We start from the raw sequence: 72,089 nt of genomic DNA, 5'->3' as shown, positions 1-72,089 counted from the left end.
CACTTTTCCTAGGATTCAATGTTCCACAAAAATGTAGCCTGGGGTTTGTTTTATGTTATCGCACCAACTAAAATGACTTCTATAAAATATTCTACTTGACACATAAAATGTCCAAACAAAATGTTTGTATTTTGAAAAAAACCATCGGACCAAAAAAGGTTGTGACTTTCAGCACTTTGGTACGGAGCCCCTAAAGGGACATGGGGAATTGTTTTTTTAGACATGTATCTCGTGGCCACGAGAAAGTTTCTCGTGCGCACGAGAAACTTTTTATAAAAAAAAAAAAAAAAATAGTAATACTTTATTTTTTATTTTTTATTTTTTAATAAAAAGTTTCTCGTGGCCACGAGATACATGTCTAAAAAAAAAAATTCCCATGTCCCTTTAGGGGCTCCGTACTTTGGCAAAAAAGATGTGACAGAACGAGAATGTTCTATAAAGTAAAATGTTGAATGAACATTTATACATTTCATTCATCTTTAATGTATATTGTATTTTTTTGCATGTAAAAATATCGTTATTGTTTATGAAATGGGTGTTGTCATCATATTTTTAGCAGTCTGCAATGACTAATTGGAATTACAAATGTTTTTACGGAAAAAGTGATTTGGTTCTGTACAATTTGGTCTTCGCCAAACTTTTCAAAAGGGATTGCAAAGAAAAATGAGGCAATTTACGTCAAGTGCCATCACATTTTATTAGAATAACCCTAACTAAAACACAAACTGTAATTCATTGATTACATTTCTGTTTGTCTCCTGATACAACTTTTCACTTCCCATAGGATACTTTAAGTATTGGCTGATACCAATATGGATTCGATACGATGTCAGCAGTAGTCATACCTATTTTTATTATTCTGTAATGTAGAATGTTATAAAAGGTTTGATCAAGTGAAAAAATTCAAACAGAGAACAATGGTAGACAATGTTCCCTCTAAGGCAATTGCGCACAGCTTTCATGTCTGTTGCGCACAGTAAATTTTGGACTTTGCATGAAATTAAATTCAACTTAAACTGTAACAAATTAAACACATATATGTACCACTTTGCAATCCAACTTAAAGAGTTTAATAAAACCAGCGGTAGCAACTGATGACAGGACAAGGATGACGAGCAAGTGCAGAGTTCCATGGCGTGGTTGACCAGCGCTGCTGCCAGTGATAAGATGCGGTTTACAACACGTGTTTACTTACCAATCGATGCCATATGCAAACTAACGTACGTACATGCTTCACGTGATGCACATGTTGACTTGTTTTGTAGGTTTTGTTGCATACTTGCCCACCCTCCCGATTTTTCCGGGAGACTCCCGAACTTCAGTGCCCTTCCCAAAAATCTCCGGGGGCAACCATTCTCCCGAATTTCTCCCGATTTTCACCCGGACAATAATATTGAGGGCCTGCCGTGATGGCACTGCCTTTAGCGTCCTCCACAACCTGTCGTCACGTCCGCTTTTACTCCATACAAACAGCGTGCCGGCCCAGTTACATGTTGTATGCGGCTTCTGCAGATACGTGAGTGACTGCAAGACATACTTGATCAACAGCCATACAGGTTACACTGAGGGTGGCCGTATAAACAACTTTAACACTGTTACAAATATGCGGCACACTGTGAACCCACACCAAACAAGAATGACAAACACATTTCGGGAGAACATCCGCACCGTGACACAACATAAACACAACAGAACAAATACCCAGAATCCCTTGTAGCCCTAACTCTTCCGGGCTACAATATACACCCCCGCTACCACCAAACCCCCCTCATCTCCCGAATTCGGAGGTCTCAAGGTTGGCAGGTATGCTTTGTTGAATCTGACTTATTAAGAGATAATTGCAGCAGTGCCAACTTTTTCATCAACTGATGGCAGAAATCATTCATACCTACCAATGGTAGGTATGAAAAATACTAACTTATTTGTTATTAACCGTCTGAAATGGACTTATGCTGTGTCGAAGTTGAAGTGGAGTGGTAATTGTTTTTACCGACGCCTAGTGCTCACAATACTTCATTAAGTTAAGCTAATAATGCAGTAAGTTGAATGATGGATAAGGTTAGTGTGAAATGTATTTATTGAAATATTCACGGAATGCAGGACTTGTTGTGAATTTAGTTTTTAACATACGCTGTAATAATAAATAATAATAATAATAATAATAATCAAGACAACTTCAAAGATGCGTTGTCTGTTATTCTTTATATATTAGTCAACAAAATGTACTCTAATTTCAGTCGACTAAAAGTAGAAGAAAACTGAATTAATATACATGACTAAAATATCACTAAAACTAAAATACAGTTTTTTCAAAACTGTATGACTAAATCTAAATAAAGAACTGCTGTCAAAATTAACATTGGCCAGTGGTATGATAAAATAGAAACCTACTTGCTTAACAACTGTCAGAATGTTCCCAAAATAAGACAATTTAATTATGTGACATGACACCAGCACATCCTGGCTGTTTGAGACAACTGGTAAGCAGAAAGCTCCTACAACAGTTGACTAAAATAGCTATCTTTTTTTATGCCTCAGATGATCCTAATAACCACAAGTGTCAGCTAAACACATTAAAACTCTATCAACAACACTGAACAGCAGTGGAAATGTGTAGTTATCTGTTAGATCCGGAGCTTGAATGTTACTAGCGCTAACTTATTAGCATGTAGCATTCTCTTCTTCTACTTGATTTACATTTTCCACATAGCTAAACAAGCTGAAATGACCACAATAGCCCGCTAGTGTACAAGAGGCACGCTGCGTATGGCCATCAGTCACATTAGAGATAAGATCTTAAAATTTAGAACTTCACAGGAAGCTGTGAAAACAGAAGAGACTAAATTAGTTGACAAATCGTACTAATTTATTGTATGGAAACTTACTGACTATAAAAATTGACATGAAGTCAGACACAACAGCAAAAAAAATCTTCAATGATTACTTTCAAAATAGTAAAAAGAACATTTATATCATGTGCTGTCATTTGTGTCAATAGAAATGTTCACATTTTAGCCTACAAGAATTCCACTTCTAACGAGAGAAAACATGTTGCAACAAATGGTATATGATTCTTATGTTTTACACACATGCACACATCAACTACAACTCTAGTCCAACAAGCATTAAAAATAGCTACTAAAAACAAATCATAAGTTACTTACAAATTATTCAATACTTGAGTAGTTTTTTCACGGAATACTTACTTACTCTTACTCAAGTAATTATTTTGATGACTACGTTTTACTTTTCCTTGAGTCATATTATTCTAAAGTAACGGTACTCTAAATCAAAAAAAATGTTTGGGTTTTCTACCCACCTCTGCTTATTACACATGTCTATCTTGTACGCTATTGTGTGCTTAGCTGTTGTGTAGCAGCTAGCTCGTAGCAGCCTATAGCCTACCATGATTAACTTTCGTAATTGCAGGATTTTCCCAAGGTTATGCTGTTTCCCTATTGATAATAAAATAAAACCTGCTATGTGGAAAAAAAAAAGTTATAAATTATATGTATGAATATAAACTAATTCTGTTAATTGTTGTTAAGTTGTCAATGAGCGGGTCCATTATACATTAGTAAATAATTATTTATTCCCATCATAACTTTGACAGTGCAAGGAAACAAAGTGTGTTTAATCCAATTACTGTCTCTTCTTTGTTTGTGCTGCACTAAAAAAATAAGACATAGACTAGATCAGTGGTTCTTAACCTTGTTGGAGGTACCGAACCACACCAGTTTCATATGCGCATTCACCGAACCTTTCTTTAGTGAAAAATAAATAATGTTTTTTTTTTTTCAAATTCAAGACAAAGTTATATGTTTTTGGTAACACTTTGGTATGGGGAACATATTCTAAGTAACAAATACTTAATTTAGAGTTATTTGGTTAGGGTTAGGGTTAGGGCCAGGGTTAGAGGTCAGGCTTATAATAAGGCTATTGTGACGACCGGGGCGCATTGTGATGCGGGGTTCGTTCTCTCAGGAATGCAGACGGGCGTCAGACACAGCGTGCAGGTAAGAAAGTATTTATTTAATAAATAACTTATACTGAAACAAAGAAAAGGGTGCTCATAGCACATAAGGCAAAAAACTAAAAGAGCTAGCATGGGAGCTAGAAGGTAAAAAAAGGAGTTTAGCGTGGAAGCTAACAGGTACAGAGCCAGAAGTCGTCAACTGTTGCATAAAAACAAACTACGAAGCCAGAACGAATGACAGGGAGGACAGACTTAAATAATAATGTCAGTGATGACAAACAGGTGCGTGTCGGGAACAAACGCGGCAGGTGAAAATAATAAGCAGCCATGGCAACAAACTCAGGTGTACAAAACAGGTACTCAAGGAGTCCAAAACTAACCAAAAACACAAGTATCTTGAAAACGTAAATAAAAAATATGATCCGGGCAGCGGATCACAACAGTACCCCCCCCTTAAGGGACAGATTCCAGATGTCCCCTTGAAAAACTAAAACCCCCCCAACTATAACAAAGTTCAAGAGTCCAGGGAGGGTGGAGGGAGGATTTGGCGGAGGGTCGCCAGGTCACATGTCCCCGAATCCACCGGGGATGAGTCAGGTGGCGGCGGCGAATGGAACGCCGCTGCCGGAGGCGAGGCGGGCGACCACGGAAAGGCCACATTTGTGGCTGCCGAGAAGGTGGGCGTGAGTGGCGCCAGAAGTTCAGCAGCCGGAGAGTTCTGCGACTACGTCTCGGGTGTCGCTGCTGTTTGCGCCACTGGCGTCCATACTCTAACCTCCGAGAGCGCCGCTTGCGCCGCCAGAACACCAGAGGTCGCTGAGACGACGAGGAGAGAGCAGACCTCGCCGTGGAAGCAGGAGGAAGCGTCGTCGTCGCCGTGGAAGCAGGAGGAAGCGTCGTCGTCGCCGTGGAAACAGGAAGCGTCGTCGTCGCCGTGGAAACAGGAAGCGTCGTCGTTGCCGTGGAAACAGGAAGCGTCGTCGTGGAAACAGGAAGCGTCGTCGTCGCCGTGGAAACAGGAGGCGTCGTCGTCGCCGTGGAAACAGGAGGCGTCGTCGTCGCCGTGGAAAGAGGAGGCGTCGTCGTCGCCGTGGAAGCAGGAGGCGGCGTCGTCGCCGTGGAAGCAGGCGGCGTCGTCGTTGCCGTGGAAACAGGAGGCGTCGTCGTCGCCGTGGAAACAGGAGGCGTCGTCGTCGCCGTGGAAACAGGAGGCGTCGTCGTAGCCGTGGAAACAGGAGGCGTCGTCGTCGCCGTGGAAACAGGAGGCGCCGTCGTCGCCGTGGAAGCAGGAGGCGCCGTCGGCATGGGCGGAGCCAGAGGCGGAGCAGGCGGCTCGTCTGTCGGCGTGGGCTGAGCCAGAGGCGGAGCAGGCGGCTCGTCTGTCGGCGTGGGCGGAGCCAAAGGCGGAGCAGGCGGCTCGTCTGTCGGCGTGGGCGGAGCCAGAGGCGGAGCAGGCGGCTCGTCTGTCGGCGTGGGCAGAGCCAGAGGCGGAGCAGGCGGCTCGTCTGTCGGCGTGGGCGGAGCCAGAGGCGGAGCAGGCGGCTCGTCTGTCGGCGTGGGCAGAGCCAAGGACGAATCAGGCAACGGAGTATCTGCGAGTGGTGGATGTCTCAGCTGGGCTGCTGGGTTGGCCGTAGGGGGAATCATCACCTGCAGCGCGGTGAGAATACTGCCCAGCTGTCTCTCCAAAACATCAAGGCGGGCGTCTTGGCGTTCCGCCATTGCATTGACGCAAGCCCCAAGAACGCCAAACTGTTCCTCCTGTTGTCCAAGTTGTTTGGCCTGTTGGTGCAATGCCCTTTTTACTTGGTCGGTCTCTGCGGGGTCTCGTGTGCATTGCAGCGATGGAGCAGGAGGTGGAGAGGATGGTGTTTGCAGGACCACCAGGGTTGATGGTGGCGTCAGAGTGGCAGGCGTCCGGGCTGTCGTTGTCGTTGAAACAGGTGCTGGTGCGGAAACCAGACTTTGAGTCGGTGCTGGTGTGGAAACCAGACTTGGATTCGGTGCTGGTGCGAGAACCAGCCTTGGAGCAGGTGCTGGGCGTGACTTTGGCGAAGGTGGCCTGGCCGGGGGTTGCAGCTTAGCATGCCGAAGGTCTGGTGGCGGAGGCCGGCATGGAGGTTTGGGCTTGGCTGGGTGCAGCTGTGCCCGTCCACTAGCAAAGCACCCAGTACTAGCCCCCCCCTCAAGAAGCGGATCCCAGACGCGTCTTGAGCAGTCTGGAACAGTCTTTAGGGGTGGGAGGGAGGAGGTGAGGAGGTGGGTAGGCTCCTCCCCTTTTGATTGTCCTAATTGTCTATTCTGTTCTTCAATAGTGGACTGTAGGGACGACCAAGAGGGAGAAAACAGAGGAGTGGGCGGAGCTTGAGCCATAGGGGGTGGGGCTTGAAAACCAGAATGTAGACTTATAATTAACAAAAATGTCCTGATAGTATTTAATTGTTGAATTAAAGTCATTTGGAGGCGGCTGACAGAAAGAGGTGACTGAATTTAAAAAAATGTCTTCGTCTATGACGTCATCACCAGTGGACGGGATGACGTCATCCGCGCGGGTCTCCTGCTGACTGACAGCCCAATCAGTGAACTGTTTGGCAAAGTGAGTGATGGGATTACCAAACATCGGCGGAGGGGAATCCTGAGCTGCTTGGCTGTGTTCCGGAGGGAAGAATTGCGGGGGTGGCGCGTCTCTGTCGCGAGCTGAAGCAGTCTTGTGCGACTTCCGCCTTCGCTGACGCGTGCGAGCGGGCTGAGAGCGGACCTCCCCGGGCCAGATGGAGTCGATCGGGACCAGAACACCTCCAGGTCCCCATATCATCTCCTCATCTGGATTGCAGCGGAGCGTCTCTGCCTCCATCGCTTGGAGGACCATCCACGCACCTTCTTCATCCACCTCCGTCAGGCCCGATGCGAAATAATTTTTTGCTGGCTTCGTACTGTGACGACCGGGGCGCATTGTGATGCGGGGTTCGTTCTCTCAGGAATGCAGACGGGCGTCAGACACAGCGTGCAGGTAAGAAAGTATTTATTTAATAAATAACTTATACTGAAACAAAGAAAAGGGTGCTCATAGCACATAAGGCAAAAAACTAAAAGAGCTAGCATGGGAGCTAGAAGGTAAAAAAAGGAGTTTAGCGTGGAAGCTAACAGGTACAGAGCCAGAAGTCGTCAACTGTTGCATAAAAACAAACTACGAAGCCAGAACGAATGACAGGGAGGACAGACTTAAATAATAATGTCAGTGATGACAAACAGGTGCGTGTCGGGAACAAACGCGGCAGGTGAAAATAATAAGCAGCCATGGCAACAAACTCAGGTGTACAAAACAGGTACTCAAGGAGTCCAAAACTAACCAAAAACACAAGTATCTTGAAAACGTAAATAAAAAATATGATCCGGGCAGCGGATCACAACAGCTATGCCGAATAAGGCATTAATAAGTACTTAATAATGACTAGTTAAGAGCCAATATGTTACTAATTTGCATGTTAATAAGCAACTAATTAATGGTGAATATGTTCCCCATACTAAAGTGTTACCATGTTTTTTTACTGGTGCACAAAATGAACCGTGCATGAACATCACCTTGTTCAAAGAACAAAACCAACACAGTGCATAAATCCAATCCACTTTATTTATAAACTCACAACAAATTACACACCTGTAAATCAGTGTGACTTCTGCTGTTGCCATATCCGTAATACGCCGATATGGAGAAGTTTTTAATTACACAATGAGTCGGGTGTATTTTGACCTCCGCCGAACCCCTGAGCCCGACTCACCGAACCCTTAGAGTTCGATCGAACCCAGGTTAAGAACCACTGGACTAGATAGAATAGAAAGAATAGATATCAACGCAGACAGACAACAATGAAGCAGACAGACAAAAACCACACACAGCTGTGTTGGCAGAATCCAATTGACCCAACACTTTTCCAGTGGCACACCATTTTGTGTTGTTATGGCTTTATGGGTAGCTAACCCTGTGTGTGTGTGTGTGTGTGCGTGCGTGTGTGTGTGTGTGTGTGTGTGTGTGTGTGTGTGTGTGTGTGTGTGTGTGTGTGTGTGTGTGTGTGTGTGTGTGTGTGTGTGTGTGTGCGCGCCTGTGTGTGCATTTGTGTGTGCGTGTGTGTGTGTGTGAGATTGAGGGTGATGGATGTTGACAGCTGCGGAGAATGACTTTCCTGTTGGTAAAACAGCATATTGACCTGCATCCTCACCGAGGGCTCAAGTTGTGGATGTTGAAGCCCAGCAGATACATTTTAGATACATCATCACACTGACCTGCACACACAGTTCACAGTACCACAGTACAAAGTAGCACAAGTACACATGCTCACAGCATGTATGAATATTAGTGAGTCAGTGATACATTCCTGTGACAACATGCCAACATGTGTCGCTGCTTTATTTGTTTACATAACATGTCTTTATTTATACTACTATTCTTACAACAATGCATGCTAAGGTTGAAACAAGCCTGAAAAACAGAATATTCTACAAATATATTTTGTAATACTGTGGTACCTCAACTCAGTAGAACATAACATGTTGTTGAAGTTGTTCATGCTAAATCATCGCCTAAAGCAGGGGTGCCCAAACGTTTTGCCTCCGAGGGCCAAAGTGAAAATGTGCCAATGGGTGGCGGGCCAAACACAGCGACTATAAGCTCAAAGCAGCAGCATTAGTGAGGAGTTTAGCCCCATAGTGTCAGGCCTAGGTCAAAAATAGGACTCAGATGCAGAGTGGGGAACAATCCGGCAGGCTTTTATTTTTGAAAGGTTTACTTTTCACCTCTTGAGTCAGGGCAATAAAACAACGGCTATAAATTCTGATAACTGTTTTCGCAAGAAGTGAAAAAAACAGAAAATCACTCCGAAAGGAGGAAACAAAAATATAAATCTGTAACTACACTAGCGAGGAATTTAACTATGAAATCAGAAGCAGAAGCAGAATCAAAATAGTTTTTATTGCCGTTGTTTGAGAACGGGTTCACAAACTAGGAATTTTTCTTGGTGCAATCGTGCAACATAAAACACATACATCACAGAATAGGTATAAAAAAAAAAGAGCTGTAACTGAGCTATCAGATCTTGCTATTGTTCATGTGTCTGATGGCCGAGGGGAAAAACTGTTCAGATGGCGGGAGGTGTGAGTCTGGCATACTGGCCAACCCTCCCAGGTCTTCCGGGAGACTCCCAAAATTCAGCGCCTCACCCAAAAACCTCCCGGGACAAATTTTCTCCCGAAAATCTCCCAAAATACAGGCGGAGCTGGAGGCCTAAGTGACGTGTGGACAGCCTGTTTTCACGTCCGCTTTTCCACAATATAAACAGCGTGCCTGCCCAATCACGTTATAACTGTAGAATGATCGAGGGTTAATTCTTGGTTTCTTATGTGGGTTTATTGTTAGGCAGTTTCATTAACGTCCTCCCAGCGCAGTAACAACACACAACAACAGCAGTCACGTTTTCGTCTACCGTAAAGCAGTTCGTCTGCCGTAAACAGCAATGTTGTGACACTCTTAAACAGGACAATACTGCCATCTACTGTACATGCATATGTGACAATAACATCTACGGCTTTTAGAGAGTGCAGTGCACAACTGCGCACACAACAAGGAGACGAAGCAGAAGAACGAGGAAGATACAACCATGGCGACGCCGACGACGAGTAAGATGAAGAAATACGCTTGTAAGTTCCAAGCCGCAGCTGCGATTGGACCTGGATAGCCTCCGGGAAGAAGTAGTGGACTACCAAGTGCTTGGCAGTGAAGATCTTCAAAGATTGACCGGTTTTGGGCCATGCGAGGGAGAGATGGAAGATTCCAGACTCTAGTGCATTTGATGAAAGCACTTTTGTGCGTGCCACACAGCAATGCATCATCAGAGAGGGTGTTCAGCATGGTTAGAAAAATAGTGACAGAGAATAGAACAAGGATGGACTATTCAACCCTTAACTCAACAATGAGTAGATGAGTGTTATGTGTGTGTATATGTGTAAATAAATGAACACTGAAATTCAAGTATTTCTCTTATTTTTATATATATATATATATATATATATATATATATATATATATATATATATATATATATATATATATATATATATATATATATATATATATAATAAAATGTGTGTGTATATATATATATATATATATATATATATATATATATATATAATAAAATGTGTGTGTATATATATATATATATATATATATATATATATATATATATATATATATATATATATATATATATATATATATATATATATATATATATATAATTCACTGAAAGTCAAGTATTTATTTTATATATATGCTTTAGGTGAGAACCTTGCATAAGCCTTTTGGGGTTTATTTTCTCACCTGCACTTATTGCTTGGTTCTTATTATGTATTTCTCATTACTAATTTCTTGTCTCCAGGTTTTTTTTGTTTTTTTTTACAAAGTTACCTTTTGTAATGTTTATAATGTGCGAATAAATCAAAAATTAAAATAAAAAATTAAATTAAATAAATAAAATGTAAATAAAGCTCCCTTGACTTGTGTTAATCCTACAACACTTACAAAACATACACATACACGATACAAACAACATATGATATTTGTATATCAAATAACGAGGTGCATGTGTACTCTGCCTCACTGGCACAAAAAAAGAGCCTGTATTTCCATTTGGGTGAAAAACCCACCCATAAAAAAATCGTATTGTTTGTGTTAATGAGCCAGTCAACAGATTAGGGTTGTTTGTAAATGTCACAGCCTTCCAATCTTTTGACAAAATGTGATACTTTAAAATTTAACAATGCAGAAAAAAATTATTGAAATTTCAAGTCAACAAACTAAAAATAATTATATAAATAAATACATATTTAAGTAATTACTTTAATGTGACATTAAATGGAGCCTATCCCAGCTACATTCGAAATAATTCATTGTTTCTTAATTTAATTATATTTGATGATGAATTATACATTAATTAACACGACACATGTCCAATTTAATTACACATGTATGGATTTAATTTGATGGATAACTTGCTTTTAAGTCACAATGTAAGAAGATTTTGAGTACCTATTTGTTTTTAGTTTTACAAAAATGGTTGGAATGTATAGTAATATAATATTTACATTATTAGATAGTATTAAAGTTTAAAAGATATGCATTTGTATGCAGTACATGCATTTTTTTCTGTCAAGTACTTTATTGATGCATATTATTTGCAGGTGTACAAGGGCCACATAATATGATGTGATTTCTAAGTTTTACCAAATCTTAAAAATCAATGGCAATACATGAAATGCTGAACAATCAAAAACAGAAGAGGGAGAGCTGAGGAGAAAATGTAGGAACGAAATAAATAAAAACACAAATAAACTGACTGTGTAAATAAACGCAAATATTACATTGTTGGGCCATAGAAACAACACTTACATGGAACGGAGCATCGAGGCTGTCCAAAAGGTGTCGGAGAAAAAAACAGTAAAAAGTAACAACCTGATGACTAAATTATTGAATACACAAAAACTGGAAACAAGACATGGCTGCATACAATTGCATATATTTTAAACTTTAATGCTATCTATTAATGTCAATATTATATTACAATACATTCCAACCATTTTTGTAAAAATAAAAACAAATAGGTACTCAAAATCTTCTTGCATTGTGACTTTAAAGCACGTTATCCATCAAATTGTGCAATGTAAAAATGACAATAGATTACGGTTAAAAAAAACGTGACAGCTCAGTCGCCAAACTCTTACCTTAAAAAACTGCGGTACATTTGTCCACGTACAGTAAATGCTGTAAAAAACACTGTATATTTTACGATTAAATTCAGGCAACTGAGCTGCCAGCAAAGTCCCCAGATTTATCTTTACAGTGTACATAAAAATATATATTTATTACTTTAATCAAATGCATGGGCAATGGTGTAATAATATCATGAAGCTAATTCATAGGTTTATAATTATATATTATTCACTGTTACAAACAGCCCTCTGAAGGCAGCTATAACTGCAATGTTCCCCTCAATGAAAATGAGTTCGACCCCCCTGTTTTAAATAGACTGTTGTACAACATTTCATTGTGTCCCAAACCTAGCTGGGCCGTCACACAACCCAGTGTTAGTTGGCCCGTGTCATGAATCACTAAAACAATGCATCCCCAAAGCATTGTTGGAAACGATTATTTGTTGGTCAACTGCTTTAGAGCAGAAATCAAGTATGGCCCGTGGGTGAAACAGTTTATCCAGTGACAGCGCAGTGAGACCATTGTGATTCATGTGACTGCTCCGTTTGGCCACCCTGATTTAATCAAGTCTGGTCAGCCAATACGCCCTGCTGGTCTCCATTTTTCTTTCTCGCAGAACACAGACAAGGTGTGTATGTGTGTGCGTGTGTGTGTGTGTGTGTGTGTGTGTGTGTGTGTGTGTGTGTGTGTGTGTGTGTGTGTGTGTGTGTGTGTGTGTGTGTGTGTGTGTGTGTGTGTGTGTGTGTGTGTGTGTGTGTGTGTGTGTGTGTGTGTGTGTGCATGTGTGTGATAACAAAAAAGAGAAATAGGACAGACATGGCAAATGAAGTGTACAGGTGAGAGGTTTTTCACCAGAAATGTGTATTGCACAGGTCAATTTTAAAACAAACAGAGCAAATCTTGCTTGCTCTGCCTGTTTGGTCCCCGGACAGTCTAACGCGCAATGTAGTCTGCAATGTAACACGCAGTATAACACACAATGTAACATGCAATATAACACACAGTGTAAAACGCAATATAACATGCAATGCAACATGAAATATAACATGCAATATAACATGCAATGCAACATGAACTATAACAAGCAAGATAAAATACAATGCAACATTTAATGTAACTTACAATGTAACATGCAGTGGAACATGCAATATAAAACACAATGTACCATACAATGTAACATGCAATATAACACACAATGTAACATACAATGTAACATGCAATATAACACACAGTGTAACACACAATATAACATGCAATGTTACATGCAATGCAACATGCAATATTAAATGCCATGTAAAATTCAAAATAGAACAATGTAACTCACAATATAACATGCAATGTAACACACAATATAACATGCAATGAAACATGCATATTTAAATTAAAGTACTATCTATCTATCTATATATCTATGCAATGTAACACTCAATATAGCATGCAAAGGAACATGCATGTAGAAAGCTGGAACGCAAATGGCGTCCGACTAAACTCGAGGTTTTCCTCAAGCATGGAGTCATAGTTTAATAACTTATAAACATGCGCTTACCTTAGCTAAAACTAATTACTACTCCAAACTCATCCGCCTCAATAAAAACGATGCTAAATGTTTGTTCAGTACAGTAGCATCGCTAACCCAACAAGGGACTCCCCCCAGTAGCTCCACCCACTCGGCTGATGACTATATTAAATTATTTACTTAGAAAATTTAATTTATTAGAAAGGAGATTAAAGATAACGCGTCCCAGCTCCAACTGGGTTCTTATAGCGCAGATATGAACGGATATTGCCCTCCAAAATAATCTCTCGCTTTCTGAAGAAATAACATTAGAGGAACACCTAAAACTTGTGAATGGGACAAATAAAATGTTTTACTTGACCCACTTCCTGGGAAACTTATCAAGAAGCTGTTTGTAATATTAGAACCATCAGTGCTAAATTTTATTAACTTATCACTTTCTTCTGGTACTGTTCCCCTAGCAATCAAAAAAGCGGTTATTCATCCTCTGCTCAAAAGACCTAACCTCGATCCTGACCTCATGGTAAACTACCGGCCGGTGTCCCACCTTCCCTTTATCTCGAAAATCCTCAAAAAAAGTGTTGCACAGCAGCTAAATGAACACCTAGCGTCTAACAATCTCTGTGAACTCTTTCAGTCCGGTTTCAGGGCAAATTACTCTACGGATGACTAATGATCTATTGCTAAGTATGGATGCAGATGCGTCATCCAAGTTGCTGCTACTTGAGGTAACATGCAATATTACATGGTGTAACATGCAACATAACAGACACAAAACATGCAATGTAACATGTTACTTAACATACAGTGTACTGTACACCATGCCATGTACTGCATGCAATATAACATGCAATATAACAGGCAACAAAATTAATTGTAACCGGTAACGTAACTTGTAAGTGAATGTTACTGTAACTGCTTGTCTCAGCAATGTCATGAATGAATGAATCCATTCATTTATTCCGGCAGACAGACATATATAGCAACACTTCATCACTCTTTGTAATTTGACAGACATGCAACGGCACCCACCGAAAAGGGATATGGGAAAAAAGCAAGAATGCTTATCCATGTCCCACCCCTAATTTACAATTAATTTATATGTTGGTTATAGAGTCCAGGTTTCAACAGCAGATGGATACATGACCATTTCAGAACAAGTATAACATATAATAATGGATTATAATGACAAGTCGGTATACATACAACAATAAGGATATATTTTGTTTGATTCATTGATTTTTTATTTTATTGTTTTTTTTTTTCTTAGTCCCCATGATGTCCAATTTGTTTTCTCTACCTATAGTGAAGAAAAATAACATAATCTATCTATATGTTGACAAAAAAAAAGAATTACTTTTGTGTTGTTTGGGAACAGTTGGTAATAGTTATGTGCAGTAAAACTTTTCATGAACTCAACTCACCTTAATGTGTGTTCCTACATTTGTTTTGGACGTCTGAAATGAAGAGAGCAGTTAGGATTTTAGTTTACAGAGTAAACAACTAAAAACTAAGGATTTGTTCTTTGTTTTCTTTAAACGCATATATTTGTCTAAATATGGCTAAGGGCACGTATTATTGTGGGTTTCCTAGATGTCATCTTCATTACTGAAGAGAAAATCTAATCTGCGGGAGAGATGCCTCTGCCATTTTCAAGTATGGTTTTTATTTTGGAGTCGTCAGCTTAACCAAGTTTTCCAACAAATGAAGTGACTGATGCGGAAAGTTAAAAATGTTTTATTAATTATTATTTTATTTTGTTCGGTTTGTGCTTCATGAAGTTTTGCACTTGTTTTTTTTTGTGTATGTTTTTTGTTTGTTTTCATTATATTTGGATGTATTTGTTTGGTTTGTATGCTTGTGAATCTGGGCTATCCATTAAGTAAGACTACTTATTATGTTGAAGGGGGTAGGAAATATAAGATTTCCCTGTTCCTTCTCAAGCATAGGTGTGTAAATATGTGTTTAGTTGCTAAAGTTTAATTGTCTATTGATCAAAAATGCACATCAATGAAGGAGATAAATACAAAATGAAATGAATGAATGAAAAAAAAAGTTGGAAAAAGTAAGTGTAAGTAAGTTATTGTGATCAATGTCCCTTTCTGGCTGTCATGAAGCACCAATAAGTACTTGTTTGTGATGTTATTATTTCTCTGCCATCCAATGTCAGGCTTGCTGCAGACGTATTTACTACCCATAAGTTTAGCAACTGTCAGTGACAGTTTTATATTAGTTATTTGATGTCAGATGTAATCCTAAATCATGATTCCCTGTGTTAACAGGGTATGTATTGTCCATTTTGTCAAGTGAACCTTCAAACTGTTATGTCCTAATGTGGCTCATTCGGAAGAAATTTTCGGTTTTTAAGGAGTCTTTATGATAAAGGTAAGTTTTGTTCTAGGTTGTGTTCTATTGACAGCTCATCATCCATATTTGTTGGGAAATTGTGTTAGATGTAAATATAAACAAAGGCCATGTAACACAGTGGTGAACATGCCCTTTCCCAACTACTTTGTCACGTGTTGCTGGCATCAAATTCTAAAGTTAATGATTATTTGCAAAAAAAAAATGTTTATCAGTTTGAACATCAAATATGTTGTATTTGTAGCATATTCAACTGAATATGGGTTGAAAATGATTTGCAAATCATTGTATTCCGTTTATATTTACATCTAACACAATTTTCCAACTCATATGGAAACGGGGTTTGTAAAATATATAAAACAACTGTTTGGGCTTTATTTGTTAGGTCAGGTTTGTAGAAACAATTTGGATCAATCAATCAATCAATCAATGTTTATTTATATAGCCCTAAATCACAAGTGTCTCAAAGGGCTGCACAAGCCACAACGACATCCTCGGTACAGAGCCCACATAAGGGCAATGAAAAACTCACCCCAGTGGGACGTCGATGTGAATGACTATGAGAAACCTTGGAGAGGACCGCATATGTGGGTAACCCCCCCCCCCCCCCCTCTAGGGGAGACCGAATGCAATGGATGTCGAGTGGGTCTGACATAATATTGTGAGAGTCCAGTCCATAGTGGATCCAACATAATAGTAAGAGTCCAGTCCCTAGTGGGGTCAGCAGGAAACCATCCCGAGCGGAGACGGGTCAGCAGCGCAGAGATGTTCCCAACCGATACACAGGCGAGCGGTCCACCCTGGGTCCTGACTCTGGACAGCCAGCACTTCATCCATGGCCACCGGATCTGTGTGTCTCCCCCTCCACAAGGGATAGGGGGAGCAGAGGAGAAAGGAAAAGAAACGGCAGATCAACTGGTCGAAAAAGTGGTGGAGTGTTATACATTTTGTATACGGTAGTCTAAATAATAGAGTGGCTTAGCTTTTGTAATAAAACTGTAACATCTAAATATATAATGTTCTACTATATCTATAACTACCTGTCGCTTCACAGGTCAAAAAGATTATTACTTATGATTAATTAATATGTTTAAATGTTATCTATTTGTCTTCCATTTTTCTTTGCAACATAATGAAATACAGGAGGTTACTGAATTTAAATATTGAGGAATAATCTTAGACCCACAACTTAAATTTGAAAAGCACATAAAGAGAGTCTCAAAAGTAGCAAAAAGTAACCTCAATTGTTTCAAACTAATAAGAAATGTAATACCCATCCAGGCAGCTGACATGATATTTTTTTCACATCTTTTCTATTTTGTAACAACCTGGGCACAGGCATCACCTTCTCCAATCAGACCATAGCATCCTTTTACAAGCAGGCCCTGAAAGTATTACACAAAAAGCCCATCCGCTGGCATCACTGTCAAATATTGAAAATAAACACATTCTATAAAATATTGAGAGTTTTTTTTATTTCTGTTTCTTGTAGATTGAATTAAAAGACATAACAGTTTTGGGGTAACTGATGGTTCCAACTGTAAAATGTCACAGTGAAGAACTACATTTGGACAATCGGCCATTTCCAATTTGTTTTATTTGTCATCAAATCAAGTAAGGCTCTGACTCACCTGCTTACCCTGACTGCACGTCTGTGTTGCATTGAGAATAAACGAGTAATTAGATGTTTTTTTGGTTTTTTTGCTGTACTGTGATTAGAGCAGGTAGTCGTTATGAAACCCTTTTCAAACTGAACTGTGGCCTTCATGCTGCCATTCTCTATTTATTCTTCACAACGACCAGCAGGATCGCTTATTGATTTTGTATTCCACAAATCATCTCCGATCAATAAAGAAATCTCCCATAAAATTCACGTTGAGCAGCTAGTGTGCTTGTATGAAACCTATCGAATGTTCTCTTGATTGATCGGTGTACTTTACATTTGATCAAGGCTAATAAGTTGTGGTTCAATCACCATTCTGCCTTTTGTGTGCCAAATATGCTGAGCTCAGCACTCACCGCTCGTCATGATGTCATTTGTTGGCTCTTGGATTTTCACCAAGTCATATCTTGTATTGAAATAAGTTTGGAGGACCATGTCAAAGTACCCTTGAGCAAGACACTGAAGCCTGGGACGCTGCTGATGCTGAGTCATTAGTTCATGAATGCGTTGACGATGTCTAAGCGCTTTCTGAACCTTTTTTTTTGCCATGAAAATATTCAAGTCATCCAGGACATATCATCATCAAATTGTTTCCATGACAATATTCTATTCAAAATGACAATGTTGTACATTTTTCAATATTCTGCTTATGTCAAGTCTTTGTTGATGTTGGTACCTCAGAAGCTTCGGACAAAAAAATGGCAAAAAACATAAATGGTAATCCATCCATCCATTTCCTACCGTTTGTCCCTTTTGGGGTTGCGGGGGGTGCTGGAGCCTATCTCAGCTGCATTCCGGCGGAAGGCGGGGTACACCCTGGACAAGTCGCCACCTCATCGCAGATAAATGGTATTGTAAGCATTAATTGTGACATACATATAGGAGTGTTCTGATACAACATTTCACTTCTGGTACAAAACCGATGTTGGAGCTTTGAGTATTGGTCGAAACCAATCAACCAAATCGATATCAGCAGTAATCATACATACTTTAAGCTCATTACGCAGTAAGTTGAACGATGCGTACACGTTTGTTACTGGATACTTGTTCTGTTTGATTGATTGAGGTTAGTTTATTCCGAGAATGAACGCACTTACAATATAATACATCACACATAATTTCATTCATTACATGATGTCCGAAAAGGAGTAGGAAGAAGCAAAGCTTATTCAATCTGTCTTCTTTTTGTAACACAATTACGTCAGTGAATGATTAATACAGCAGTTTTTGTAAAATATAATTAAGTCAGTCATGATTAACATACTGAGATAAAGAATATCCCGTTTTCAATAAGGTTGAAGGTATTTCTCACAATTCTTCTTCTTTGTACTTTGTAAGCACTTTTAAATTTGAACAGTCTCTTAACCTGGATTATATTAGTGCATTGTTTAATTTATTTGCTTAATCCATTCCATAATTGTAATTCCACATACTGATATGCTAAAGGTTTTAAGTGTTGTACGTGCATACAAATGTTTGACGTTAGTTTTTCCTCTAAGGTTATATTTTTCCTCTTTAGTTGAGAAGAATTGTTGTACATTCTTGGGTAGCAGGTTATAGTTTGCTTTGTGCATAATTTTAGCTATTTGCAAATTTACCAAATCGTTGAATTTCAATATTTTTGATTCCATAAATAAAGGGTACTTTCTAATATCCTTCTGCCTTGTTACTGTTCAAACTGTGTGTAATGTTACAGTGGCCAAAAATATTAAACATACTTGTTAAATAAAACATCTGCCTTGGTTTAAAGGAACATTTAGGCCATTTATGCTACTGTATTTTAATGTTGGTCATTTTGGTGGTACTTGGAGAACTAAGTGTTTGCTGAGGTGGTATTTAGTGGTAGATTTTTTTGTCCTCTCCAGCCATTCAGGCAAATCATATTGTTGATGTAGATGCCCATATTTTCTGTACAGATTTACTTTACAAAAGAGAAGTGTGGAATACTTCTCTTGTTACCTTTTTTGTGTTTGACTTGATTCAATGGATTTATATTATTGTTTGGCGCAGCTGGAAAAGAGCACGAGGGGATAGAAATATTTTTTTTAAAAAGGAAGACAGAGGGGGAAATTGCGCGGGCAAGAGGGGGATAAGACAGAGAGACAACAACAACAACAACAGAACAACATCAGCAAATACAATATGTCCAAATTTGATACCAAAACGAATAGCAGAGAAGCAGTGAAGTAAATATTAATAACACAAAAATAACAAAATTTGAGAACCATTGTTAAGATAAGATAACTCAAAAGGTTATGGGTACATTTTGATGAAACGTTCATGTAATGTAAGAAATGGGATAAGGAACTAGTGATTCAATTTTGTCTGGGCTCAGGACTTTTGTACAATTAGAAGAGAGTTCTTGGTGGAGATTGTTTCTAGTTAATTGAATGTGATTTTTCTACATTTTCAAGCAAGTCAAATCATTCCAGCAGTAGAACTTTTTATGCTCCAACTTTTCTTGTCATTTTACTAGGACTGTCAAGTGGTTGTTTTAATCAGAATAATCACACTCTTGAACTGTGATTAATCATGATTAATCAAAGGTTATTATTTGATTGCATTAATAACATTTGCTTAAGAAAATACCCCGATATTTGGATACGAATGCAATTTTGTAGTCAGAATGTCATACAGGAAAGTGTTTTTTAAATGTTTTACTGAACTGCAAGTCATTGATTTGCTCAAAACTTGATGACAGTAAGTATAGTAAATATTAAGTGCACATTTTGAGAATGCAAACCAAGTATCATTAGTAATCAATAATGTTGTAAACGCACTCATTAACAGAGGTGGATAGTCCCACGCTATACATTCCCCAAAGAACCTTGCACAGTAAGAAACGAACTGAACTCCAATTTAAACCGAATTAGAGATTACATTGATTTGCAATTATATGCATTTTTACATTTTTACAATTTTTACAATTTTTACAATTTTTACATTTATATGTGAATGATTATTGAGGCTGTGCAACGCTTACGCTATTGAGCCTGCAATAAATATCATTACAAAAATACCAAGATTGTATCCCTTATCGTACCATTACATCCTTGACGTAAAAAAATAGAAATCCTGTGTGTACTACAACTAGCTCTGAAAGGTCGCTCTAAGTCAATCCACTTACACATACTTTTCATTCCATTCCCAGCCCTCAAATTCAACCTAGTCAGTAACAAGAGCCAAGATTCATTAGAGGCAAGCTATTTAAAACAGCGGGGTTTGGGGTTTGACTCGGCCTTACGAGATAGCCTTTTAGCCGAGTCGACCACAAAAAGAAGCGGGACAGACGCTGAAACAAAGGGTAGTTAGAACTAGGCGAATTGCCTCGCCATCCAGCTGAGTTTCGTCAGTGGAGCAGCCTGGTAAGACCGACTGAACCAAGAGGACGGGACCCTGTGAACGGAGAGCTGGATCTGACTCGCAAGTTCTGGGAAGAACTTGTGGGTTACCACCGGAATCTAACATAGCTGAATTAACTCTATTTCATTTACTGTGGGAATGCCAATAAAGAATGATGGTCTATTGTGACAATGCTGATCTCTTGTTTTGGTACACATACGACCCCAGTTTGTTGTTATTATCTACTCAGGTCCAATGTTCTCCAATAAGCAAAATAAATTCCTATTCAGCTGGTAGCTGGAACTTGATGCTCTTGTTTGTGTGGTACAGTTTTGTTTTTTCTTGCTGTAATTGTGTCTCTCCAAGGTATTGGACGACAGATATGAATGGCATCTTCTTGAAGGATTTCAGAGATGTTAAGTGGTTTACATGTGGTGGCTGTCCACCTTATCTGTGGTACTTTTGTTGACAACATTGACGCAGTGAACTCAGCTTGTTGTCCATGTAGCATTAATGCTAGCGGCGCCATTCTTGAGTACCTGCTTTGCTTTAAGATGGTATTATGCGCCGATGATAAGAACAAATGTCGCTACAATACCAACAAGTTACCTCAGTTTTATCTAAAGTTCTGTTTTGAGACAAAACTGTCCGCATCTTATTGGGATCACAAACCGTGAAACAATGTGCGTGTCTTACGGGTTAAGCAGTGACGTGCGGTGAGGTTCATGACTGGTGAGGCACTGACTTCATCACAGTCAGATCTACAAACATATGAACCCTAAAGAGTATCTTATTCACCATTTGATTGGCAGCAGTTAACGGGTTATGTTTAAAAGCTCATACCAGTATTCTTCCCTGCTTGGCACTCAGCATCAAGGGTTGAAATTCGGGGTTAAATCACCAAAAATTATTCCCGGGCGCGGCGCCGCTGCTGCCCACTGCTCCCTCACACTCACATCCCAGGGGGTGAACAAGGGGATGGGTCAAATGCAGAGGACAAATTTCACCACACCTAGTGTGTGTGTGACAATCATTGGTACTTTAACTAAACTTTAACTTTACACATACAAACTGTAGCACACAAAAAAGCACATTTAATTAAAAAAAACGTTATTATGGTCTTACCTTTACTTATAAGTGTGGGAACAGTGGTGTTCGTGTTGGAGGAGTTGTGAATGAATGAAATATGAAATCCGTGCTGCAGTCTGAAGGTGTACCTAATGTTGTGTCCCTGCAGTCGTTCACGGCTCCTCCGGCGCGAACATTGTTGTTTTTGCACTTTTTGGCTTCTTGTTAAGTGACTTTTTTTGGGTGGATTCGGTCTTGCACGTGGAGGGTTTGGGTGGGGGCTTTGGTTGGTGTGGCGCTCCCGTCGGGGGGTGCATTCTGCACGGGGGTGCATTAACAGGCACCAGGAGGCGGGATTACTGCGAGCCTCAGCCAGTCCGTCTTTGCAGCAGTTTTATGATTGCTCAGCACAAGAAATACGTTACACACATACAGTTGTTGACAAAATACACTATACATTATACACCTCAGCTAACTAAACTATGGAAATGTATAATATAATTCATATAGCAATACGGTCTCACTGCACAGCAGGCCAGCAGTTAGCCGAGTCCGCAATCCATGGTGAGGCACAACTGAGTGACGTGCCTCAACTGGCTGCTGATCACCGCACCGTCTCTTCTCAGTATTTGAACGGCAAATGCGAAAATTCAGCGATTTTGAATAAAAATAATCTAAAACTGATTAAGTTAAATGGAAAATAACTGTATAGTATAATCACTGAATACATATAACAATTTAATTAATTTTTTTTCTTTTTACATTTTTTTTCTTTCCATGATGGCAGGTGAGGCCCCGCCTCACCTGCCTCCAGTGACCGCACGTCACTGGGGTTAAGTCTTAACACGGATATAATTAAACTTCTTTCATATATGTAAACGCGATATATAAAAAAAAAATTTAATCAATCACATGCATTAGCGCGTTAACGTTGACAGCCCCACATTTTTCATTTTCTGCACAACATTTTTAGTTGAGCTTCAGATCTTCAGCACATTTCTGTCCTTTCATGTCAAGTGGACCAAAAATCCTCGGTGACCTTTATACAAAACACATACATACACACACACACACACGTACACACATTAACTTGTGAAGGACACAAAGATAGTGTTCATTTGGAGAGCAGATAAGAAGATGTTATCAGAACAGAAATGACAAAGACATCAGAAAAGAAGGGGGAGGGCCATGAAAGACACACTGGACATTGGGATAATATGAATAATGCTCATATAAGTATGTTAGGGGGGTTATTTGGGGATTGTGTTCATTAGTTAAGAATGATGTATTGATAGATTGGTGGCACAACAAAAGTTCTGGAAGGAATGATGCACCTCTGTGAAGGACAGTGATATCAGCTGAGATGCAGCGATACTGTTTGTGACCTGCAGAGAGATGAAGGATTAGTGCACAGATAAGTGGACAAAGAGACAGAGAGAGACATCAGCTCAGAGGATTACGGGAGCGAAGGTGGCGCTCTGTAGCACCATGATGATGATACACTGCAAAAGTGTGTGTCCACTGACTGTACAGTCTTGATCATTGTTGACTTTATTTAATAGGACTTCAATGTTCTCCCGGCCAACGAACCCCAAATTGATGGACAGATGGACCCCCTAATTAAACATATTGTGTAAAATGTTATTTGAAATGAAACTGCTCCCAAAGGTACTGTATTATTGTGCAGTGCAGGTGACAGCTGAAAACCGATCCTCAAGATAAGAATGAGTTGCTAGAAGTCGAGTTGTATGGTTAAAGTCATATTTTATTGCTAACACATTCATAAATTAACTCCTAGGTCAGTAGTATTGTACACCAGTGGTCTCAGATACGCGGCTCGCGGGCCAATTGCGGCCCGAGTGACGTTACTTTGCGGCCCGCACCTTAATATGAAAATTTAATATTAGTGCGGCCCGCAAGTTTTATATGAATGGTGCTTGACAGCATCACACTTACCAACCCTCCCGATTTTTCCGGGAGACTCCCGAATTCATTCTCTCGAATGTCTGCCGATTTTCACCCAAGCAACAATATTAAGGGTGTGCCGTGATGGCACTGCCTTTAGCGCCCTCTACAACCTATACAAACAGCGTGCCAGCCCAGTCACATGTTGTATTTGGCTTCTGTACACACACGTAAGTGACTGCAAGACATACTTGGTCAACAGCCATACAGGTCACACTGAGGGTGGCCGAATAAACAAGTTTAACACTGTTACAAATATGCGCCACACTGTAAACCCACACCAAACAAGAATGACAAACACATTTCGGGAGAACATCCGCACCGTAACACAACATAAACACAACAGAACAAATACCCAGAATCCCATGCAACCCTAACTCTTCCGGTCTACAATATACACCCCCGCTACCACCAACCCCCCCCTCCGTGCGTCGGTTGAGGTGGGCGGGGTCGGAGGGGGGGGGGGGGTTTGGTGGTAGCGGGGGTGTGTATTGTAGACCGGAAGAGTTAGGGCTGCAAGGTGTTCTGGGTATTTGTTCTGTTGTGTTTATGTTGTGTTATGGTGTGGATGTTCTCCCAAAATGTGTTTGTCATTCTTGTTTGTGGCGCATATTTGTAACAGTGATAAAGTTGTTTATACGGCCACCCTCAGTGGGACCTGTATGGCTGTTGACCAAATATGTCTTGCAGTCACTTACGTGTGACTTCAGAAGCCGCATACAACATGTGTCTGGGCCGGCACGCTGTTTTTATGGTGATAAAGCGGACGCGACGACAGGTTGTAGAGGACGTTAAAGGCAGTGCTATCACGGTACGCCCTTAATATTTTTGTCTGGGTGAAAATCGGGACAAATTCGGGAGAATGGTTGCCCCGGGAGATTGTCGGGAGGGGCACTGAAATTCGGGAGTCTCCCGGAAAAATCGGGAGGGTTGGCAAGTATGTTGCTAAATTAAAATATTAAATACAAGAATTAAATGAAACCAATGTTAAAAGAGAACAATCCTTATTTGAGCTTTTTTTTCTGAGACAAATATTTACATCCAACTTTATCTCTCTCCGTCACGTCACATTAGCCTTGTTTACTGTACTTCTTTTAACCCTTCTTGTTGCCTGATATGCACTTCTACCTTCTGAAAGTATTGTCGAGTCAAGAAGAATAAGCCCATCTTCTTATACTAGATCTTGTAACAGCACGGAATCAATAACCACTCTAACTTTCATGAACATTAATTCTCTTTATCTTTAATGACCATCATGGTGGTCAAGAAAGAGGGAAAAATTTGTGTGACTAACATTGGTGGCCGTATATCTTCTCTGAGCCTTTAATGTTTCATTTCACTTTCATGTCACAGTGCTGCATGGGAGACATAATAATGTTGCGAAGTTAACTAAAAAGTGGCGTTACTGAATTGTCTTCGGTGTAAAAAGTGTGTGGTCAGTCTGACTCCATCTCAGACACATACACTTCCACTATGACTGACTTTGTTTCTGAATCTTTTGTTAATTACAGTGTGTTGGATTCATGGTCATGTGTAATTAAAGTAGGGCTGTTGAAAGATTATTTATACATAAATAAAATGTTATTGCCAGAATGTCATCCATGCAGGAACGTTGTTAGATGTTTTACTTGAATGCATGTCATTTATCAACACAAAACTTGGTAACAGTTTTATCTAAATATTTTTCAGGCTGCATTTTGGAGTGAAATTTGCCAGTGAGCACAAGAGCCTGCATCTGTTTTCTTTTTTGTACTAATGTATGCATTGATCTGATCACTGACCATATAGCGGTTAAGGTAAAATAGCTTGTATGGTGAAGTGAAGTGGAGTGAAGTGAAGTGGAGTGAAGTGAATTATATTTGTATTGGGCTTACATAGTGAAACCCATTGTCTAAGTCAGTGTTTTTCAACCTTTTTTGAGCCGAGGCACATTTTTTTCATTGAAAAAAATCCAAAGGCACACCACCAGCAGAAATCTTTAAAATATAAAACTCGATATTGACAATACAAAGTCGTCGGATATGACTTTAAACCATAACCAAGCATGCAACACTATAGCTCTTGTCTCAAAGTAGGTGTACTGTCACCACCTGTCACATCACCCCCTGACTTATTTGGACTTTTTTGCTGTTTTCCTGTGTGTAGTGTTTTAGTTCTTGTCTTGCGCCCCTATTTTGGTGGCTTTTCCTGTTTTGTTGGTATTTTCCCGTAGCAGTTTCATGTCTTCCTTTAAAGCGCTTTGTTTTAGCAAACAAGAATATTTCAGTTGTTTTAATCCTTCTTTGTGGGCACATTGTTGATCGTCATGTCATGTACGGATGCACTTTGTGGACGCTGTCTGCTGCTCCACACGCTGTAAGTCTTTGCTGTCGTCCAGCATTCTGTTTTTCTTCACTTTCAGTTGTAGTTTCATTCTGCATAACCTTCCCTAAGCTTCAATGCCTTTTTTTTTAGGGGCACTCAACTTTTGTTTATTTTTCAGTTTAAGCATTAGACACCTTTTCACCTGCACGCTGCCTCCCGCTGTCGTCTGCATATTGTGATCACGACAAAGCAATTATCTACCTGCTGCCACCTACTGATATGCAGGAATATTACACGGTTACTCTGCCGAGCTCTAGACAGCACCGACACTCAACAACAACACATCATTTGCAGACTATAATTACTGGTTTGCAAAAAATATTTTTTACCCCAAATAGGTGAAATTAGATCATCTCCCACGGCACACCAGACTGTATCTCACGGCACACTAGTGTGCCGCGGCACAGTGTTTGAAAAACACTGATCTAAGTTACATTTAAACCAGTGAAGGTGGCACTGGGAGCAGGTGGGTAAAGTGTCTTGCCCAAGGACGCAACAACCAAGCTACGCCGCCCCACAAATAAGATAAATTGCATGATTAATCTAAGTGTGTACATGAGTAAGGCGATATATTTTGTGATTAATCACATTAGTAAAAGCATTAATTTTGACAGCTATACAAATTTGTTAAAAAAAAAAATGAAGAAGATGCAGGTCAAATATTGAAAATATTAAACTCTGTGTTGAAGACCACTTCATTATGGGCGGCGTGGCTCGATTGGTAGAGCAGTCGTGCCAGCAATTTGAGGATTCCAGGTTCGATTCCCGCTTCCGTCATCTTAGTCACTGCCGTTGTGTTCTTGGGCAAGACACTTCACCCACCTGCTCTCAGTGCCACCCACACCGGTTTAAATGTAACTTAGATAATGGGTCTCACTATGTAAGCGCTATATAAAAATAACTCACTTCACTTCATTGTTTGCAATAAACTACAACACACATTTACACTTTTTAACATGACAGAGACGGAGGAGAACATTGTAGCGTTTACATAGCTGATTCCACAAAGGCTGCCGTGTAACAAAAGTCTTTAAAAATTCCAAAGGCTTCTCTCTGATTTTTTTATTTTTATGTGGCTGGTGATTTTACTCCTTTTTTATTGGTTACTAATCATTCATTCATATCATCTTTGACTCTTAACAATTGAATTATAATATGGAGTGTATCTATTATATTATGTTTGCTTGTGTGTTGTCATTTCAAAGTGTTCAGGAGTAAAGAACATAGAATGTGTAACAATGAAACTGAAAGTATAGGAGGCTTCAGCATAGCTTTTTTACTTTTTATTCACACATTTGTCAGATATTTGTGAGGAAAGTAACTTGCATTGTATCAAATCAAACTTTATTTATAAAGCACTTTTCATAACACAATACCTCGTCAGTCTTATACACAAACACACACACGTACTCACAAACACGTGTCTCACCTGTTGTCTACAGCTACATGCATACTACATGCTGCCTTGTTATTGCTCATTAAAATGTACCTCTACCTGTAGCTCCTTTCTCTGCATGCTGGGCTCACGCCGCACAGATGTAACATAAGGAGGTGATCTGAAAATTAAGAGACGCAACATAAAATTCCTGAATGATCAATGTCATCCATCAATGCACCCATCCATCCATTTTCTACTGCTTGTCCTAATTGATTGATTGATTGAAACTTGTATTAGTAGATTGCACAGTACAGTACATATTCCGTACTAAATGGTAACACCCGAATACGTTTTTCAACTTGTTTAAGTCGGGGTCCACGTTCATCAATTCATGGTATTCATGGTATTATTAGAAAGTGTACTCTTCAATCACAAATTCATTAAATACTTTTTAATACATGTAATACTTCCCAATGTAATCATGTGTAATTTATGATCCAGTCACTCACTTAACTTAATGTGTGCACTAATAATATTCAGAATAACATTCAGAGTTGTATGTTGTGGATACGACTTGAATGTTTATTTATGTTGGCAGAAGAAAGAAACTATAAACCACGATAATTGTCGCTAATGAGCATAGGATTTATTAAATCAACTATTTGCTAATTGATTCATGCGCCAATTAGTATTCTTTTCAGTGCCTCTGAAGAAAGCTGAATCTTTCTCGCTCTCTCTTGCACACACACCCACGCACACACACACACACGCACACACACACACACACACACACACACACACACACACACGCATGCAAACACACACACACACGCATGAAGTCGTAAAGGTGTGATGACCTGTGGAGTCAGTGGAGCTGAAGAACCTGACCCTCCATTGAGACCACCTTGACTTTTCCTGGTGGTTAAGGCAGTAGAAATGAGCTGCTTATTTGGAGAAAAAAATTGCAGTATTACTTTTAGTAATACTGGCTGTTAATTGATACTACTAAAAATACTTAATGAAGTAACAGCATTGCTATCTGAAGCTTTGGAAGCAGGTGCACGAAGTACAGGGAGAGAGAATACAGTATGCAGCATGTGAAGTCTATCTCTGGTAAAACTCCTATGATTACAATTAAGACATTTAATAGCAAATAATTATATGTGCTAAAACAAAATATATCATTTCAGTACCCATCTAGTATGCAGTGACTATGGGTACTGAATTTGGTACTATATAGGTACCGACAAAAAATCTGTCGGGTCTACCGTGTAAGATACACTTAAAATCAAACGGTACCATATCAATGATCAATGAACAATGTTTATTTATATAGCCCTAAATCACAAGTGTCTCAAAGGGCTGCACAAGCCACGACGACATCCTCCATATTTCAACACCTTTGTTGCACGTGACGTCAGCTCAAGCACTTAGTGGGCAAACAGTCGTATTTGTAGCACACTGTCTCTAATTATTGTTGTATTTTTTTCATGCCAACAAAGCATGCATGCTTGATAGAAAATACTCAAATGTAAGGCGTCACCTTTCAAAATGCGTTAACTTGATGGTCATTTACATTAGCTATGCCATAACATGCTACTGATTAGCAATAGTGATTTTACAAGGTGATTTCAACAATCCAGAGCGGGACAAGCGGTAGAAAATGGATGGATTGATGACATTGATGACATTACAATTAAACAGCTGTTTTTTAGTTAGTACAATACTTACAGTATAAACACTTTTTAGGACTCAACAAAAACACAAGACTGGCCCGTTCAACTTAATGGCAAAGATTACTTACTGACTACGTCAACGCACATGGGACCAACTAAAATGACTGTATACTTGCAAATGATACTCAGAAGTGTAAGAAAACAAACTATAACAATTGGACAGCAGAGCTTTAATGCTATTGTTACATTAAAAATAATATTAAACAAATTCATATTTATTATCACATTAACACAGACAAAAGTACAGAGAATGTGTGCCATATTGTCTCAAAAGTGAAAGCTAATCATCCTTGTAAATTTCTTGCTCCTTGTCCGTTTAGATAAGACAACCATCTTTTTTTTTTTTAAACTAGCATTCACTTTTAATACTTTATACTTTTACTGGTATCATATTTCTAGTATAGTTCGAAATTACTCATAATTCATGTCCAGCATGTTAAATGATTGTGCATTTGATGTTTGAACATTCAGTGGGGACTTGATAACAACAAATTATTAACACTTCCAAGTTGTACTTTTACTGTAGCAGCCTGACACTGTTGTGGTGTTGTGTTGGGGTTCTGTGGTTTCACATGTGCGTGTGTGTCTTGTGTAGTGATGAAATGAGAAAAGAAAGAAGGGGAAAAAAGTGCTAAAAATGTATTCAAAATAATGAAGTATAATAAAAAGAAAATAAATGATTGCATTAATAATAAGTGTAAATAACCTTACGTTTTGAAGCAATACTTCATTGGCAATGAGTTAAAATACGAAGATATATTTAACAAATCAGACAAGATAGTGGCAGTAGATAATGTACCAGGGTATATATATATATATATATATATGTATATATATATATATATATATATATATATATACCTTTTAAGCTTAACTGAACTATCTTTTAAATTATTTATTGTAAAGCAACACTAAATTGGCCCTAGTGTGTGAATGTGAGTGTGAATGTTGTCTGTCTATCTGTGCTGGCTCTGCGATGAGGTGGCGACTTGTCCAGGGTGTACCCCGCGCCGTCCGCCCGAATGCAGCTGGAATAGGCTGCAGCCACCCTCGCAACCCCGAGAGGGACACGCGGTAGAAAATAGATTGATGGATGGAAATCAAGAATTACATTTACTTTCTGTAAGATCTTTAATCAAAAAAGTGTTCATTTATTCAACCATATACAAATAATATCAATGTTATCTGGAAATGTTCTAATGTACTGTTTTATTTTATTTTTTAAATAGTAACACGCATTATTTATTCATTTAGATTGTAATATATTAATATTTTCTAAGATTAATATTTATTAAGACGTATGACTAAAACATGTTTGTTATCAATTATAAATGACATTTCAGTTGTATGTTATTATATAATTAGGTAAGTAGAAGTATAATCCCTTTATTGAATACTACATCTTTTTAGGAAATATACAGTTATTTGTTTTATGAACAAAAGAACATCAAAGTTCTTGTGAGATTTTTCTGTAAAATAATAAAGTATTTTAATTTTCATGTTTTTCATTGTTTGTGTTTTATATTATTTACAGCAGTCATGTGATGTAAAAACCATTGCAACATCATTAAATGATTATGTGAACAAGAGATGGATTTCAAATGACGGAGGTTATCTCAGTTGATAGATTATATTTTTCTTTTTAATATTATGACAGCTCATTTTTTTTAATGATCAAACTTGTAAATGTTTACTTTGATACTTCTGAAATGTATTTTACTCACAACGTATATTTTCCTTCAAAGTACAAATTTCGAATTCTGATTGTGGATTCTTCATTCAACATTACATGGTTATTAATCTCCAAACCCCATTTCGCGCCACCTATGCTGAGAAGAGCATTATCTTCTGCTGCCATCTTGTGGACAAAAGCGATAAAACAAAACTGTTGCCTTTGCGCTCTCCTATCATTCAAATAATACATTTAAATTTGACTATTATGATTATTATCATGAGAGACATTGTGACTACATGTAAATACATAATAATGGTGGGACATGAAAACTCCAAAATATATTGTGCTGAAAAATAAAGTAAATATTAAAAACATAACCTGGTTTATAATTGATTATTATGAGCGGAATATTTCGGTGTAATTACCGACAATAAAGTAAATATCTAATAATGTATTAGTATGTGTAGAATATTGACAAAAAGTTAACTTGAAAATATAAACATTCATGAAGATCTAATGTGAGGTGGACGCAAGTAAAAGACACATTGTTAGACAATTCTGCTCCAAAAGGTTTTATTCAAAATTACTCAAAACAGAAATTATAAATGGTGTTGTACTTATGAACATCCGAATATTCACACATGCAGTTTACAGAACCTTATGGCAAACCCCAAGAAGGCTGCATATAATAATAATAATTGTGCAGTTAGAGCATATGCTCTAACTGCATTATTATTGTTTGGTTTTATACATACTAGCAATTAGAAAACTAGAAAAAAAATTTAATTTGGAATATATCATTTGAAAGAGTTTGGATTATATAACAGAGTTCAATCACAATTTTTTTATTTTATTTAAATAAACCGCTAACGTAAAGGTGTCATAGTTGCTGTTACACACTCCATTACTGTAAGTCGCAGTACTCATCTTGACACTCGTTGCAACCTACCGTAAAAGCAACGAAGAAGAAAAGGGAGGCGGAAAGGAGCGTAGACATCTTATAAGTAGACTCCTGTGACGCGAGAAATTCGGCCGCCATCTTGAAGTGGTGATGAGGAGCCGGCGAGCAGCCTAAACTGACAGTTGACAGGTAGAAAACAAAGATGCCAGGCTAGTGTTCAGCGTTTTCCTGCTCAAATGAGCGGACTGTTGAAAATAGGAATCGGGGGATTACTTTTCACAAGTAAGATTTAACATTAACGTACTATTGGTTGTAGTTTGTGAAAAGAATATTACCACAGAGTTGAGAAGGAGCAAAGATCTTCAATAGTACTGAAATCATAGCCGCTAGCAAACAAGAGTATGACCATAATAGAATTGCTTGTCAATGAAATTAATTCAATTTAAAAATGTCATACTTGAATAACATAAAGTTGAAATAAATGATTGTGACACCTAAAACAAAATTCACCAGCCGCCACTGATTATGATGCATTCTCATTTTAGGCAAAGTATAAGACAATACTTTCTTAACGGTACAATTGTAACCAGGAATAAATCTTCAAGTAACAATATTGAAATACTAACATTGTTGGGTAAGACAGAATTTGGTTTTGATTGGTGGTTTTAGCTGATATAAAGACTTTCAGGTGTTTATATATGTTTATGTTTAAGTATTTGGCAGACGCTTTTATCCAAAGCGACATACATACAAAATATATATAAAACAATCACTGTAAACATTATCATTTAAGGGAATAATGTAATACAAAATATCAATACAAAGTGTCAAGACAGAATAAACTCTGCTGCTGCAGCAACAGAGATACAGTCTGTAGGCTATAGACTATAGGTCCCTAAGATATATAGATATCTAATGTATTCATACATTGTTTACGTAGGATACACGCATGTATATGTAACCTAATCATATTGTTTCTTGAATTTAAAAATAGCTGACCGTTTTTTCCCCCTTTCTCATTTTTTATTTTTTTTTCATTTATTTTTATTTATTTCAGGCAATGACATAAAAAAGTACAAAGTTGACAACACGTAATAATATAAATTAATATAGTGGAAAAAGGTCATGTATAGTATGTAATGCATGATTGTCCAGTTTTGCCTGAAAGGGAGTGGGAAAAAGATAATGTATTTAAACCCACCCCCAGTTCTCCATTCAGTGATTATTCACATGAGTTTCACTCTTACCCCCTTCTCTGGGATTATATTCCCAGTTTTGATCTCGGACGTCTGGTCACTTATAGCATATAAGAATATTCTATTACTGTTAAGCAAACTATGAATAATAAAACACGCCAAAACATGTGTCCTTTATCATAACTACACGTATGACAAAAAACTGCGTGGAAATCCATTGTATTCAGTGAGGTAAAATGAATGAAATGCGCTGACAGTTCATTGCTCCTGCCAAATGAATTGCACTGAGTGGAGCGGATCACCACTCCAAGATGGCGGCCCCGCGTCTCGTCAGCGCCAGTAGGCAGTAGCGCTCAATGCTGCGTCTACTTGTAAGATGTCTATGGAAAGGAGGAGAAGAGAGATTTAAACCCGGAAGTTCCGGCGAAACTTGGAACAACCATAGTAACGACTAAACAAACATGGCGGGTTGTGTTGCTATCTTGTGGCTTCTACTATTTATATTCTTTACTGCTGTTGCCTCAAATGAAAACACGACTGCTTACAACTTCAATCTCACGACAGTTTTCTCCGAGAATGAGACTTTTTATAATTTGACCTCAAACGTCACGGAAACCACCACCGTTCCTGACGCCCAGGTTGGAGAGTCGGTAACTAGTGTTGGTGGTTCGGATCCTCTGGCTGTCTCCGGGCGTCTACCAACCCCCGTCACGGATGGTAATGAAACATTTCAGTTCAAATTTTAACATGTAAACAAACACACAATGACAGTAATATTTGATTTGGCAAACTCAATATTCAATATTTGAAACAAGAGTTGCTTCACAAAGAGTAAAAACTCTGGATCAGGAAAAGTTTATCTTACATTGTGTGTTGGATTTACTAGCATAACTTTGTTTCATTGTTTTATTCTACATGCATAACATTTTAGGATATTTGTTTGAATAAGATTAAACTGTAGGCTCCAGCTATACTTGCCAACCTCGAGACCTCCAAATTCGGGAGATTTTGGGCGTTAAGGGGGGAGGAGTATATTTATAGCTAGAATTCACTCAAGTTCAAGTATTTCTTATATATATAAATACAATAAATACTTGACTTTCAGTGAATTCTAGCTATATATATATATATATATACAGGTAAAAGCCAGTAAATTAGAATATTTTGAAAAACTTGATTTATTTCAGTAATTGCATTGAAAAGGTGTAACTTGTACATTATATTTATTCATTGCACACAGACTGATGCATTCAAATGTTTATTTCATTTAATTTTGATGATTTGAAGTGGCAACAAATGAAAATCCAAAATTCCGTGTGTCACAAAATTAGAATATTACTTAAGGCTAATACAAAAAAGGGATTTTTAGAAATGTTGGCCAACTGAAAAGTATGAAAATGAAAAATATGAGCATGTACAATACTCAATAGTTGGTTGGAGCTCCTTTTGCCTCAATTACTGCGTTAATGCGGCGTGGCATGGAGTCGATGAGTTTCTGGCACTGCTCAGGTGTTATGAGAGCCCAGGTTGCTCTGATAGTGGCCTTCAACTCTTCTGCGTTTTTGGGTCTGGCATTCTGCATCTTCCTTTTCACAATACCCCACAGATTTTCTATGGGGCTAAGGTCAGGGGAGTTGGCGGGCCAATTTAGAACAGAAATACCATGGTCCGTAAACCAGGCACGGGTAGATTTTGTGCTGTGTGCAGGCGCCAAGTCCTGTTGGAACTTGAAATCTCCATCTCCATAGAGCAGGTCAGCAGCAGGAAGCATGAAGTGCTCTAAAACTTGCTGGTAGACGGCTGCGTTGACCTTGGATCTCAGGAAACAGAGTGGACCGACACCAGCAGATGACATGGCACCCCAAACCATCACTGATGGTGGAAACTTTACACTAGACTTCAGGCAACGTGGATCCTGTGCCTCTCCTGTCTTCCTCCAGACTCTGGGACCTCGATTTCCAAAGGAAATGCAAAATTTGCATGGTTGGGTGATGGTTTGGGGTGCCATGTCATCTGCTGGTGTCGGTCCACTCTGTTTCCTGAGATCCAGGGTCAACGCAGCCGTCTACCAGCAAGTTTTAGAGCACTTCAATTCAGCACTTTAGAAGGAGGTATGTAATATTCTGGGTTGGAGTCAATAACCAGGCGAGGTGACAAAGTTACGTCTCTTTACTTTACGTCTCTTTACTTTACACTCGATATCCATTGCATTCGGTCTCAACCTAGAGGGGGGGGGGTTACCCACATATGCGGTCCTCTCCAAGGTTTCTCATAGTCATTCACATCGACGTCCCACTGGGGTGAGTTTTTCCTTGCCCTTATGTGGATTCTGTACCGAGGATGTCGTTGTGGCTTGTGCAGCCCTTTGAGACACTTGTGATTTAGGGCTATATAAATAAACATTGATTGATTGATTGATTGATTACTTCATACTTCAGAACCGACTACCACACTTGCCGTCAGGGTGCGCAATACAACGTAAACCGTTGGCCAACCAAAAAGTAACCACAATAGTGTTCTGTGGTTACTTTTAGGTTGGCCAACAGGCTGTCCTCACTCAGCTCCGCACGGACCTGGAGGGGGCATGCCTTAAGTTCGGCTGGAAATCGGGAGAAATTTCGGAGAATGGTTGTCCCGGGAGATTTTCGGGAGAGGCACTGAAATTCGGGAGTCTCCCAGAAAATTCGGGAGGGTTGGCAAGTATGGCTCCAGCACCCTCCCCGAAAGGGACAAGCGGTAGAAAATGGATGGATGGATGCTTTCAGTACAAACACGTGGAGAGCTTTGTAGAAACCACTTTAACCAGATTTGCTCAAAGTACGGCTATGGAGCGCTGCCATTTGCGGTCCACCGCTCATATAAAACGGGACACGACTTGGATTAGATATGTAATGAACGAGGATTTGGGCCAAACAATTAACAAACTAAAATGGAAAAGGCATACAAAAAATGTCAGCTACAAACCCGAATGGCCATCTGTGTGTATTCCACCATAGATTATTGAATAGTTGTCATGGTCCTGGCTTTTAAGGCAGGTTAGAGTGTCTGCCCTGAGATCAGTAGGTCGTGAGTTCAAACCCCGGCCGAGTCACACCAAAGACTATAAAAATGGGACCCATGCAGTGAGCATCAAGGGTTAGAATTGGGGGTTAAATCACCAAATGATTCCCGAGCGCGGCCACCGCTGCTGCTCACTGCTCCCCTCACCTCCCAGGGGGTGAACAAGGGGATGGGTCAAATGCAGAGGTTAATTTCACCACACCTAGTGTGTGTGACAATCATTGGTATTTTAACTTTTTAACTTTTAAGAACATGTCTACTGGATTTGGTCTCAATCAAACACCAGTTAGTGTATTAGTAGTACAGTAGTGGTAGCAGTTGCACCCTGTGCAAATAAAGAAGCTACAGGGGTGGCTTTGCGCTATTAGGGCAGGCACCACTAAAATAAGTAAAGTGTGCTCACAATCTCACAGTATGCTTTTGCTACATATAATTGGTTTTAGTGTGTTTGATTATATGAATTAAATGTGAACAATATGAAACCTTCCGCCTGAATGCAGCTGAGATAGGCTCCAGCACCCCCCGGGACCCCGAAGGGGACAAGCGGTAGAAAATGGATGGATGGATGGATTAAACTTCAATTGTATGCGGCACTGATATAAATCACCATGTCACATGACACAGTGCATAAATCAAGTACACCCAGATACAGTTTATATACAGTAATAGTATATCCTTCTGAGAAACAGCATACTCTTGAGTTTGTTGATTTGTTTTGTCAGAATTCCACATTTCAGTCAAAAATAGCCCTGTTGTGCAATGTCCACTGCAGAGGATGTTAGTTCTCAGGATGTACTATAATACTATGTGTGTTTAAAGTGTGTCTGTGTCAAGTAGTTTTGATTGCATGTCGATGTGTTTGCATGTTCTAGTTGGCAGTGTGTGTTCCTGTGATGAACACGAGAATCTATGTGACATCAACTGTTGCTGTGACACAGAGTGTCATAAAGACGTGGCCTTGTTCACCGCCTGCTCACTTCCGACAATCAGGCAAGTGGCCATCTCAAACACGAGCAGTGTTTCCCCCTGTTTACACGCAACATGTGTGTGCTTGTACATGTTTGCTCCTCAACAGTCACATTTGGGTTGTGCGTGTGTGCGCGTGTGTGTGTGTGTGTGTGTGTGTGTGTGTGTGTGTGTGTGTGTGTGTGTGTGTGTGTGTGTGTGTGTGGGTGTGTGTGTGTGCGCGCGGGTGTGCGTGTGTGCGTGTGTGTGTGTGTTAGAAGGAAGATTGGGCTGATAAAGTAATTAATACTCTTTGACATAGTTTTTTTCCACAAGATTGGAATCATCTTCTAATTTGCATAATTGGCATGACACAAAAGTAGTGTTTGTGCATAAATAGAACTGAGCTCTTTTTTTGTGTCATAAGAAATTAATTATCATAAGAAACATGACTTACAGGTGTTTGTTTCATTACACGTTTTGCCTACCCATAGGTGCTTTCTCAAATTGTTTACAAATATATTAATAATACTAACCTTTTTCACAATCATTGATAGCATTTGTTTGCAAGGCTATTCAGTTGCCATTTATTTAACATGGTAAACTCCTCTACGTTATATATGGTGGTTTGGGGCTAAACTCTCAACTCATGGTGTTGTTCTGCGCTTAAAATTTCCATATTTGGCCTGCGATTTATTGGCACATTTTCACTTTGGCTGGCAAAAAGTTTGGGCACCCCTGAACTCGTATGACTACGAGAGGCTGCAGTGTCGCTAACACTAATTGTAAATACTCTTTCACTCACTGGAACTTTATTTATAAGGGACTTTTCATACAAAAAGTGCTTGTAGATAACAGATCTATGACTGAAAAAGGAAATGTTATATGAAGCATAGCATTTTGTAAAAAGGCGCAAACAGGCCATGAAACATATCTGAGAAGATGTTTTACCTTTTGTTTGTTTTTGTTTCCAGTGGCAACAAGCATTTGTGCAGCCATGATTCAGCATCCTATTCTTTACAGTACACCGTGGACGGATACTCCCAGCTACGGTCGTCTGTCCACAAGGACACCTATTATCAGACTTTCTGCATTCAGTCACAGAATCGTAAGAATACAACCATCTACATGTTTATGAAATTAATTATTGTACTTCCTATCCAAGTGTGTAAAAGTTCTTATTCATTTTGTCTTAGGAGTTGATGGATTTTCTTTTCTGGCTCCGGTTCTTCCAGTGGACACAAACTTTGACTTGCTCTTCAAACAATTTAAACGTTTTGTTTTTAGCTCACAGGACGATAGCGCTCAGATCTCCACTGCTGTGACAGACAACTTTTATCAGGCAAGTACGTGTCAAGTATGTGTCAATGCTGAGCTTTTTCTGCCTTGACCTTTTTACAGAATAATCCATATTGTTAAAGATTACATGATTTTTCATGTTCATGTTTCAGTATGGAGATGTAATTGTGAGTGCTAAAGAAGATGGACAAAGAGGAATATTTTGGCTGCCAGCTTCCAGTATTACTGTTGATTGTGTTGACCACAGCCCTGCAGGCGAGTAATACTCTTCACACAATGTATATTTTCACTCTCAACAAATCAAACATGATTCCATTTCAGTTCAGCTATAATAACACCAGCACTATACTAAACAAAATAATGTTAAACTAATGGTCTTGTTGTCACTTATCGCCAGCCATTGTTCCCCCTTATATTTTACAGTCGTAGTTATTAGTTATTTGTTCCAAAGGTTCACCGCAAACCGAATTGTGTGAAAACCCAATAGAAGAAATACTTGTAATCCAATTAATGCGTTCCAGAAAGACAATAATATGAAGCTCAAAACCTCTTATAGAGAATTGATAGTTTTACGTGCAGACAACAATGTGAAATATATATATAAATGATGAATTAAATCACTGTTACTTTTGTTGAACACTCATGTTGACAACGACGGCAATGAGAGGAGATGGAGGGATTTAAGAGGGAGCAACACAGATGCCACCCGTGTACGAGTTATTTCTTGAATCCGATAATGTTATTGAACTTCTTTATCAAAGTGCTGGCACTCACAACTTTCTTTGGTCTCGTGGTGAATTATTTTTCTGTCGTATTCAATAAAAAACTAAGTACAGAGACTGAATCACCAACACCTAGATGGATGGATTATCAAGATAACACACACACACACACACACACACGTAACTGTACAAGCATGTGCGTGTTTAGCTGATACTGTATATTTTTACAAGGCAGCTTTTGGTCCAGTGGTAAAGTTTAGTATCGTTTGCAAATAATGCAAGGTAAAACAGGACTAAATAAGCAAAACACAGCATGGCTCATATTCTGATTTGGTACAGAGCAGAGAAACAAATGAGTCTTCTATAATAATCATCCATCCATCCATTTTCTAACGCTTGTCCCTTTCGGGGTCGCGGGAGCCTATCTCAGCTGCATTCGGGCGGAAGGCGGGGTACACCCTGGACAAGTCGCCACCTCATTAATAATGTTAATATTAATGTATGTTGTTTCTATAGCACTTTTAAGTGTTCAAAAACACTTCCAACGTAATCATAATAACAAGCTAACCTTACAAGAGTATATCAATATCAAATAGCGTACATATATTGTAATATGATTGGTCCAGTATTAAAATTAGTTTTAAAGTGGTGTCTTTTGAAGGTTTTGGCTTTGTGATATGTGTGGATGGGTAAGAAAGAGAGTTCTAGAGGAAGGGGCAGCGATGAAAGGCTCATTCCCCCGAGTTTCAGCTGTGGTTTAGTGGAACGCAGGATTCTAGTAGGTCAGAATAAAAAAAAGGGGGTGGGGCTATAGAAGGCTTTGTTGGTGAGGAGGAAGATCTTGAACTGGTTACACTGCAGGATGGGTAGCCAGTGGAGTTTTTGGATGACAAGAAGGATGTGGTCATCGGAGGGAGAATGGCTGAGGAGACGCACAGCAGAGTTTAGGATGAGTGGATGTTATGGAGGACTTTGGAAGATGAACAGAGAAAGATGTTGCAGAAAACAGCCATAAGTTCAGCTCCCTGCCTTTGCTTTTCACCAGCTCCTTTTGCTTGAAGTGTTATGTTTGACTCTCCCCAAGTTCTTTTATTGAACAGTCAGAGGCCAGGTCCTTCTAAAAGATTTTACAAGATTAGGGCTGGGGGATATGGACCAAAACTGATATCCTGGTATTTTTAGGCCAAATGGTGATGTATATTGGTATTTTAAACAAAACGTGCAAAATACTTAAGGTTGCCTAAGTGTTTATGGCGAGATAACCAGTGTTGAATGTCTGATTACTTTTTGTTGTAAGTAGTAACGTAACGTGTTGCTTATTCTTATAAAATAGGTAACCGTTTTTGTTAATTAATTAATGTTAGGTTTATAGATGGAGCTTCTACTCGCTCATTGCTGTTAAGGCCGCTGGCTGTTCAGTTTGAAACTACTCTTCAGCCACCCAGCTGCTGCGCTAGGTTAGTCCGCGCGGGGTATAGGGAGAGGCACTTCCAAGCCAAGTTGTAGCTAAATGTTTGACACACTTAGCAGCAGAGAGTAGCTTTGGATAGCTGCTGTCACTATCAAGAAGTGAACAACATAAACAGATGCAATTAGTGATAAAGTCGCTACAAGGAGAGATATATATTCTCAAGTAAATTTGTGTATGTGTAAATAAAGCTGTAGCTTACCAAAATGCATTCGCTGACCAAATCATTGCATCACTCGGGAGTTGAAAAGTCGACACTTTAGCCACCATATTCCTTTGAAAATTGTTTTTTGTTGCGTCGTTGTGCGTCAGAGAAGCCTATGTACTGTCAGCACGCAAGAGGCAGGCTTGAGCCAAAGAGAATGCCCTTTGCTGAGCTCGTCAGGGGCAGAGAAGAGCAAACGGCCGTGACAAAGGCACATCAAAAGATATCGGTATGGCAGTATTGTCTCAAATAAATAACTCTTTCTAAAATATACTGGTATTAACTGTTATACAGGTGTACAGCCAAGTCCTAAGCAAGATTTATTCAAAACAGGTCACAGGTAAATTTTACAGCACTGGTCTAAATCTCGCAAAAGCCCCAATGCCAGCTTCTGCCAAAGGGAGTAAACCTTGGTCAATAACTCTTCTTTCTTCTTATAGTCCATGAAATATTGGGTCCTGTGAGACCTTTCATGGCCAAACAAGTCCTTCCAAAGGTGGGGGTGAATCCAAGAAAAAAAAAAAAAAATCCATGAGGAGATATAACAAGGCCATCGAGAGATGCCCAAATAGAGCCATTGGTTGGGTTGATAAGAGGAAGTTGTGTATCTATTTAAAACTATAGGATGTAATATTATTCTAAAGTTTGGGTTACAGAATAGAACACACAGTCTTGCAGGCCATCATGTTTCTAAACAAGAATAAGCATAGAGTGGCTGGTTGGAAGACCGAAAAGACAGACAGCTTATGTCTAGCTTAATCGAACAGTTTGAGTTTAAAACTATATGGAGTGTATTTAAATGTATATTTGCTACAATATTCTAACAAGTCACATATCGCCACAATGGGTCTTGGCCGCCGTCTGTCTTGTCTTCATTGTCTAATTTGGTGTATTTGATAGAGGGTGATGTTTTTCATTGCTTTGTTATGGAGTTATATACTGTAGAGGTATTTGAAACAAATCCCTAAGAGTTATTTCAGTATCCTCCTCAGTTTGTTCCTGGGACCCAGAGAAGACCAAATTGTCCTTCATGCTCCGTGTCTGAATGGGTAGAATAGACTGTAGGATAGACTCATCATTTGTTATTAGCTAACAAAATGTTACTGCAAGAAAATGGATTGAATTTTATGACTACTTTTCCTTGTATTCACAGCATTTCTAGTGGACATGAGAAGTCGCTGTTCTCGGCGGGTGGACCTGGAGAAAGACTGCATCTCTCTACCAGCCCTTAAAGCAGACACATATACTAAGATCAGTCTTTTTGCTGTAAGTACAAACTGCAGCTACATTATCACTCTGTGGTTGCTGTCAAAAACATGCACAAATACATGTTTACAGTGGTCCCTTAGATTACGATTACCCTAACTTACATGTATTTTGAGATATGAGTTGTCTCTAGGCTTTTCGTTATGCTTTAAATTGGGAACATAATATAAGTTACGAGCCTGGTGGCCGCTAGATCGTGTAGCAAATGCCACAGTCAACGTGGTAAGATCCGCCTAAAAACATCCGGTTTTACTTGCTAGCATTAGTTCATAACTAAAGATTTTCCAACCAATGGAAACCAAACCTTTAGCAGCGGTCCATCTTCAACAGCCTTCCAGCCGGCATCCTTCTGCTGAGGCTTACTTTTCTACATGTGGCTCGACTTAAAGGGGAACTGCACTATTTGTTGGAATAGTTCAATCATTCTGAATTTAGATTTTTTTTTTTAATGCCTTCTAACTCGTAAGTTGGCACGGCTTAATTGGAGTCCACCTGTGGTAAATTCAGTTGGTTGGACATGATTTGGAAAGGCACACACATGTCTATATATATAAGGTCCCACACTTGACAGTGCACGGCAGAGGCAACCAAGATTGAAGTAGAATAAATTGTCTGTAGACCTCTTAGACAGGATCGTCTCAGGGCACAAATCTGAGGAAGGGTACAGAAAATATCTGCTGCCTTGAAGGTCTCAATGAGTACAGTGGCCTATGTCATCCCTAAATGGAAGAAGTTTGGAATCACCAGGACTCTTCCTTGAGCTGGCCGGCTGTCTAAACCGAGCGATTGGGTGAGAATGGTCTTAGTCAGGGAGGTGACCGAGAACCCGATAGTCACTCTGTCAGCGCTACATTTTTCCTCTGTGGAGAGAGGGGAACCTTACAGAAGGACAACCATCTCTGCAGCAATCCACCAATCAGGTGAATATGGTAGAGTGACCGATCCCAAGGCATTCCCTTGTAAAAAAAATTGCCAAAATCCAACCTGAAAGAATCTTACACCATGAAAAACAGAATTCTCTGATCTGATGAGACAAAGATTGAACTGTTTAGTGGGAATGCCAGGCGTAATTTTTGGAGGAAACCAGGCACCGCTAATCACCAGGCCGATACGATCTCTACAGTGAAGCATTGTGGTGGCAGCTTCATGCTGTGGGGATGTTTTTCAGCGACAGGAACTTCGAGACTAGTTAGGATAGACGGAAAGATAAATGCAGTAATCTACAGAGACACCCTGGATGAAAACCGGCTCCAGAAGGCTCTTGAACTCATACTGGGGCGACAGTTAATCTTTTAGCAGGACAACAACCCTAAGCACATAGCCAATGTATCAAAGGACTGGCTTCAGGACAACTCTGTAAATGTCCTTTACTGGCCTAACCAAAGCCCAGACTTGAATCCGATTCAAGGTCTCTAGCGAGATCTGAAAATGACTACGCACAGACGTGTCCCATTCAACCTGATGGAGCTTGAGAGGTGCTGCAAAGAGGACTGGGCAAAGAGGAATGGGAGAAACTGCCCAAAGATAGGTGTGCCAAGCTGGTGGCATCGTATTCAAAAAGACTTGAGGCTGTGATTGCTGCCAAAGGTGCATCAACAAAGTATTTAGCAAAGGCTGTGAATACTTACGTAAATGTGATTTCTAAGTTTTTTTTTATTTGTGATACATTTGCAAAACATTCTAATAAAAAAAAGATTTTCTCAGTGTCATTATGTTATAATGTGCAGAATGTTAAGGACAAAATTGAATGAATTATATCGTGGAATAAGGCAGTAACACAACAAAACGTGTAAAAAGTGAAGCGCTGTGAATACTTTCCAGATGCACTGTATGAACAGTCATTTAAACAGAAATAGATCAAATTAGAGATGGCTAATTGATTAGTGGTTACTATGCCGAAACACTGTCTTGATCCTGTTACGTTCTTCTTTGGCAGGACATAACAATGTACTGCCAAAACACTAGGGTTAGTGTTTTTGTGAGAAAACACAACTCTGGTTGAGCTAGTTATCTTCCTGGGTAGGAGTTAAACACTGGTGACATCCAGGTCATTGTTCAAGCTAGAACTATTCCACGTGGCGCTTCACTCACTTTTATCCTACAGGCTGCTCCCAAAATAGAGCAAACAGTGTTTAAAAAGTCAAACAATCACAGCTGCAGTTTGTCGGTAATAATGTGAGGTTAGAATTTTTAGAGGTTCACTGTTCACATCAAAACGGGAATAGTAGCGGCATGACACTGTAAAATATGTAAAGCGTTAGAGCAGGGATGTCAAACATGCGGGCCAGATCAGGCCCGCAAACGGGTTTAATCCGGCCCGCAAGATAAGTTCGCTAAGTGTAAAAATTAGTTAAATTTTTAAATGAAAGAAACTGCTGTTCTCAATGTGTCCAGTGGATGTCTCAATAGAAATTATGTTCGGTACACAGTACAGGCTCACGCACAAGTACTTGAATAACATCCTGAAAATGTCTGCCACTCCACACCTGATATTGATGCACTTGTGAAAGCTAAAAGGTGCCAGGTTTCAGGAGTAAAATATACAATTGGTAACCCCACTTAAAATACTGCATGAGACACTGCAACTTGATAAATAGTTGTGTGAAAATTATTGTCTTCTGTAGAAATTTGAAGAAAGTGAACAGTGTTTCTTAAGTTCATACGTTTGGTTTGTTGAAATTGTTCATGCATTGCACAGTTTTTATTTTTCTATCAATACACAGTGATGTCTACAAGGCAGGGAGTAACTCAACCCTATTGAATAGTTTTTATCTCAGTTTGTTGAGTTTTCACATAATTAATATGTGGAAATGACAAATTGGGTATTTGATACCTAAAAGCGTTTTTATTTATCATTTATTTTATATTTTGTTCAATCCCAGATAGCATGTGTTTTACAATGTAATGGCTATGTAGATACACAGAGACAAAGTCTAAATTCATTGTGTTCTTCATGCACCAATTTTCCCTCAGAATTTTTTGACTAACTTGAAGTGTTTTGTTAAGAGGATGATAAGTACATTTTCAGAATGTGCTTGTTCTATTTTGGGCCAAAGGGAAACACAGAATACATTCTTAAAGGGACTGTTTGCAGCATTTACACAGATGCCTAGAGGGCGCCAACTTTCCAATGTATTTTACACAGTATATCCCGCCCTCTTACGGTTTCTTGTACGTAATGACGTAAACACGCATGTAGGTAACACATGCACGAGCATTAGCTTTAGGTGTGGTTAGCTAATAATAGAAATTTTGATAGCTAACATTAGCTGTCATTGAATGTATATTCTATCATAACCACAACATGGCTGCAAAGTGTCTGTTGCTTCTCTTTAACTGTTTTTTTATGTTTGCACACGCTCCCTGCGTGTACGTGTTGACGATACCGGTTGAGTGACTGCAGTAAACACCAATTATTTTATTCGGGCCAGTAAAAATACTTATTACATAAACTTTGTAATTGTTAAAAGTATAGAAAATTGTCAAACAAATGTGTTCTGTTAAACCACTAATGGTAAAATAAGCTCGCCGATAGTGTTCTTGTTATATTTTTTGCTATGAAAAATGTTACTGTGAAGAAGTTGCAAAGAGTCCCTTTAAATTGTTGTGGTTGAATTTTTAAGTTATCATGCCATGATTTTACCAGTCCGGCCCTGGGGGGAATAGATTTTCTTCCGTGCGGCCACTGAGCTAAAATGAATTTGACAGCTCTGCTTTAGAAGGGAATAAGCGGTAGAAAATGGATGGATGGATGCTTTAGAACATTTGCACCAATGTTACTTTTGCCTTTTGCTGCTGCAACAGCACAAAATGCAATTACCGGTACTTGTATTCTTCCCCAGTATTAGACATAGATATTCACTGATACACCCATCCATCCATCCATTTTCTACCGCTTATTCCCTTTGGGGTCGCGGGGGGCGCTGGAGCCTATCTCAGCTACAATCGGGCGGAAGGCGGGGTACACCCTGGACAAGTCGCCACCTCATCGCAGGGCCAACACAGATAGACAGACAACATTCACACTCACATTCACACACTAGGGCCAATTTTAGTGTTGCCAATCAACTTATCCCCAGGTGCATGTCTTTGGAAGTGGGAGGAAGCCGGAGTACCCGGAGGGAACCCACGCAGTCACGGGGAGAACATGCAAACTCCACACAGAAAGATCCCGAGCCCGGGATTGAACCCATGACTACTCAGGACCTTCGTATTGTGAGGCAGATGCACTAACCCCTCTGCCACCGTGAAGCCCTCACACATTTCTATTAATTTGCTTTTTTAATAATATGTTTGTTAGATAGATAGTACGTTATTGATTCCTTCAGGAGAGTTCCCTGCTGAAAAGTTAAATTGTAAAGACACTTTTTTGGAACTATTAATACTGAACTTCAACCAAGAATGTACGGTACTTTATGACAAATAAAATAATCTAATCATTTACACTCTTTAAACTTATACTGTTGTACTTGTCTACATCCTTTCACTTCACTTAAAAGAAACATAAAATAACATATTTTGTATTATTTAATATTTTTTTTAATCTGAGAATTACATTTATTGAATAATTACCTGCCAGCAGTTGCCAGTTTTTTACGTTTGATTTAAAAATGTTTACACAAAAGCTAAGCATTTTTGTTGCATTTTGTTTCCTGACTGTAGCAAATTGAACCAAATCAGCATCCTAGATCAAACTAAGGCTACACCTCTATTGGAGTTTGCAGTACAGGAGTATGCTGATAAATAATGAATAGTACTTTTTTGTGAGTTTGTCTTGTCTTTTCTATGTGTCTTGTAACTGTTGACTGTTTGCAACATAATGTTTTACTTTCCACTGTTCACTTCTCAATAGTTGAGCTGTTGCAAACGTTGTTGCATCCATTTGACAACTATGTCTTTACGGTTGACTTCTCCTTTTGATGCATTCTGTTTCCTGTCACATTTATCAAGTTAATGAACAGTATTCATGCACACCCTAATGTGTGTGTTCATTAACTGAGGTACACCCTACCTGATTACACACAATAAATGCTGGAATACAATAAACCTTGCAGATTACGTACACAATGTGCATAATTATAAGTAGAAGATGTACTCACCTATGTACTAATTGTGCAGTCAGTGTACAAGATGTTAAAAAATGCCCACCTATGCACAACTCTTACGTACAAACATTTGACTTATGTACCCTATAGTTGACATGCTTGTATTGTATCCATCCATCCATCCATTTTCTACCGCTTATTCCCTTTTGGGGTCGCGGGGGGCGCTGGAGCCTATCTCAGCTACAATCGGGCGGAAGGCGGGGTACACCCTGGACAAGTCGCCACCTCATCGCAGGGCCAACACAGATAGACAGACAATATTCACACTCACATCCACACACTAGGGCCAATTTAGTGTTGCCAATCAACCTATCCCCAGGTGCATGTCTTTGGAGGTGGGAGGAAGCCGGAGTACCCGGAGGGAACCCACGCAGTCACGGGGAGAACATGCAAACTCCACACAGAAAGATCCCGAGCCCGGGATTGAACCCAAGACTACTCAGGACCTTCGTATTGTGAGGCAGATGCACTAACCCCTCTGCCACCGTGTACAAACTTTCAACATATGGCCAGTTTAACAAACGAGTGATTGTAATAATACACAAGTTGAGCTATGAAATAGATTGGTTTAGTTGGTTTATTGCAACTACTGCAAGTTTAAACAAATATACATATCATTTACAATTACTTTGTAATGTTTTTATGTGAGAAATAGTGTCACTGTTTCAACAATTGTATCTGTCTTGTCGTTGCAGCACAAGAATGAGGGTGCCAAAGTAAGTACGCCTCCTTTGTGGTCAAAATTTGATGCAAACAATAACCTGCTACTGTCCTTAGTTTGGATGGACAACTGGATTCAAAATACCGGTATGTGTGAAACAGATTATAAATTGTAAAAAAAAATACACTAATACAAGGTGTCCAACTGCAGATGGTTTTTGATTGGACCATGTCATAATCTACAAATACAAGTAAACAGCATTCGAAGATTAGACTCCAAACAAAGAACAAACTGTCCAAATCCCCACTAAATGGCACCTGCTAACCAAAATGGCTGACTTTCTGTTCGTCTTTCAGTATACGTATGTTTTCCATGCTTCTTGTCTTACGGACAATGAGTACCACTTGTTATGTCAATCAGCACTGATGCTTGGTATCTCACTCTCTGAAGCAGGGGTGCTCAAACTTTTTTCACTGAGGACCACATTTAGAAAAATCTAATGATGCGGGTGCCATTTTGAAATGTTTTATTTTCAAAAAAAATTCTATATATAGATTTTTTTAAAGCTAAACACATATTGCATGTCATCTTTGTGTTCAGATGTCCTTGTTATATTACACCTGTTTGCTATTTTATCCACTTTTTTAAATTTTAATAATATTATTTTTAGAATGTGCCAGGCGCCGTTAAAAATTATCTGTGGGCCGCAAATAGTCCCCAGGCTGCCCTTTGGACAACACTGTTTTAGGGCTGAATTACTAAAATGTATTCTTACTTGCGTGCCTCAGTCGAAGAAGTTTGTATTTTCCAAACATTTGTGCCTTGTGTGTGATTGTCAGGTTGTACCTGTGGAGACCTCTTCAGTTGTTTTGCAATCTTTAGCTGGCACTCAAAATGAAATCAACCTCAATGAAGAGGAAGACATTAATCCACATCTGATTGATCAGAACGTGTGTGCTAATGTTGTCCTGAAGGTAAGAGCAACACTATGATTTGATCCCTACTGAATATACAGTGTGTTGAAAAGGATGTACATGTTGTTGTTTGTGTCAGGTTGCATACATGGTGACGTACAGTGCTGCAGGTCAAGTAGTGAAAGCTGCTGTGCAACTGCTCCTAGCACACCTTCATGCAACATCACTGTCTCTGGAGCAGGAGTTTACTCTCACATTTCTTCAGGTATCATCCACTTCATTCTTACCAGTTACTATACTTACCTGTTACTATTACTGTTTCCATGTCTGATACAAATACCAATACTACGTTCTATGCCTGCTGATATGATCAATACCAGTCAAATACATTAGGTCTTCTTTTTTGTTGTAGTGATCATTTGTATCCATGTACTTTGCCTTGGGAAAAAGACTCAATTTTCAAACATTTCTGCTCCTCTTAAGAAAGAACTTAGCACATGACTAAAGTTTTGCTTTTTATTTGTTAAACATAAAATTTTTACTTGAAAGTAGAACACCTGCACACTTAAGGAACTACTTACTGTGCCACATGTTTGTGGTCGTCTTCACACCACTGCACACAATGCTAAAGGAAACATAAACATAATGGTCTGGGCTTTTGGATCTTTTTATATATATTTTATTTATTATTTATATTTTGCTCTGCCATTATTTAAGAAGACAAAGTATGTTTTGAATGTCCTCACATATATTAGACACTCAAATTCAAGTCTGGACACATGGTCAAAAATGTAAAGCAGTTATAAAATAAGTACTATGTTTAATTTGTTTTGTATAATAAAATACAAAAAATAATTTATTTTCTGTTGAAATTTTGTATTTTTTTTATATTATATGTGCAGTTTTATTTGTATAATTATGAATGAATGACACCGTTTTTGTATTGTATGCACATTATATGTCTAGACACTGGTGAATGTATGATAGGTGGTGGTCGGAGGCAGCCATGCTTCTGTTAGTCTATCCCAGGGCAGCTGTGGATACAAAATGTAGCTTACCACCTCCGAGTGTGAATGTGGAGTGAATGAATGATGGGTTCTCACTTTTCTGTGAGCGCTTTAAGTATCTAGTTGATAGAAAAGAGCTATATAAATCAAATTTAAAAAAAAAAAGAAGGGACAAGCTGTAGAAAATGGATGGATGGATGGACATAATATTGATAATGCACCGGCTGATGATGCTGTATATTTCATGTGATAATTTCAGTTCTTTGCCGTCCTGTCTTCCACAGGAGAAAAATGAGAACATGGCCTACCAGAACAGTGGGAATCCAGGTTATTTGAAGGGACAGCCTCTTCTGTCTGGTCGAGCGACTTCTGAATATCCTTTATTGGCATGAGCATCTTACAATTGTCCTAAAAAACTAGTGTTTCCTTGACAGTTGTGCCCACAGGAATTGTGAGAAACCTTGGAGACACGCTGTCCATTCCCCAGAGCTCATCACACCACAACTGTTTGAGCAGTCCACAGCAGCGCTCTCCTGTCCTGTTTGGTGTGGAATCAACATCTGGCTGCACATTAAGGTAGGACATCCTGGCCATAAAGCCTATAGTGTCAAGATACTGGTATATGCAGTACATGTACATGATGTGTGCTCTTCTGCAGACTGGAGGATGCAACCAACTGCTCTCTTGTTTCCCAAATCATTCTTGATGTTCTGCAAGGACAAAACTATCCCCAGTTTGTTGCCGCATTTGGAAACTCTCCATTAGAAAATGCACTTGACTGGGTGCCCATCCAGCACACCTACCATCTCAAGGTAAGCACACTTTGAAGGTACCAGCATATCAGAGGCCCAAAAATAATATTATTAATAATAATCAACACGTTCATACAGTCGTGGCCAAACATTTAGGGAGTGACTTCAGTACCTTTGCTTCTCTTTATGATCACAGCAATAAATTGCTTATTTTTTCAGTATAAAGTAAAACAGACATGTAAAATGTTTGTTTTAAAAATGAATTAAAGTCACTCACAAAACGTTTGACCTAAGTTAGACTAATTAGTTCATTCAAACGTGATGATTCCCCCTTCCTCTCGTGGCCCCCACTGGTCTGCATTCACATTGATCATTTGTGTTACATGTTATTCATATTGTGCAAGATGGCTGATGTCATGAATGACTTACAAGAGGAACTACCACAAAAATTAAACAACACGTTTATATCACACATCGTCACAGCTGAACAAGTGTCAATTATCATTAAGAGTTTGAGAGGAGCAATCGCATTGCAATAATTCTATGACTGCTGCATTGTTCATGTGCGTATAATTGTGCCAGTCCTTAGTGTCCTCCAATCAAGGAGTAAAGAGTAACATACTGTTTCAGTCAAAGTTGCTGTGCTGGAGGTGTGAAACATGTTCCCGGTGCCAGTGCACCCTAAATTATTGTGATGGCTCCTCTTGCAAGTAATTAATAATAGTGGCAAGTTTGCACGACATACACATTTAGAACGGCTCCAAATAAGACTATGCATGAAGTCATAGAAATTGCAGTATTACATCGGTATAGAAGTGATGGGCCCATTGAGCAAGTATGGACGTGAATAATCGGTGTTCACTTCAGTCCATCATGGTACTAATGGTTTACTTAGTGACCCAATAACTTTGCAAAGTACTGGGCAGTATATACAAGATACAGTTATGAGAGTGAATATGATTTCCTTTGCAGGATTCCCAGGTTTGCAGTATCCCCTTGTCACTTGATTTACAGATTGAATGGACTAAATATGGACTCTTGTTGAATCCACAAGCTCAGATTGTGAGCGTCAAACAAGTTATCCAAACCAAGAGCAGCAGTTTGGTAAGTAATACTTTAAAAAATACTTTACTTATACTTAAACTATATAAAGCATGGTTACATTTGGTCTGCAGTGTGTGTGTGTCCACGCATTTGCGTGTTAGCATGGTGAGGAGGATTGGGCGGAAAATCAATACTCTGCAGCGAAGCCATCTGTCTCGCAGTTGCTCCTCCATAGTTACATTATACAAACTTTCTTAGTTTAAAACAATAGAAAAACTCCAAAATAATCCACAAAGTCAAAATAAAGACATTAAATTAATTAAATAATGATTTGATTCTCCACACATGATACAGAGAACAAATGATAAATTGTAAAAGTGTAGATATGGACATGACATGTCGTCATATTAATAGCATAAATAGGACTACACAGTCTAAATATCAGTTATAATATGCGTAACCATTACATGTAACAAACTACAGTAGTCTGTTCGTTTGCGTATCATTCGGTGGAATGTAGTGTCCAAACAAAAAATCCACACTTTGGTGATTCAGTCTCTGTACTTTTTTTTTATTGAATTCAACTGCAAAATAATCCACCATGGGGTCGAAGAAAGTTGTGAGTGCCAGCACTTTAATAAAGAAGGCGAGGAACACTAATGTTGTCAATAATGAACCCGTAATAAAGTACAAAGGTGGCGTCTGCGACCCCTCCCCTCCTCTCTCTTCGCCATCTTTTTGAATAAAAGTAAAAGTGAGTGTTTAATTAAAGTAAAATTATGTATGATTTTAATTTATACATTTCCTTCACAGATTATTTGTATTTTACATTGATAGTTTTACATGCAAAAAAACAATCTCTTGAAAATATGTTTTGTCTTCATATTTTGGGATTATTTGGATTTACATTGTTTTTTATGGAAAAATATATTAGGTTTTTGTAAAAATTTGTTCTTCGTCTGACTTTTTGGAACCAATGACTAAGAACAACTGAGGTACTACTGTATTAAGTTGAATGAAATAATGTATACACATTTTATATGAAATGTATGTATAAATGACTTATGTTGTCACTAAGCAGTATATACAGTAAAAAATACAATGAAGTGAAGTCCATGCATGTGTGCACCCAACACACACAGCCACACTTACACATGCACACTCGTAATGTAAATGTAAAGGAGTGATCGCACTACAGTCACTATGCTGCACGAGTGTGTGGGTGTGCATGTGTTTTGTGGCTAGTCCCCCCCAAACTTGTAAACCTAGGGGAAACACTGTAAGCACAAATTCTTAACATACATTTTGGTGCTTTTCATAGGTTCTGATGAACAGAGGCAACAGTGTGGTGTTAATCAGGAGCTCGGTGAGCTTCTTTGAAGTTTCTGCTTCTGCTCTACCTGGTTACAGAGCCACGCCCACTATCAACGCCCAGCTGCCTATAGACTTCTTTTTTCCATTTGTTTGAATCAGTGACTGTCAACGTAAGTTTGTTTCACCTTTTTAAAAATGGACGTTAGTACTGGGGGAAGCGTGGTAGCATTTGTGTTGCTACAGTAACTACTTTGCAACACTTGTATCAACATGCTATACATCCATGTATCCTCAACAATGCAACCCTCACTGGAAGATATTGATACTGATGATTTAAGAGTTTACAAAATAGTAACAGTAATGATACCAGGAGTACAGTATGTAGTACTGTATACTGTAGTTTGTTTGGGTAACTAATACAGAGCAAGTACATTAAGAAATAGGAATGTCAAATAATCATGCATGATTAACTGATCCAACAAATAATTAAGCGGCAGGAATATATTGTTGTTGATAATAATAGTAGTCAGAAGTCGATTCCATGCCTCTTGAGCAAGGCTTGAAGCTTCTGGTTGTCTTGTTGCTAGGACACATGGAAGCAAACAAAAAAAGTTAGTATGAACTTTGATATCAGACATCAGTGCAGAACTAGAAAACATGAGTATGAACTTTGATATCAGGCATCAGTGCTTAACTCGAACACATGAATATGAAGCTGACTTTGAGTATTGTAGTAAAGTAGTTGTCATATGTTCACAGGAAGTGAAAGGGACAGTAACCCAGAAGCAGCAGCAGTGCAGTAGCAGAAGAAGTAAGCGAGACACCATCCATCACATCCATTTTCTACCGCTTGTCCCTTTCGGGGTCACAAGTTTCTTTATTGGACAACACAACATTTGAGGCGACAAGAAGTTTAAAAGGACTTGTTAACCGTCGGGAGTGAAATAGAACGACACAAACTGAACGTTCAACTCACCGTCTAAATTGCTAAACTACAAGATGGATAATGCCAAAGCACAATCTGCTGCGGGACTGCAAGTACCACACTTTGGATATGCAATGCCGAAGTTATCACCAGTGAACCATTTGAACATGGGAACTACAGACTTGTGTGCAAAATATAAAGTTTGGAGGGAGTCCTACAACATTTCTTAGATCACCAGTGGATCAGTAAACAGCCCAGATGCGGTAAGAAGAGTTACTACACTGCATAGAAATGTTGGTGCACAGAATATTAGCAAACCTGCCAGGTGCAAAAGGCACATTTGTGAAACAAGGACTGCTCTTGATAAATACTTAACACCACGAAGTAGTGTTGTGCTAAAAAGGCATAAGTTCAGACAAAGAATGCAAATGCAAGATGGAACTATTAATGCTTATGTTCATACACTGTGAACTGGCTAGATCATGTGGCTTTGCAATATTAATTCGAGATCAGATTGTGGAGCGATGCAGATGATGGTACTCTGCTGCAGAAAGAGGGATTAACTTTAGAGAAAATGTTAATAAAAAAGGTAAACATTCAATCCTAAAAAAAATTAACTTGCTGATCCAACATAAAAAAAATAATTCCCTTGATAATTCACAATTCAAATTAGACATTAATTTTGAATTGTAGAATAGAGTAGTGAAAACTTACGAGTTGATCAGCTTGTTTTTGCAGTTCTGTGACTCTTTGTACAAGATGGTCGTAACTTCCCTTCAGCTTGTGCATCTTCTGGTCTGCACGGGTTTTTACCGACACAAGAATCCCTGCAATTCATTACCACCAAATGTTAGAATGTGTTTTCATGTGATCAAACTTCAGAGATACAATGTCAATGTCTCAAAATTGTACAAATAAATGAAGTTTAAACACACTGGCGAATAGATAAGTAGCATGTTTGATGTAGAAGAGCAGTGCTATGTCAGCATACCGTAATCTCCAACTGGCATAAGCAATCATAAGCAAACTATATCGTGCGGGCCAACTACAACTCGATTTTACATCCAAATAATTTTTTTGAAACTCAGAAATCTGTGACCGGTTTTCTAATGATACTTTTTAATGTAGAATAATTCTCATGATTTGTAAAACTTTCCAGTGATATGTCACTGCAAAGCACACATATTTTTAGAAGGGTTATTTAGTAGTTCGATGACCCTTCTGATGACTAGATGAAAGTTGAAATGTGTCAAGGTAAAAAAAAAAAAACACCTGCTGTAAATAAATCTGGTTTTAAAGGAAGAAACTGAAAAATAAGAAAACATGATACATTTATTTAAGCTGTTAGTATTGTTGCTTTTTGTGTTTAATTGCGTTTTTGTTTGACTGCATACACGAGGAGGAGGATACACAGCTGATCCAAAGAGGAAATGAATAATCTGAATCCTAGTAAGTAGGGATGTCATGATCAACATTTTTGGCCTACAACCTTGTTCCGATACTTTGACAATAGATTATAGAACTGAAAATGTTTTAGAGAGAGTAACTTAAGGAATCATAATACATATTTAAAAAGTTAATTTTATTAAATTTAGAATTTGCTAGTATTCTTGTAAATAATTACTCCTTGACCTATCAATTTAGTATAATTCATATACCGATACTAGATATTGATCGTATCGACAACTGGATCGATCACCCCTTCTTTACATTGAAGCTTCAGCGGTTAACTTCTTGTGTTGTCTTGCTTGGTGTGCGTGTGTATGTCTGTGCGTGCACGCGGCTTGCTTAGCCATTCCTTTTCCTCTAGTCAATCAATGTATTTTATTTGAATCATGTTAAAACTTCACAAGCACACATTTTTGATTAAGTGATCTACCGTCCAAAAGGTGTGGGAAGAAGCAGTTTGTCTGTTATGCCCCCGTGTACCATAAGCAGAATTCCAAAGAGAGAAAAAAAAGAACCAACTGAACCTCACATGAGCAAGCACTTGGAAACTCCAGGCCTCCAGTGACAATGACGCTTGGAAGAAACTTAGTTTATTTCCCACCATGGTGGTGAGGATTACTCAGTATCTTAAAAGCGGCTTCACACTGTGAATAGACAAATTGGAGCCAGTGTTCATGCAAGACATGCACCCTCCTGGAATTCACGCATGTCCTGCATGTGTGTAACCAGGAATATGGAAATGCCATTGTGTCTCCCTGAGCGTGCATCTCTTTGGAAGGAATCTTTCACGTGAGTACAATCTGTAGCCAAATAAACAATGGGACAGCGCTGTGGTGAAGATTGGTGGGCCAAATCAGTTTAAAAAAAAAAAAGGCGATCCTATCCCGGGATCGCAACATCTCTACTAGTAAGTAATAGGGCTGCAGCTATTGTTCATTCGAGTAATCTATCAATTAGTTTGTTTTATTAATCGAGTAATCGAATAAAACATGCTTTATAGCCTCAATGGGTATTTTACAGAAAATAATTGAAATAGACAACCATTTTTAGCTTTCCATAACCTTCATTCCTTTTTTTCAAATGCATGCATGTCATCAACAATTGATTGCACTTTTAACATGTTTGCATTCATGAAAAATACAAACAACTCTGTTTGCTGCCATACAGATAACAGCACCCACACACCACCAGTCTTGTGTGTGCTCTATTGCAGAAGCCATGCATAAACCGTATCTATTTAAAGTTCTGGCCACTATTTTTATTAGTTACCCTCATTAATTCAATTAATCAAAGCAGGATAACAAATTGAAGCGTTTTTCTAATAAAGTTAATGGATTTAATCGATTCATCGTTATAGCCTTAGTAAGTATAAAGACTGCTCCAAAAATAAAATGCTACCCCAAAGTTCATATACCAGTACTCTTTGTTCAATATTTTATAGTTAAAATTGTAAATGTTTTAATAAAGGAAATTTTATAAAATTTGTGAATTAAATACATTTTGCGTGTCTTATTTAGTTGGTCTGCCATGAATGGTCTGCAGTATTAATAAATTACAATCCATCCAAATTAGAACCCATTGAGGCCGGCAGGAGAGAATGTTTAAATTGTTTTAAAGTTGTGATGCAAGTTAAAAGCAGCAGAAACAGTCTCACACTACAACAATGCTAATATGAGTGTTATCATCCATCCATCCATTTTCATCAGCAGTCCAATATTCCAGTACTGACCATTGATTATTCTAGCCACCCTCCACAGACGCAGCAGGATGAGTAGACCCATTCCGTCAAAGACATCATCATGGAAGAGGAAGACGATGTCCAGAATAAAAGACAGCACCACCACCAAGCCATCAAACACCTCAAACTTATGTTGGAAGAACTCAAGGTGATACGCAAACAGCTTGCCAGCCAGCTCCACCATGAAGAAGGTGAGAAGTGCCAGGCTCAGGTAGTGAAACACCTGCCAAGTCACTTAAGTCATGACATCACACACACTAGTGGATAGTGGAATGAAATACACTTACCTCTGTTGCAATGTGTCCATGTTGTAGCTGGATTATTGACAAATCTATGAGAAGTTCAGCCAGGACAAATATGGCATCCAACACCACTAAACACACCACCAGCACCTGTTGGTTGAAGTCCAACAATTTGCTGAATATATTGAGTTACAACACAAATATTTATGATCATTCAAACGAAATATTGGATTCAATTTACTTTGGAGTTTTCTCATTAAAAAAATATATTCCTGTTTTATAAGCAGTAGGTATATGACGGCACTCTACACATAAGCAGGTCTACAACTACGCTACTTGTACTTTAAACCTCACATCAGCAAACAGTTGGTAATTGAGGCAAGGAGAAACCTCAAACTGAACCCAAGCTCTGTGGGATTGCCACAGAAACAGAGTAGGGAAACAGAAGTAGAGACAGAAAACAGCATAGACGAGAACACATTCAGGAAATAAAGTATTACACTTATTGACATATGTTGGATAGGTTAACGCCTAACAATGGTTTATTGTTGTTTAAATTATAATCCATCCATCCATCCATCCATTTTCTACCGCTTATTCCCTTTGGGGTCGCGGGGATGATGTTTTTAATTACAGTATGTCTATGGATGTTCTCATTCATCAAGGTCATTGTAATCTCAGGGCATTCAATCGACCGCAGCTACATCTAGTCCTAGATCTGACCAAGGTAAGTCTATAAGCATGAACTGATGAAGCCTACCGGTACTTGGATGAGAAGCAAAACGTCTTTTAAGACAAACCAAACAGTCCAGTTGCGATCGATTGAATGCCCTGAGATTTTATTACAGTAGTTTGGTAACCAGTTTTACATGAATCAGTGCTGGAAGAAGCTGTTAATTATCTTTCCATTGTAACATTTCAATTATTGTATAATTTTATTTTACATGGTCATAGACTGACTGCAGTCCTATAAGTCAATCACTGCGCTATTGTTAACCACAATATAGTGTACATAGTATACTATATTTACCAGTGACGTGCAGTCACTAGGGGCAGGTGAGGCAGGGCCTCACCTGCCATCATGGAAAGAAAAAAAATTTAAAAAGAAAAAAAATAATTAAATTGTTATATGTATCCAGTGATTATACTATAAAGTTATTTTCCATTTAACTTCACCAGTTTTAGATTATTTGTATTCAAAATCGCTGAATTTTCACATTTGCCGTTCAAATACTGAGAAGAGACGGTGCGGTGAACAGCAGCCAGTTGAGGCACGTCACTCAGTGCCGCAACATGGATTGCGCAATGACTCGGCTAACTGCTGGCCTGCTGTGCAGTGAGACTGTATTGCTATATGAACTATATTATACATTTCGATAGTTTAGTTAGCTGAGGTATATAATGTACAGTGTATTTTGTCAACAACTGTATGTGTGTAAAGTATTTCTTGTGCTGAGCGATCATAAAACGGCTGCAAAAGACGCACTGGCTGAGGCTCGCCTCCTGCACCCCCGCCGTAGAATTGTTATATCAACTAAAGCCCACACTTAAACTTTCCACGTGCAAGATTGAATCTATTTTAAAAAATTATTTCATAAGAAGCCAAAAAGTGCAAAAACAATAATGTTGGTGTTGGAGGAGTTGTGAATGACTGCAGGGACACAACATTATATACACCTGCAGACTGCAGGTGTACCTAATTCACATCTCCTCCAACACGAACATTATTGTTTTTGCACTTTTTGGCTTCTTATTAAATAACTTTTGTAACCTATTTTCATGGGCTTTCCTCTTTGTGATGTTAAGTTCCTGTTATGCGCTGTTATACAGTATATGCCTTGAGCTCTTATTTTGAAGGCGCTAAGAGCGGAAGTGATGTCACGTTGCGGAGGTTTTTGAAAGAAGGTAAATAAAGTGGTCCTCGTGTAAACTGGAGCCTCCGTGTTTGTTATTTTGTAGTTTCATACAGTATAAGCGACATTTATAAACCCTCGGTTACACTTTTTTAAATAGATTCAATCTTGCACGTGGAAAGTTTAAGTGAGGGCTTTAGTTGCGGCGCATTAACTTAATTTCTAAGTAAAGGTAAGACCATAATAACGTTTTTTTTATTAAATGTGCTTTTTTGTGTGCTACAGTTTGTATGTGTAAAGTTAAAGTTAAGTTAAAGTACCAATGATTGTCACACACACACTAGGTGTAATGAAATTTGTCCTCTGCATTTGACCCATCCCCTTGATCACCCCCTGGGAGGTGAGGGGAGCAGTGGGCAGCAGCGGCGCTGCGCCTGGGAATCATTTTTGGTGATTTAACCCCCAATTCCAACCCTTGATGCTGAGTGCCAAGCAGGGAAGAATGCTGGTATGAGCTTTTAAACATAACCCGTTAACTGCTGCCAATCAAATGGTGAATAAGATACTCTTTAGGGTTCATATGTTTGTAAATCTGACTGTGATGAAGTCAGTGCCTCACCAGCCATCAACCTCACCGCACATCACTGATATTTACATATTATACTGTACTGTATATACTATACTATATGTATGTACTATACTGTATGTAGTATTCTGTATGCAGTGATGGGCAGTAACAAGCTACATATAGCGACACTACGTAGCTTAACTACATTTTCAAGTAGCTTGGTGGTAGCGTCACTACTTTTTGAACAAGTAGCAATTCCTGTAGCTTAGCTACTTATAGACCCATGTAGTGAGGTAGCTTACATCAAAGCAACAAGAAAAACAAAAGAAAGAAAGTAAATGGACTGCGAATCCACGCCAAAAAAGTACAGAGAAAATACAAAGTTAAAGTTAAAATTGCAATGATTGTCACAATGACCTGGAAGAATGAGAACATCCATACTTATGGAGAAACAGGTAATATGAGTTGCCTGAGCGGATCAGAGACACCGAGAGTACCAAGCGGTAGAAAATGGATGAGAAAGGACAGATTATTTATTTATTTTTTAAACTTGGGATTTCCTCCGGGCCGTAGTTTGGGGACCCCTGCTCTACACCACCATGGTCAAGACCAAAGATCTGTCAGAGACAAGATTGTAGACCTGCACAAGACTGGAATGGCCTACTAGAGCCCTGACAAGAAGCGTGGTAAGAAAGAGATTGGTGTAATAATTACTAGTGGTGCAATAATTGATCAAATGAAAGATATACAAGATAATCACTAGTCACCAGTCAGGAGGTCACTTGGTAGAGCAAACATGATTGTGAGAAAGGTGAAGGATTCCCAGGGAGGAGCCGATTAATAAGGTGAAGGAAGTTTGAGTAATAAGACACTTACGGAGTTTCCAGTAATGATTGCCAAGCTGTAGTCACAAGTACATTCTGAAGTTTGACAAGGATTCAAACACCACCACAATGTGGTCAAATGTCAGCTAAATAGGTGTGTATCTTTTCTATATACTGTACGTCCATGTAGCTACTGTATTAGTGGTGATACAGAGCGGCTGCAAGTGAGTATGAAATACTGTCATTGTGGTATTGCTGCATTCATGCTTTGAGAAAGTGTGTGTCAGTACCGATGTGGAAGAGAACAGCTGTATACTCCTCAGATTTACCATCAAACAGCCTCAACTACCCTGTGAGGAAAGTGAAAACTTTTCACAAAACTCAGGTCAGAAAAAACAATGAATTCAAGAACGAACTCCTCGCCAAGTAATTAAAAAACAAAGTACAAAGGTAGTCTTCATTAAAAGGAAAAATTATAAAAGCGAATTTATAAATGTTTTCACTTATATGTATTTCACATTCTTTTCTGCATGTAAAACTATCATTATTGTCTATTTAAAGTATTTTGTATTCATATTTGTAATAGTCTGGAACACAATTGATTTGGCTCCAGCACCCCCCGCAACCCCGAAAGGGACAAGCGGTAGAAATGGATAGATGGATTTATTTATGATTTGTTTTTGTACAATTTAGTTTTTTTCTGACCTTTCGGAACAAATAACTAACAAAAACTGAAGTACTATTGTATGAACAATTGTATTGTGTTTTTTTGTTGTAAGAAACAGTTGACAAAAATGCTTTGTAAAGGTAGTGCAGTAAATGCTACTAGAATAAGTACTTGCATAGTACAAAGTAATACTTGGAAGCGGTCAGAAGTGTAGTAAAAAGTACGCAGTAATACTTGGAAGTGGTCAGATGTGACGTTAAAGTACAAAGTAATATAGCTAGAAGCGGTCAGAATTTTAGTAAAAAGTACAAAGATGTACCTGGAAACAGTCAGAATTATAGTAAAAATAAAAATACACAGTAATACCTGTAAGTGTTGTAAAAAGTATGTTATAATTGGAAGCAGCCAGAAGTGAAGTAAAACATACACAGTAATACTTGGAAGCGGTCAGTGAAATATAGTAAAAAAAATACAGTAATACTTGGAAGCGGTCAGAAGTGTTGTAACAAGTACCGTACACAGTAATATCTGGAAGTGGTCAGAAGTGTAGTAAAAAGTACACAGTAGTACCTGGAAGCGGTCAGAAGTGTAGAGTCTTTTCAGGGAGTCCCTGAAGGTGAGTGTTTCAGGCAGGTTGTTTCTAGAAGGTTCCAGATCATCAGAGGAAGTTAGCTGTTCTTCGTCCTCCCAGCGTTCAGGCTGCTCATCACCTACTGCGGTGAAGAACCTCAAATACCGAGCCATTGCAGTTATCTGCAGAAAAACGCTACATTAGCAAAATATTTACTACCTCATACAGACCCACCTGCTTTCTGCAACTTTTGAAGTAGTCATAGAAAAACATACATAGTACTTTCTACGTATTTGTACATCCATTGTGTCTTCATGAAAATATTTCATAACGCTTGACAATCTGACTTGACTTCTCCTTTTCATTTCTCATACTACTTATTGGCAAATACACTCAAAATCCCTATGAAATAAAACACAACAAGTACTTCATTCATATTAACTTTATTTTTGCAGTTACTTACAATACACAGTAAGTACTTTAAAGTGCCAATAGCTTAACCTGTTTTTCACTGTTGCACCACTGTTCTTACTAGTAATTATGTATTTATTTTTAACATGTTATTTATTGGTTGTATTGCATTTCAACTGCACCTAACAAAAGTATTGTTAGCCACCCGTATTTTAGCCATGCTCTCAAATTTGGTGACAAAGTATCCAATTCTCTATTCTATTGTAACATTATCTTGGCAGTAACTTGGAATACACAGCAAGTACTTCATAGCAACATCATTTTTGCACTAACTTAGAATGCACACTAATACTTCAAAGCAACATCATATTTGCATTAACTTAGTGTACAGAGTAAGTACTATATAACATCATTTTTGCAAAAACTTGGGATACAGAGCAAGTACTTCATAACATCCATCCATTTTCTACCGCTTATTCCCTTTGGGGTCGCGGGGGGCGCTGGAGCCTATCTCAGCTACAATCGGGCGGAAGGTGGGGTACACCCTGGACAAGTCGCCACCTTATCGCAGGGCCAACACAGATAGACAGACAACATTCACACTCACATCCACACACTAGGGCCAATTTAGTGTTGCCAATCAACTTATCCCCAGGTGCATGTCTTTGGAAGTGGGGGGAAGCCGGAGTACCCGGAGGGAACCCACGCAGTCACGGGGAGGACATGCAAACTCCACACAGAAAGATCCCGAGCCCGGGATTGAACCCAAGACTACTCAGGACCTTCGTATTGTGAGGCAGATGCACTAACCCCTCTGCCACCGTGAAGCCCCTTCATAACATCATCTTTGCAAAAACTTGGGATACAGAGCAAGTACTTCATAACATCATCTTTGCACAACCTCTAATACACAGCAAGTACTTTATAGCAATATAATATTTGCCGTAACCTAGAATACAGAGCAAGTACTATATAACATTATCTTTGCAGTAACTCCGAATACTGCAAGTACTATATAACATCATGTTTGCAGTAAATTAGAATACACAGCAAGTACGTCATAGCAACATTATATCTGCAGTAATTTAGAATACACAGCAAGTACCTTATAACATCATCTTTGCAGTAACTCAGAATACACAGCAAGTACCTTATAACATCGTATTTGCAGTAACTCAGAATGGACAGCTAGTACCGGTACTTCATAAAATCATATTTGCAGTAACTCAGAAATACACAGCAAGTACCTTATAACATCATCTTTGCAGTAACTCAGAAATACACAGCAAGTACCTTATAACATCATCTTTGCAGTAACTCAGAATACACAGCAAGTACCTTATAACATCATCTTTGCAGTAACTTAGAATGGACAGCTAGTACTTTATAACATCATCTTTGCAGTAAATTAGAAATACACAGCAAGTACCTTATAACATCATCTTTGCAGTAACTCAGAATACACAGCAAGTACCTTATAACATCATCTTTGCAGTAACTCAGAATACACAGCAAGTACCTTATAACATCATCTTTGCAGTAACTCAGAATACACAGCAAGTACCTTATAACATCATCTTTGCAGTAACTCAGAAATACACAGCAAGTACTTTATAACATCATCTTTGAAGTAACTCAGAATACACAGCAAGTACCTTATAACATCATCTTTGCAGTAACTCAGAAATACACAGCAAGTACTTAATAACATCATCTTTGCAGTAACTCAGAAATACACAGCAAGTACTTTATAACATCATCTTTGCAGTAACTCAGAATACACAGTAAGTACCTTATAACATCATCTTTGCAGTAACTTAGAATGGACAGCTAGTACTTTATAACATCATCTTTGCAGTAAATTAGAAATACACAGCAAGTACCTTATAACATCATCTTTGCAGTAACTCAGAATACACAGCAAGTACCTTATAACATCATCTTTGCAGTAACTCAGAATACACAGCAAGTACCTTATAACATCATCTTTGCAGTAACTCAGAATACACAGCAAGTACCTTATAACATCATCTTTGCAGTAACTCAGAATACACAGCAAGTACCTTATAACATCATCTTTGCAGTAACTCAGAATACACAGCAAGTACCTTATAACATCATCTTTGCAGTAACTCAGAAATACACAGCAAGTACTTTATAACATCATCTTTGAAGTAACTCAGAATACACAGCAAGTACCTTATAACATCATCTTTGCAGTAACTCATAAATACACAGCAAGTACTTAATAACATCATCTTTGCAGTAACTCAGAAATACACAGCAAGTACCTTATAACATCATCTTTGCAGTAACTCAGAATACACAGTAAGTACCTTATAACATCATCTTTGCAGTAACTCAGAAATACACAGCAAGTACTTTATAACATCAATTTTGAAGTAACTCAGAATACACAGCAAGTACCTTATAACATCATCTTTGCAGTAACTCAGAAATACACAGCAAGTACTTTATAACATCATCTTTGCAGTAACTCAGAAATACACAGCAAGTACTTTATAACATCATCTTTGCAGTAACGCAGAATAGACCGCTAGTACTTCATAAAATCATCTTTGCAGTAACTCAGAAATACACAGCAAGTACTTTATAACATCACCTTTGCAGCAACTCAGAAAACACAGCAAGTATTTCATTCACAGCAACATCAACTTTGTAGTAATTTTAAATACACAGCAAGTACTTCACAGCAACATCAACTTTGTAGTGATGTCAATACACAGTAAGTACTTCATAGCAATATTATATTTGCAGTGAATCAGAATACAGAGCAATACTCCATAGTACATTATGTTCGCAGTAGTGTTACTGTAAGATGTTAACATTTAGTACAAACATTGTTGTACAAATAAACGTTTAATCTTCATAAAACAATTGAATACACAGCAAGTTCTACTAGGTTGTAGTACCAGGTACTGTTTAGTAGTAATATTAAAAGTAACGGTTTAGCTGAGAAGCTAAAAAGAAAAGAAAAAGAATCTAATCATTTTTTTCGTAGTTTGTCAAAAAAAGAGCAAGTTTGTTCAAAGTTTCTTACGTGGATATTAGTAGTGTAGTAGTATTTGTTGTCCAAAACAGAACCGCAATCCAAACCGAAAAGAAAAAGAAGAAGGTCCTGAGTGAAAACAAAGTTGAAATCTAGAATGCACACATGAAAGAAATCATTTTCGATCACTCCTTACTTCCAACTTCACTTCCTTCCTTCTTCACTGTGGTGCAGCCTAACAAAAAAAACTATTTAAAACATGTTTTTTGCAAAATGAAATGTTTTTAAAATACTTTATTAACACATTTTAGTCTGATTCTGAACTTTTTCTCCTAAAAAAAAAACATTCTTTAAAAAAACATCCGATGTCTGTAATAACGTAAAACATTTTAAAAACGGTATTTTTTTATGTTTTATGTTTTTTTTAATGTTCAAAACGTCCTTTACTAAATTGTAATTATATTTAAGAATATATTTTTTCTACAAACTAAATATTTTCGAGATTGTTTTATATAAATTGATGAAGGAATGTTGAATTGTGATGTTTGATACACTAGTAAAGTATTATTACTGTTACAATCATTTAAAAATGAACTTTAATGTAAGAGCTCGCTTATCCAACTATCCATCCATTTTCTGCTTATCTTATTTTGTTATATTGGAACTAGCCTGTGATAGTCACATGACTCTCACGTGACCATGTTTCCGTCACTTAGTACACGTTTTAGCGTTTTTAAAACGTTTTTATAATCACCAAGTACTAGTCAAATAATTACATAACGGTGAGGATTATTATTTCAGAACAATTTAATTTATACTTTTATAGCGGAGTTGTTTGACTGTCATTTCTAAAATGTCCACAAGTTGTCAGTGTTTCTCTATGAGAATGTTTTCTTATTTTTTCCATCCATCCATTTACTACTGCTTATTCCCTTTGGGGTCGCGGGGGGGGGGGCTGGAGCCTATCTCAGCTACAATCGGGCGGAAGGCGAAATACACCCTGGACAAGTCGCTATCTCTTCGCAGTGTTTTTTTATTAGCTAATATCATATTGATTGATTGATTGAAACTTTTAGTAGTAGATTGCACAGTTCAGTACATATTCCGTACAATTGACCACTAAATGGTAACACCCGAATAAGTTTTTCAACTTGTTTAAGTCGGGGTCCACGTAATCAATTCATGGTACCAATACATACTATCAGCATAATACAGTCATCACACAAGTTAATCATCAGAGTATATACATTTAATTATTATAGATGCATATGATACACAGATACATGATATGACGTATGTTATATGACACATGATATGATGTATGTTGACTTATATCAATTATGTATATTAGCTAATATATAGCACACTATACATGATATGATGTATTTTAGCTAATATCATATGATTTATCATTTACGTTAGCTAATAGCATGATATGATGTAAAAAATATATATATCATATGATGTGTTTAGCTAATATCTGATACATGATGTGATGTATGTTAGGTAATATCATGTGATATATGATACATGAAAGCATACTGTATGTTCAACTGTCTAAATGGCGGACATCACCTGCACGTGTGCAACCGTAAAGACACCTGTAGGGATAATAGGTAAGGAGTAGGATGATGTAAGCGAGATTCAGTCATGCAGGATTTATACACAACCATGTTGCCAGGTGTGTGCTTTGAAAAGAAGACACTTTGAGTTATTTTTCTAGTCAATTTAGCATTCAGGACCACAACCAAAGAACACATACCATTTTTCACTCATATGTAGTGCAACACATATTCTTACACTACATCTTACCAAAGATTATTATCATCAATATTAATTAAATCTTTTTGTACATTTATCTCACACACTGATTTAATTAAACCTCTTAAGGCCCAAGCTGTTTGTTTACATGTTTGTTTTTTTTATTTCTCTTTGCTATTTCTGCTTATTGGACCCTAATTAGAATGAAAACTAAGAATCATATTTTTATATGATGTACTTAGTCCATAAGTAACGAACATGTACTTCATGTTTAGTAAAAATAATAATAATACATTTTATTTATAAGGCGCCTTTCTGGGCACTCAAGGACACCGTACAAAATCACAACAACAAAATCTAATTGGATAAAAAACAACAACAACAACAACAAAGATAGAGAAGAAAAGATGATTACAACGAATAGGCAGTCAGTGACATGCTAATTCTTATTTTTACACTTTTTTTTCCAAATTCCATTGTATGTTATACTCTTCTGACACCACCATATGGCAGTATAAGTGTCCACATAAGGGCCATAAGACCCCAATTCACTAGTGTACACAATTTTGAAAATAAGAGCTAAAAGGTGCTGTCCACACATGTGGCCAACTAAGTCTTTAAAGGTTTTAGTGGTCTGTGTATAATTATTGTACTTTATTAGTTTGCAGGTTATTGTTTGCTTCATGCATCATTTGATCCGTTTGTAAATGTACTAGATCACTGAACTTTAATATTTGTCATTTTAGAAATAACGAGTCTTCATATAACCATCGTTGTTTTAACACAACTGTAGTTCTTTTTGATTTGATTTGATATATTTTATTTCAAATATGCAAAAAAACAAGTGCAAGCCTGATCCAATACAGTGCTGTAGCCTTAACAGCCATTATAACAAAATGTTATAGTAGTTAGTAGTAGTTATGATTTGCATTGACTTTACATGTCAAGTGTTATTTATTTCAGATAGGTAGGATTGCACCTACTTTTAAAATGATATTTTATTCAGTATCAATTCTCCAATGTTTTATCTGTGTACTAATATGATCTTAACTCGGAGTCAACATACTCAGGTTTGATTGAACAAACTCAGGTCAGTTGTTCCGGAACCCAGCATTCAGTTTCCCATCTTTGGATAAATCAACTCAGACTTCAGGTTTAAACTCAAGAGTTTGTTGAACCTCCTACCTGGTAGGGAATAAGAAGATGGAATTGTGGTGACAAAACAGAGCGAGACAGAAATATTACAGCAGACACAGTAGGTACAAATATGGTGCCAGTATTGAAAATGACTAATTAGTGATAGATATAAAACTATCACTGTCTGCATTATACTTTTGAGTTAGTTAGTTATAGTTGGTTATGTAAAAAGTTAAAGGTTGATTTTTGTTAAACTTTCAGTGAATGTCAGAAATTGGATAGAGGACAAGTGATTACATGTTGGGAGTGATTCAGATCATTTTACCCACATTTACACTACAAGGCTCAACTTCTGTGTGTGTATGCGAGCGACCCCGCCTCCACCCACAGACACAAAGATAGTGGATGACTGACAAGAGGCTTTCTTTCAGTCCGCTTTAGATAGCTCAAAGTTATTGATAGATTTTGATGAAACTTTCAGAAAATGTCAGAAATGGGATAAAGATCAAGTGATTACATTTTGGGGCTGATACAGATCTCCTTCTGGATTCAGGACTCTTACTGTTAGGAGTGTAAAGGATTTGAATATAACTACACATATTGCGAGTATACACATGCCCCTAATGAAATGATGTATTGATACTCCCATCATATCTGCATGCTGACTATCATCTAGTTTTTACATCATATCATTAGGTATTTCTCTAAATGGTTAGTTTTAAAGTAACACACACATTACAGCCCTGACAAAAAGGTGTTAGGTATTTGCGAGCAGTGTTCTGAAAAACTTTTAAAAAGTAATTGATTATAGTTACTTGTTACTTTACCAACAAAGTAATTGATTTACTAACGGAATTACTCTTTATTAAATGTAATCAATTACTAGGGAACGTCATTTTTATACGTTACTTAAAAAACAACTGTAAATATCTATAAGAGCCCAGTGTGCGGAGTCAGTGCTTTTTAAAAGGCGGGAGATGTTGCCTAGTGACGTGTGACGTCATCGAGGGTTTCTACGAAGCTGTGTTTTTTAGCTTTAGCAGTTAGCAGCTCTCATGCCAGCTCTTTTGAATCTTTTCACCGGATTGTGTTGCCTCTGCTTAATAAAGAGATTGAATGTGCTTCGATGGCTGTCATATCTTCTTGTCAACAAACGGTGTATTGTTTGGATGGTCAGTTTGTCACTTCAATCATTGATTTGTTGCTCAATATTCCCATTGTGTATGTGTGCGTATTCTGTTGTCTGCTGTGTCACAGTGCAATGGTGACTCTTCCTATTTGTTATCAAGTTAATTTTAGTGCGGTGCTGCTGGTTGCTTTCACTCGTAAAAAAAAACATATTTCCTGCAGTGAACTTGCTGTTGTTGTCGACATAAAACCACATCAAAAGTAACGTGCCACGTTACGTCAAGCCATCACTAACGCTGTTGTAACGAACCAAAAAGTAATTAATTAGATTACTCGTTACTAGTAAAAGGAACAGCGTTACTAACGCAGTTATTATGTAACGCTGTTATTTTGAACACTGTTTGTGAGCAGCAATAATTATCAAGATAAGCCAGCGGAAGAGCAGTTACAATGGAAACCGCACTCAGATGGGACAAAGACAGCCAAACCCCCCCTTTGAAACAGTTTATCAGACTTTGTGGAGAAGGAGAGCACAAAGGTGGCAGGATATCTCCCTTTCCCTTCTTGCGGACAAGAGGGAATTGCATGTATTTGCTTTAAATAATCACACTGTGAAATAATCTGAAAACTGACGACATGGTGAACTTTATTGGAGATTAAATGAATACACGTAAGGGACCAAGTTCTCCTCCTCTTCAAGTGTTTTTCTAGATGCTAAATTGAGCATGTTGTTTACATTTTCCACTCATATGGTCCACTCCTGTCATCCACGCTGTGCAACATGTTTTATGCCTCATTACAGCTTTTTATCCTGCACGTCGCCTCCATGCCACAAGCTCAACCATGTGCCACTGTGACAAATACAGTGCTGACACTATAATTATAGTAATAATAATATTCACAGTAATAATATTAAGAAATATGTATCACATATTACTATTTCTATCACATTAAGTTATGAAAAAAAAAATATATATATATATATATATATATATATATATATATATATTGTTGATAATAATGATAACACACATAGTCAGCATGCTAATGTGGATGTTAGTACTACTCAACCTATAATAGTATGAAGATAATAATAATGCTCAATTGACGATGGTAGTACATATGTATGCATGTACAAACCCCGTTTCCATATGAGTTGGGAAATTGTGTTAGATGTAAACATAAACGGAATACAATGATTTGCAAATCATTTTCAACCCATATTCAGTTGAATATACTACAAAGACAACATATTTGATGTTCAAACTGATAAACTTTTTTTTTTTGCAAATAATCAATAACTTTAGAATTTGATGCCAGCAACACGTGACAAAGAAGTTGGGAAAGGTGGCAATAAATACTGATAAAGTTGAAGAATGCTCATCAAACACTTATTTGGAACATCCCACAGGTGAACAGGCAAATTGGGAACAGGTGGGTGCCATGATTGGGTATAAAAGTAGATTCCATGAAATGCTCAGTCATTCACAAACAAGGATGGGGCGAGGGTCACCACTTTGTCAACAAATGCGTGAGCAAATTGTTGAACAGTTTAAGACAAAACTTTCTCAACCAGCCATTGCAATCTGGAGAAATCCCTGCACATAAGCAGCTAAGCCTGTGAACTTCGATCCCTCAGGCTGCACTGCATCAACAAGTGACATCAGTGTGTAAAGGATATTACCACATGGGCTCAGGAACACTTCAGAAACCCACTGTCAGTAACTACAGTTGGTCGCTACATCTGTAAGTGCAAGTTAAAACTCTCCTGTGCAAGTCGAAAACCGTTTATCAACAACACCCAGAAACGCCGTCGGCTTCGCTGGGCCTGAGCTCATCTATGATGGACTGATACAAAGTAGAAAAGTGTTATGTGGTCTGACGAGTCCACATTTTAAATTGTTTTTGGAAACTGTGGACGTCGTGTCCTCCGGACCAAAGAGGAAAAGAACCATCCGGATTGTTATAGACGCAAAGTTGAAAAGCCAGCATCTGTGATGGTATGGGGGTGTATTAGTACCCAAGACATGGGTAACTTACACATCTGTGAAGGCGCCATTAATGCTGAAAGGTACATACAGGTTTTGGAGCAACATATGTTGCCATCCAAGCAACGTTACCATGGACGCCCCTGCTTATTTCAGCAAGACAATGCCAAGCCACGTGTTACATCAACGTGGCTTCATAGTAAAAGAGTGTGAGTACTAGACTGGCCTGCCTTTAGTCCAGACCTGTCTCCCATTGAAAATGTGTGGCGCATTATGAAGCCTAAAATACCACAACGGAGACCCACGGACTGTTGAACAACTTAAGCTGTACATCAAGCAAGAATGGGAAAGAATTCCACCTGAGAAGCTTAAAAAATGTGTCTCCTCAGTTCCCAAACGTTTACTGAGTGTTGTTAAAAGGAAAGGCCATGTAACACAGTGGTGAACATGGGTTTGTATGTATGTATACATATCTTACCCTCAATTCTTGAAAGTTAACTAGCAAAACAAGCAAGATCCTTAAAACAGTATCACATGACTTCCTGTGCCTTCCACCTCAGCGTCCCCCACTGCCAATAAGACTCGCCGACAAAGTAAACAATATTTTACTCATTGCGTTATGTACTAACAATTGCTACTTAGGCGACGTTCATACTGCAGGGTATGAGGCCTATTCTGATGTTTTGTTAAATCAGATCTTTTTATGTTGTCCTTTTACATTACCAAAAAAAATATGCAACTTCTATGTATGTCGTGAAGGCATTTCCATGGCCCCATTTGATTGGACTAAAATAGAATAAATCTTTATTGACCACCGAGGTGGAAAATTGTCTTTTTCAAATTCAAAATTCAAATAAAATTATAGAAGATCAGTAAAGCTAGAAACAATGAAACATACAATACTGATATGAAGATACAATGTTGAAGTAGAAAACATCTACAACTCGTTAACTGTTGAAAATCCCAAACAAACTGAAGAAGGAGAGATTGTGCATGAATGGAATAAAACAATCAAAGGCTGGAGCAGCAGCAAACATTCTTCCTACAATGGAAAAATGAGCCAAAAAAGAATGGATAACAGCAGAGATTCTAAGTCAAATGGAAAATGAGACAAATAGTATAGAATGCAGAGCCAGCAATATACCATCA

At 38.4% G+C, this 72,089-nt stretch overlaps 2 protein-coding genes across 2 annotated transcripts; one reads left to right on the top strand and one right to left on the bottom strand.

Annotated features, from left to right (window-relative positions):
- Nucleotides 1-33,356: 33,356 nt before the first annotated feature.
- tctn1 (tectonic family member 1) lies at nucleotides 33,357-52,822 on the top strand. Its single transcript, XM_061979608.2, has 15 exons — nucleotides 33,357-33,623; nucleotides 36,839-36,956; nucleotides 37,886-38,019; nucleotides 38,108-38,253; nucleotides 38,363-38,465; nucleotides 41,759-41,871; nucleotides 47,672-47,692; nucleotides 47,754-47,783; nucleotides 48,477-48,611; nucleotides 48,691-48,816; nucleotides 49,843-49,931; nucleotides 50,003-50,134; nucleotides 50,217-50,370; nucleotides 51,283-51,414; nucleotides 52,676-52,822. The coding sequence occupies exons 1-15, from the start codon at nucleotides 33,368-33,370 to the stop codon at nucleotides 52,820-52,822; spliced, it is 1,836 nt and encodes a 611-aa protein (XP_061835592.2). The 5' UTR covers nucleotides 33,357-33,367.
- hvcn1 (hydrogen voltage-gated channel 1) lies at nucleotides 51,905-65,135 on the bottom strand. Its single transcript, XM_061979611.2, has 6 exons — nucleotides 64,978-65,135; nucleotides 61,505-61,687; nucleotides 57,068-57,172; nucleotides 56,772-57,003; nucleotides 54,308-54,420; nucleotides 51,905-53,251 (listed from the first exon to the last, which is right to left on the bottom strand). The coding sequence occupies exons 2-6, from the start codon at nucleotides 61,676-61,678 to the stop codon at nucleotides 53,195-53,197; spliced, it is 681 nt and encodes a 226-aa protein (XP_061835595.1). The 5' UTR covers nucleotides 61,679-61,687; nucleotides 64,978-65,135; the 3' UTR covers nucleotides 51,905-53,194.
- Nucleotides 65,136-72,089: the final 6,954 nt, after the last annotated feature.

Source organism: Nerophis lumbriciformis, linkage group LG19 (assembly GCF_033978685.3).
Source record: "Nerophis lumbriciformis linkage group LG19, RoL_Nlum_v2.1, whole genome shotgun sequence".
NCBI lineage: Eukaryota > Metazoa > Chordata > Actinopteri > Syngnathiformes > Syngnathidae > Nerophis > Nerophis lumbriciformis.
Note: the sequence above shows the minus strand (reverse complement) of the source record. Positions and strands in the feature narration are given on the sequence as shown.

Excerpts from the sequence above, each read along its gene's own strand:
- tctn1 (XM_061979608.2), top strand. The coding sequence starts at position 33,368 with ATGGCGGGTTGTGTTGCTATCTTGTGGCTTCTACTATTTATATTCTTT. Across the intron at positions 48,817-49,842 it reads TTACTCTCACATTTCTTCAG|GAGAAAAATGAGAACATGGC; the intron begins GTATCATCCACT and ends TGTCTTCCACAG. Across the intron at positions 49,932-50,002 it reads TCTGGTCGAGCGACTTCTGA|AGGAATTGTGAGAAACCTTG; the intron begins ATATCCTTTATT and ends AGTTGTGCCCAC.
- hvcn1 (XM_061979611.2), bottom strand. The coding sequence starts at position 61,678 with ATGGCTCGGTATTTGAGGTTCTTCACCGCAGTAGGTGATGAGCAGCCT. Across the intron at positions 57,173-61,504 it reads ACACTTCTGACCGCTTCCAG|GTGCTGGTGGTGTGTTTAGT; the intron begins GTACTACTGTGT and ends TTCAACCAACAG. Across the intron at positions 54,421-56,771 it reads GGTGGCTAGAATAATCAATG|GGATTCTTGTGTCGGTAAAA; the intron begins GTCAGTACTGGA and ends AATGAATTGCAG.